The sequence below is a fragment of the Euleptes europaea genome, chromosome 14 (assembly GCF_029931775.1).
Source record: "Euleptes europaea isolate rEulEur1 chromosome 14, rEulEur1.hap1, whole genome shotgun sequence".
NCBI classification, from domain to species: domain Eukaryota; kingdom Metazoa; phylum Chordata; class Lepidosauria; order Squamata; family Sphaerodactylidae; genus Euleptes; species Euleptes europaea.
The window spans coordinates 29,940,148-30,011,445 of NC_079325.1; the positions used below are offsets into that span (position 1 = coordinate 29,940,148).

General features: G+C 47.1%; 1 protein-coding gene across 1 annotated transcript; it reads left to right on the forward strand.

Moving 5' to 3' along the window:
• Positions 1 to 2,898: 2,898 nt before the first annotated feature.
• On the forward strand, positions 2,899 to 54,315 carry SEMA4C (semaphorin 4C). Its single transcript, XM_056860530.1, has 14 exons — positions 2,899 to 3,032; positions 34,796 to 34,944; positions 36,459 to 36,521; positions 39,422 to 39,520; positions 39,683 to 39,779; positions 41,773 to 41,889; positions 43,149 to 43,300; positions 44,064 to 44,239; positions 45,295 to 45,439; positions 46,603 to 46,825; positions 48,938 to 49,053; positions 50,081 to 50,238; positions 50,648 to 50,718; positions 53,140 to 54,315. Exons 1-14 carry the CDS (start codon positions 2,921 to 2,923, stop codon positions 53,979 to 53,981), a joined length of 2,520 nt encoding a protein of 839 aa, XP_056716508.1. The 5' UTR covers positions 2,899 to 2,920; the 3' UTR covers positions 53,982 to 54,315.
• The last annotated feature ends 16,983 nt before the right edge of the window (positions 54,316 to 71,298 follow it).

Consider the following 71,298-nt stretch of genomic DNA (forward strand, 5'->3'; position numbering starts at 1 on the left):
CAGCTTCAGACATTGGCCAATCCTTCCCTACCAGGGTGCACAAAGACACTGTACTTGTTAAACTGCAATTGCTCTTAATAGCCAAAGCTCAGTTTGGGTTCCATGCTGGGTGTGCATCTGAAGCTTGCAAAAATTTCCTGAGCGAGTTCCCCTCTGGACATTTCAGCAGGAACAACACAGATGCATGACGCCAGATTTTGAAGTAGATTCTAGGCGAGCTGAAATCAAGCGGCAAATCTGGTTCTTCTGTGGCTGTGAATTGGCCAGATCCATGAACACATGAAGCTGCCTTAAATTGAATCAGACCCTTGGTCCATCAAAGTCAGTATTGTCTACTCAGACCGGCAGCAACTCTCCAGGGTCTCAGGCTGAGATCTTTCACATCACCTACTTGTCTAGGCTCTTTAACTGGAGATGCCGGGGGTTGAACCTGGGACCTTCTGCATGCCAAGCAGATGCTCTACCAGTGAGCCATGGCCCCTCCCCCAAGTATGAAATGCTCTCTTTGATGGGAGGGGATTGGCTTATAACGTCAAGAGGGATCTTGTTCAGGAAGGACAAGAGTCCGAAAAATCAGACGCATCACCTCTTTCTTTAATAAGAATTACCTGTGCAAATGAGTCAGGGGAGAACTTGGATTTCTTCTCGCTTCTGTGGCATTTGGGGCTGCCACGGCTAGAGACAGGCTGTTGGGCGGTGCAGTATTGTGCCCTGCTCAACTTGACGGATGGGTTTTGCTCAGCATCAGATTGACATGCTTGTGGTCAGACAAGGACTTTCCCCTAGGTCAGGTTGGCTAGTGATCCTGGGTATATATGGACGCATGTGCTGGCTGAGCTAATGCTTTTCTGCAATGCATTTGCTCTCCAACAGAATTGCTAATCATGGGGGGGGGGGCAGCCAGGGAGAGCCAGCCAAAAGGTACCAAAGGAGATGGGTTTGTTTTTAGAAAAAACTGCCCAGTTAAGCCACTCTCCTTCTGCACCTCCTGGGTGTTTTTCTGGTCCCCTGCGTGGCTTCGAGCAGCTCCCTCTTTTTCTCTATAGGGCTGTTCAGCTGCCCAACATCTTACTGCTCTGGTCAATAAAATTGTTCTGTTATCAGTGTTGGGGTTTGAAAAAATGGTTGACTCTAGGTTTGGCCTCCTGGCAGGGCTCATCACGTATTCCATTCCATGTATGATCTCTTGAGTCACAGAAGGAGATTATTTCCGAAATGGCAGTGATCTGGCATCCCTGCCTACCCACCCCCCTTTGAACTCTGAGCCTCAGTAAAGGATCTCCCCCACGAGGCTGGCCCTGCTTCCTGATGCCACCAGTATTTGTGGGATAGAAATCAAACTAACAGGTGCATAGTCTTGCAATACAGTGGAACATAAGAAAAGCCCTGCTGGATCAGACCAAGGCCCATCAAGTCCAGCAGTCTGTTCACACAGTGGCCAACCAGGTGCCTCTAGGAAGCCCACAAACAAGAAGACTGCAGCAGCACCATCCTGCCTGTGTTCCACAGCACCTAATATAATAGGCATGCTCCTCTGATCCTGGAAAGAATAGGTGTGCATCATGACTACTATCCATTTTTACTAGTAGCTATGAATAGCTCTATCCTCCATGAACATGTCCACTCCCCTCTTAAAGCCTTCCAAGGTGGCAGCCATCCCCACATCCTGGGGCAGGGAGTTCCACAATTTAACTATGCGTTGTGTGAAGAAATACTTCCTTTTTTCAGTTTTGAATCTCTCAACCTCCAGCGTCAGTGGAGAGCTGATCTCCATGGCCATTTGGGTTGTCTTCCATTGTGTGCTTCTGCAGCTAGAGACAGAGGGCTGGACCCAGCCAGTTTTTCTCCTGGTAAAAAAGGGAGGAGGGGGTCCCCTTTCATCACCAAAAAGGATCTGATGGGGATTGTGGGACTTGCATGGACAAGAGCTGTGTGTGAAGGGGGCTGTCATGAGGAGATTAATAGGGCAAGGTTGAGCGAAAAAGGCGGCCAAGTCCAACCCAGGTACCTTCTTGCCCTTTCCGGAGATCTGAAAGCGGATCCTACACACCCCTAGCCAGCCATAACCTCTCTTTCAGTAATCCTGCTTTCTCTTCCAGTAAACAAGCTTTGAAGGGTCTTGTATGGCTTCTAAAACCTGTCTGACCAGGGAAGACAATAAGACAAATGACAATAGGACAAATGTGTGCACACAGCCTGAAAAGCAACCCCCTCTCTCAAGTCAATTTGAGCGGTCTCCAAACCTGTTGTCTGTCTCCAGCCTAGGGACGGCTTCTCCTATCACCTGTGTCTCCCCTCCACCCCAAAATCTGGAAAACCAGCCTGAGCTTTGACAAACCTTGAATCACATTAAAGTCTGGTAGGAAAATGTTATCAATATTTTAACCATGATGAGCATAGTAGCAGTTCCTTTTTACATAGTACATTTCAATGCTTTTCTGGGTTGGCGTCGTCATCCAGGAAATCTACCTATTGCTGGAAAGGCACAGGAAGTGATATTTCCAAATTGGGCAAGTGTGTGAAGGGGTGTGTATGCACACTGGTTTGTTGGGGGTGGGGGAGGAAGGAACTGTCGTATTCCCAACTCATGGGCTGAATCACCCCGGTCTGCTTACGCCGCGTGCTCCTTTCCTTGAAGCGGGAGCGGATCTCCCTACCTGAATGGAAACTCCTTCAATGCTGCCTTTGTCCCCTGATCCGGGCCCCTTTCCCTCCCTCCCTTCCTCCTTGCAGAGCATGTGATTTCATCTCTTTTCATTTATTATTGATGCTGCCGTAACTCTAACCGCCTTCCTTCCATTGTTGTCAGCCCCCAGACGGAGCAAGGGAGGGCGCGATCGCAGCGGGACTTCGTAAGGCGGCCAGCGATAGCTCCCGGTGCTTCTCCAGTTGGGAGTGAGAGCTTCGCGTCCTGGACAGCATGGCCACCGGCCCCCTTGGTCTGTGTCTTCTGGCCACTGTGGCTTTGATCGTGGACGCCTCTGTCAGCAACTGGTGGAATTTGGTGCCTAGGAAAACAGTGCCCTACAAAGGTGAGTGAAGGGTCCGCTTTTATTTATTTTTTGCCCAGGCTATTACTGAGGGGCAGCGTGTCACGGGGTAAAAATGAAGTCCAAAAGATGACAGTTGTGCAAAACTGAGGAAAGGTGGGATGTTGGTTTTTATGTGCCGACTTTCTCTACCACTTAAGGGAGACTCAAACCGGCTTACAACCACCTTCCCTTCCCCACAACAGACACCCTGTGAGGTAGGTGGGGCGGAGAGAGCTCTTAATAGAACTGTAACTTGCCCAAGGTCACCCAGCTGGCTTCGTGTGTAGGAGTGGGGAAACCAATCCAGTTCACCAGATTAGCCTCTGCCGCGCATGTGGAGGAGTGGAGAATCAAACCTGGTTTTCCAGATCAGAGTCCACAACTCTAAACCCCCGGTGTTAACCACTACACCACACTGGTGTAGTGTTTCTGTCACTCACAGTTCCTTTGGATAAATGTGAGACCCGCTTTTCATCTGGGTCTCCTATTACCACCTACCCTCTTGGGACAGGGTTCCTATATGGTGTCATGAAAGTATTATAACCAAAATGATCAAGGATGTGGATTTCCTGAATGAACACAGTGCCACCTTCTTGCCAGTCAAGCTGAGCAGGTGTGTGCCATGGGTAGAAGTATGCCTTGCGACATGGCAAGTGCAGAAGACTGGAGTATAGGGAATGGCTCTTTGTCAGATGACGCTTCATACTAAGAACAACTCTGATGCTGGGGTTATAGCTGGAGAGATGTTTCCAAGGGTCTTATGGGAAGACCATTGATAATCTGGTACCCAGAAAAAAATGTCTGAAGTGGGTGATGTGAGGTTGTAGGCTACTTTTGTCTTTAATTGTGCTTTGAGGGCGCTGTAGAAATTTTGAACACATAATCATCATTTAAAATCTTAACATTCAAGACGTCTAAGCAGTAATCTTTTACAATTAAGTTTCTAGTTCTCCTGGTTTTGGCAATATGCTGGAGAATGTGATTGAAATAGATAGTGAAGCTACAGTGCAAAATCTCCTAGGGCATTCTGTTGCTGATTTTAAAAGTTACAGTTCTCTTACGCAGGAACTTCAAAGGGAGAATCTAACTCCAAATTGCTGAATTAATATTGATTAACAAATTCAAGACAATGTATCCTCTCCCTCCCACCCCCCTCGTAATAGGGACCCGGGATTCCTAACTTACTATGGCTGCTAATATTTTATGTATTCCACCCCTTACTGTTAATTGCTTCATCTATATGCCTTCTGTATCTCTCTGTGTCTGCTTATCTTACTTCATCCTGCACTAGGTTTTATGTTTTGCCTATCTAACAGTTAGGAGTGTCTCTCACCTACTCTGATTGCTCTTTGGATTGGAGCTTGTTTTGAGCCAGACTCTCTTTATAACATCTCTTCTACTCCTCCACCGTTCTGTTGTGCATCCATCAGAGTGATTTATATACACACCTCATGCATTTGATTATGTAAGCTCTGACTCACAAAAACCTATGCTGGAATAATTTTTTTAAGTTTTTTAAGGTGCCACTGGACTCCTCTGAGCTAATTTTCATACTTGCACCCAGATTTTTCAGGAGACCAATTAGATTATTATTATTTTTTTTAATCTGAGCACCTCTCTGAGTAAGTACCAAAACTACATTCACGTATTTTCATTAAAAGGCTCTGTTGGTTATGTTAATGATATTCAAAACAGCTGCAACCCTTGGGCAAATAATTTATTTTTCTTCCATAGCCCTCTGAGCTAAACTTTGCTCTCGTCTCTGCCCTGAGCCAAACGTCAGGGGAGACGGAGCGGGTGTCTCTGGCACCCAGGAACTGTGTGTTGTGTGGCGTCAGCCTGTAATCTCGCCCCCTGGTTCATTTGTTTTTTCTGTCTTTCTCCTTCGAGCTAGATGTTCATTAATTGCATTAGCAAGCTGGAACAGGGGCAGCATTGCTGGATCAGGAGGAAAGCACAGGGCAGCCAGGCAGTCTGAGGGGCAGGGTTCTGGACAAGCCAGGACAGAGCAAAGCAGTACAAGAAATCGGAGGTTTAAGGCTTAGCCAGGGGACCCTGAACAGGCGTGCTGGCCAGCCTGCTTCTCCCTCCTTTTGGAGCCAAAGGAAGGTGAACTACTTTGTGACTTCAGGTGAATGTGCTGGGCAGAATAGGATGGAGGAGCGGTTTTTGACAGACAGAAGTCCTGAAGGTCTGATGGAAGACTGGACCACCATGCTCTTTGCTGCCGGAGCTCTTTCTTTTACTTTCTACTCCTCTGAATATGGTCAGGCCTTGCTTTTCACAGTGGAGAGCTAGCTAACGATGCCAGATCTGGGAGAGAGTTCAAATCCCAACTCTGCCATAATTATTTAGGCCGGCTGTTCTCCTTAACTGTAGCTCTGAGGACTTGAATGGGCTCTCGTTTGGGGAGGATGAATTGCTGAACTGTTAACTTGGGGAAGATGAACAGGCGGCCTGTGATTCGGGTGGCCAAACTCTGGCTACTGGGTATAGTTGGAGAAAACATCAGGTTTTTCATCAGAGTCCTGCACCTGCCACCTCCCTTGTAGTAGGATGAGGGGAAAGGAGGCTGGGATGAGGAGGTGGCTGGCATTGCTACCCAGCTAGAATCTTACTGGCCTAACCAGAATTCTGTTGCCTGGGCTGCTTGCCAGAACTGGGAATAGAAAGCCAGGGGAAAAAATCCTGCCAAGCCGCTCTTGCTGTTTAGTGCACAGGTGTGTACTGTTGCAGCACACTTCTGTGCACTAAAACAGTGCATAAGGATAATGGGAGGAAGCAAAGTAGGCACGTAGCACGTGCCCTTGTGTTGGCACATGGCTTTCTGACCCATCATAAGAGGATGGTGGAGACCGCGGGTGACACTTTCCAGAGTGCACTTGGCCAGAATGTGTGTGTGTGTTGAGTCGCCCAGCTGCCACCGTGGTTGGCCAGTCAGCTCAGAGTGGATGCTCTCCCCTTCTCGACCCAGGAACTGCCAGCCACCCTTCCAGGCCACCTCTCAAGTGGCACTGTGTCTACACGGGACACTGCTGCTACAGGCAGGCAAGCTGAGAATGAAGTGCAGGGTACCAGGTTTCCATAGCACTTCCGGGCAGCCTCTAAAAAAACAAGGAAGCACTCCTTTTATAAAGGAAGGTCACTCCGCACATGCTCAGGGACACTTTTCCCTTGCTCTCTTTTTTTAAGCCTCAAACTCTTTCAGGGAAGGAAGAAAAAACACAACACATGCTTAAAGGAATCAGAATTTTGGAAACAACAATGGGTGGCAGCTGTATCAGTCTATAAATTCCCAAAGTAGCAGATTACCTTCTTAGGATCAGTGGGTTACTGGGCTGGGGAAGGGCTAGGGTAAGATACAGCAGTGGGGGAGGAGGAAGAGTTAAGGGAGCTGTAGCAGCAGACCTTCCAAGTTGCTTTTTGGGAGGAAGGGACGGGGGCGCATATGAAATTTTCCATGGATTCAGTTACAGAGGTTCAAATAGGCTTCAGTTAGACTGTATGAAGTTTCCCTGCATGGGGGTCTGTGCAGGAAGCTCTCGTTTGGCTGCTAGGAGGGCTCCCGGCAATTTCTCCTTCTTGACTTGCTGACTTTCATTTGTGGTGGAGCCTCTAAGGGCAGCAGGGGTGGCGAAGGCTCAGCTGGGTGTCCGGAGGCTCGGCATCGGTCTGGAGACTTCTTCAAGAAGCCAGTCCCTTTTATCTTTGCTTAGACTGTCAACAACAAGGTGGGGGGGGGAAGAGCAAGCAGAAGCACTGTGGTCTGGTGGAATTTTGGATGTGGGTTTGGCCCAGCCTTGCAAGAAGACGTTAATTAAGCTGGGAGTTGGGGCAGATGGTGTGGTTAATTAAATACGAAATCAGGAGGAGTGAGGCCAGGATGAGGACAGAAGCCGCTGGAGTTGAAAATACAATTGGCTGCTTTAAAAAACAAACACACACCCCCAAATCTGCATAGCTGGAGAACCCAGTTGATGGGTGGCATGGGAACACTTATTAGTACTTGAAGGGCTGTCATATAGAGGAGGGTGCTGAGTTGTTTTCTGTTGCCCCGGAAGGCCGGACCAGAACCAACGGGTTGAAATTAAATCAAAAGAATTTCTGTCTAGACATTAGGAAGAATTTTCTAGCAGAGTGGTTCCTCAGTGGAACAGGCTTCCTCGGAGGTGGTAAGCTCTCCTTCCCTGGAGGTTTTTAAGCAGAGGCTAGATGGCCATCTGTCAGCAATGCTAATTCTATGACCTTAGGCATATCATGAGAGGGAGGGCATCTTGGCCTTCTTCTGGGCATGTAGGGGTCACTGGGGGTGTGGGGGGGGGAGGTAGTTGTGAATTTCCTGCATTGTGCAGGGGGTTGGACTAGATGACCCTGTGGTCCCTTCCAACTCTGTAATTCTATGATTACATGGTGAGATCTGATGAGGATGAACGGCCTGCCTGGGTTTGTGTGTATTGCATAGGTCTTTGTGCACCCCACCAGGAGCAGAGGTGTCAGTTGGGTGGCATACGTGGTCAGCCCTGCTTGTCTGGTTTCATACTCAGAGCCACGTAGAGATCACACCTAGGAAAAGAGGCCCTGTAGCTACCACCCAGATGGCACAGGCAGTGGGACAGCAGTGTTGAGTAGTGAGCTCATCACTCCCAGGGGTTGTGAAGCCCAGATTCCACGGTGTCAACTTTGCTAACGAATTGCCATTTGGGGCTTCACGATGGAGCTTCCCCCCGCCCCATGAAGATGGTAAAATCGGCTGCAGAATTTCTCAGAAGATGGAAGCTGTTCGAGGGAGTGTTTTGGAGGCTTATGGTTTTTAATGCTGGATTTGTTTATGCCGCTTTGTAAAGCACGCCCTGTACGTTGCTGGCATATATTAAAAATAACAGCCAATAAATCTTTTTTTTCTTGGGCAAGACTCAGAAGGACGGAAGTGCGAGCGGCTTGTATTTCTTCCCTGCTCTGCTCGCTTCCACGGCATCTCTCTGATTTCTCTGCATTCCAACCAGGAAGATTAAAATATCAAATGTTGTTTTGTATGCCTTCTGCATCGGTTTTCAGCATTTTTGTGGTTGTTTTTACACAATTTTCTTCTTTTGCCGTCTTGGTGATAAGGAGGGGAGGATGCATGTTGATTTAAATTTGCTGATGACACCAAGTTTAAGAGGCATCAGAACAGATGAAGACTGGAAAATTACTCAGGGTGAAATTAAATGACCTCATGGACTGAAGTAACGGAGGCTGGGTGGAAAATAATAGGGCAGTGTGTCAGGAATGGAACTTGGGGGCTGGTAATAAGCACTTGAGCTGCAGGGGACTCATCAGCCAGAAATGACGGAACAGGAAAGGCTCTGGGGGTCTTAATCACAAGACGGCTCTCCTTCAACGCGGTGCGGCTACGGCTTGGGAATGTTCGGCATGGCGCTTCTAGTAGGATTCCAGAGGACTTCGCTGCAGAAAACCAAGAGATTTTGCCACTCCGAGCTGCAAAGAGGGGTTCCCCTGAGTCGTTCTCAGTGGCGTGGAGGACGTTCTTGGGTTTCAGGCAGCCCCACTAAGTTCACAAGGTCTTCCTTCCCTCCAGTATCTTCTGCAGGTTTTACTAAGAGGTGACCGTAGGAGGCAGAGAAGGTGAGTCTTCCTGCTTCTGGTGTGAAGGAGGGCCTGCAAATACTGTGTGGGGTCAGTGAGAGTTGATCAGTGCAATGATGTAAGCTGAGGGAAGTCTTTTGTGGACGCGGTTTGCTCTGGCCACACCCTTCCATCTTCGGCCATCCGCCCTTCTTGACAAGGAACAGGCCTGCAGCTGAAATAAGCGGGGGTCTTGTAGGACCTGATAGACCAGGGGTGAGGAACGTCAGGCCCGGGGGCCGTATAAGGCCCGCGAAATCATTTGGCCTGGCCCTTCATGGGTCCTGGCAGATCTCTAGCTCAGAAGGATGCTTCCCTGTCTGAATCTCTTGGACCCAGCCGGGGACGGCAGAGCTCAAAAGCAAGTCGCTCTACGTGGCAGTCACTCGGAGCCATCTCTAGTCACGCCTCTTGGCTAAATGTTTGACCAAATGTAGCAGGCTAATTTTTAAGTCGATTATTTTGTATGGCCCGCGAATGATGGTTGAAATATCCAAATGGCCCTTGGCGGGAAAAAGGTTCCCCACCCCTGTGATAGACCAACTAGTTTTTATTCTAGCATAAGCTTTCATGAATGGAACCCACTTTTTCTAGCCCAGAAAAGCTTATGCTATACTGAAAACATGTTGGTCATTAAAGTGACACAGGAGGACTCCTGCTTATATTTGCTGCAACTGCCTAACATGGCTGCCTTGCCCCTTTAAAATCCCAAGTGTGCACTAAAAGTCTGAGTATGTGCAGAGTGCCTTTCCTGTAGCATAGACTAACTCTAGTTCGTTGCTATATCCTTGGAGTTAAGGAGCAGGGCTTCCTCTCAGGGTTGACCCTAGGCATCGTGGGGGGTGGGTAGGAATTAAGAATCACCTGCACTTGCCTTGACAGCGGTCTATGAGCACAGTGCAAACATTATTTGAAACTGACGGTTCTACCTTACAGCAATATTGCTTTGCATAGCTATGATGCTGAGGCTCTGCGCCTGACCAGCTCTTGCTCACTTGTACCATTAAATGCCTGGCGTTCACGCATCATAGCAAAAACAGGGAAGTAGTAGTGAAAAGAGACGTCTGCTGGAAATTGCTCATGGCCTTGTAAAAGAACCGTACTACGATAATCGGATGTAAGTTAAAGCAGGGTCTCCAATCTTGCTGAACCTGGCTGTGGGCACTTCTGGGATTTTGAGAATCGGTAATGGGCACCGCAACAAAATGGCTACCGTGATGGGTGATACCAGTCACAAAATAGTTGCCACGCAGGCTGTGGCAAATTGCTAAACTTTGTGATGCTCTGAGAAATGGTAGGAGATTCTAAGCCAAGCATCCTCCGATGATGGAGGCAGCAGTTTCCAAATGGGTGCTCTACCGACATAAAAAATAATGCCTCTTGGGCTCTTGTGAAGCACCTCCTATGTCAATTAAGTGGAATACAGCCAGGATTGACTCTTTGCTTTGGGCAAGAAGCAAGTAGGCGCCAGGAAACAGGCTCCACATTGGCGATCTCGGGTCTGAAGGCATGTGATGTAGCCACTTTCTGAAGCTAAACAGGTCTGTGTCTGATCAGTGCCTGGATGGGAGGTCTCCTGAGAACCCTCTTCCTGTATGCCACTTTGAGTTCCACAATGGAAGAAAGGCAGGAAATAAATAACTGCCTATAATGCTAAATAAAACAAGAGTCCTGTGGCAAAAGCTTTATGCTGGAATAAACTTTGTTAGTCTGTAAAGTGCTGCTGCAGACCAACATGGGAGGGGCCATGGCTCAGTTTATAGAGCGTCTGCTTGGCATGCAGAAGGTCCCAGGTTCAATCCCCGGTATCTTCAGTTAAAGGGACTGGGCAAGTAGGTGATGTGAAAGACCTCTGCCTGAGACCCTGGAGAACCACTGCCAATCTGAATGGACCAAGGGTCTGATTCAGTATAAGGCAGCTTCATGTGTTCATGGCTACCCATACTACAACCTTATAACATTGTGCTTGATATAGTCCAAAAATTAAAATGTACGAAAAAGGCTCTTAGAACAAGATACTCCAAATGAAACAATGACTGTAGACTGTAGCCTGACTTTGGCATCCTTAAATTTTAAGGACAATTGTGTCATCATTCAGGGGTGTTGTTTTGTGTTTTGTTTGTATTCTGCGCATTACATGATCAGATTTGTATTTATACAGACTTCCTGCTGGGGCAGCTGGGCTGAGCGCCATGTTTCCTGGACTCTCCAGGAAAAATCCAAGAAATGTTCAAATTGGGGTGCTAAACAGCACCTCAACCCGGTCCTAAACAGTGGACTTGGGAAGCAGGAATTCCCTGCAGCCACTTATGCGGTTTGACCTCCAGAACTCTCCGAGGGAGGCTTTTAAGCCCCTCGGAAGTTTTGATGCCGGTCCCGAGGGCAAGAGGGAAAGTCATCGCCGGAACATTTCATGGGTGGTAATCAAGGTTCAGTCCTCCCCCTTCAATCACCATCTAAGAAAATTATCATCACCGTAACCTTATCATCCAACATCTGAGTAAGTTGCAAGAATTCTTTTGTCTTTACCTTGAAATTGAAGCTCTGGAAGATCGTAATAATCATCAATGCAATCTTCATCTCTGTCCAGAATATAAGTGACTTTGTTTCTTGAAAAAGAGTATAGTTGAATGGCAGGAGCCTTATCTACTCGATCTCCACTTTGGCATAACAAACGGGACGGTTGACAGACACTCTGGCTACCAATTAGAAGCCGAGGTGTTAAAAGGGGTGGGAGCGAATGGGCTAAATTCCTCTGGAAATGACGTCTTTCCGATTCATCATAGAAAACCATCGAGATTGAAAGGGAAAGATCATACAGGAAACCAAATCGCAGGGCTTGAAGTGCGTCTTTATTGTGCAACAGGCAACATATTCCTACTACTGGAAAACAAGACGGCCGAAGGTCCGCGATTTAAATAATGCCCAGCCCACCCCCTTCTTTTACAATCGAGCAGAGTGTCAATAAAACTTGATGGCCCTTTACAACAAAACTAATTGTTTTACAGCGGAGAGAAGAATTTGCAGTCATTTAATCCCGGGACCTGTATAATTGATGAATAGAACCACTACAAGGTTTTGGACCCTGCCAACATATTTAAAACAGCATTTCTTGGTATTGGTGAATTGTCAGAACTATTTTCAGAAATAAACATGGGAAAGGCCAACGAAAAAATACAGGAAATGTTAACAAGACACATGGATGCCTTTACAAAACAATATGAGCCACAATCTCAACGTCTGGCTCAGTTAACCAACATATTAACTAGTCTAACTCAAACTACCAACCAGACTAGTCAGAAATTGGACATTTTGGCAAGCGAAATTACAAATATGAAATCTCAAATATCTACAATGAAAACTGATATGGGAAAAATGGATACTTCAATTAAAAAGGCAATTGAAGAACAGAAAGATATTAAAAATAGATACTTCAAGGTAATCAAATTCAAGCTATACATTTCCAACAAGAAAACGTTATGGACCTACTGGCTATTATGGAGTTAAAATTAAGACAATCGAACGTACGTCTTCGCAATTTTCCAGAAGCAATGGGATGTACCAGAATAACTATCATAAAATCATTGGCTGACCTGATTCATATAAGTGAACAAGATCTGGATTATGCAATAAACAAAGTATATAGAATTCCTTTACCCACCAGTTTGGAGAAGACAAAGGCAAGAGATATTATGATTTCCTTTTATGATATAAGGATGAAAGATTATATTATGCAAACCCTCTATGATAATCCTTTGTCAATGAATGGAAATCCTTTTATCATTCTTAAGGATATCCCACGACATTTGATGATGAAGAGAAATATGTACAAAGAATTTACTGGGACATTGAAGAAGAATGGAATAAGATTCTGCTGGATCTTCCCACAGGGACTCACTTTTACCTACAAAGAGGTCAGATTTACTATCTCTTCACAGGAGGAGGTAAAAAACTTTTTGAAGAATTATGAAAAAGATCTAGCTGGCCTTAACCAGGAGCCACAACATCAACAAGAAGAGGAGAAAAAGGAGTTGGCCTCGACATCTGGACAAAAAAGACAGGACATCAAAAATAACAGAAGTGTTGGAAAAACAAAAATTCACAGCAAGAACAAAACTAAAAGGAAACATGCAGTTTATGGGTGATAGAGAGAAACAGAGGGCTAAACAGGGATTTAAATGATGATTAGGGAATTTTGTATTTACTGATCTAATCCTTTAATCTTAAGAACGGTTTTGAAATAAAATCTGTTACTATATATGAAATCAATAATAAACACGTACTAATTGTAAATGAATTGAATAATTTAGAATTAACTTAGTAATCAAGTTTGATGTATCTTTCTGGATTAGAACTTCTTTGCAAAAGAATAGATAAATTTATAGCAAGATGGAGGAAGGTGAGGGGGAAGTCTCTTATTTGAATATCTTTTCATTAATAGATGAATATGCTTTTCGATGATGCTGTTAAAGTTTTTTATTGTATGATTTATGAAATGAATGTGTTGTTGAAAAGTACCAAACAGTAAAATATTTTAAAAATAATAAAAAAATTATGAAAAAAAAAGATTTGTATTTATACACACGCGTGTACCCACATGCACACCCCAACAAGAGAAGGAAAGTGGTGGAGAGGATATGACCCCATTGGCAAGTACACAAAAAAAGCTGCGACTTCTTTCCCCTTTGTTCAACCATTTGGCAGTTATGTTTCTTTCAATAAAAACAGAATCCAAAATTACATTGTTGAATTATGTTGATGAGGCCATTTGTGCTAATGAAAAGTTAATCCAAAATATGTCGCTTCCCGCAAGGATGCGTCTCGCACAGCGATGGCAATTGCCCCCGATGGTTGAAAAAGACAGATTGGATTAATAAGCGATAGGATGTTATGATAACGGATAAGTTAATAAAACAAATCTGAATTCAATTTCGAGGAGAGAGGGGGAAAGCCAACTATGACAGATTATCTGGTGGCTCTTGATCAGGTACTTGGAGGATGATCAAAGAAACATTATAGGCTTGAATGTATTTAGGAGGATGCAAACTTCATGAGGCCTGGTCTGCACATGCAGCAGGATGGGGTAGTAAAAACCTGAGGTAGTAGAACGGACTGCACATGTTAAGGCTGCAAGTGGAGGATGCGTTTAAAAAAACAACAATCTTTTGCTACTAAAACCAGTGAGCACACTAAGAAGAAAGATGTAGTTCACCCAGCTTGCTGTACTAGTTTTCTGCTTGCAAGGACTTGAGGTCGTGTTACATGGGGCACCAGTCAAAAATATGATTGCAGTTTAAAGAGAGAGAGAGTCCCTTCTGGTATCTCTGGTCATGAATCCAGTGATGCTGCATTTCATAACAAATTAGGGGGGGTCAAAAAAAAAAGGAAGATGGATTAGACATCCAGGATGCTGCTGTCACTACTCCTTGGGTATCCAAAACCCTTTCACTGAGATGAGCATCCCTTACGACTGACCCAGTTAGACCAACTACCATTCCTCTGCTGAGTCATGCTGGAAAGCCCTTGCTCACCTTACACCGTGCTGTGTTCTGGTAACCCCTATTGAGGGGAACATTCATTATGCTCACTGATTGCACTCCTACCCATAGTTATGGGTCAGTGGCAGGTTCTGCTGGCTTGTGGATCACAGGTGTAGCAGTAAGGGCCTCTGCTCACTGGAATGTCAGCTTCTGAGTGTAACCCTATTTGTGCTGGAGCACTTGGGCTTAGAGCTAGTCACTGAATTCATGTTGTGTTTGCTAGAGCTTCAGCATATTGCAGAGGCATATTGCATTTTCTTCAATAATGGTGGAAGTTAAAGGACACAGCCCATTATCACACTGTGCATTCTGGCCTAGGATTCAGAGGGGCACAGATGGGGGCTGTTCTACTTTTGAGCAGCTTGAATGGCCTTTGGAAGAGAGCAACGCCATTTGTGAGATGCGTGTTCAGATAGATGGAGCTTATTTATTGGTTGCATTTACATCCCGCCTTTATTCCTCCATGGGATGCACAAAATTTCCTATAGGTCTTCTATCCAGGCACTGACCTGACCACATGCAAACCTGGTAAGCTTCAGCAAGTTGGCCGGATCATATCCCGTGTGGCATGGAGGGAATCTGTAGCTACTGAGACAGGAGCTGTTTTCGTGGACTTCTGTAGGAGTCAGTCTGATGCAGCAGGAATGACTTGCTAGACCACCTTTTCTCTCAAGGCTTTGGTTTTCTTTGAGGGATAAAAGAGAGAACAACAGAATGTGTGCTAAACAGATGGGGTGGGGTGCACTTCCTTAATGGGAGAGGAGGCCTGTCTTCACACATTCATTGATTCCTTTACACTCAGTGACTGGCTGCAGAATGTAAGAAGAGTCTTTATTGAAAAGCACCAAGTCAGATGTGTCATGAAAGTTCCATCCATGACATTAAATCTCTGATGGCCGCCATTCACACAAGCAAGTTATCAATGGATAAAAAGTACACGATGAGAGGTGTGAATAGTGATAGGTGGGTCTTGTGCATTCAGATGGCTACTTGATCCACACTGCTGGGATTTATTTCTATTCAGAATATCTGCATTCCGCCTCTCCAGATAAACTGCTCAAGGCGGCTCCGAGCACCCTAGCAAATAAAGCAACAAAACAAAAATGTAAGTAGTAGCCCAGTGAAAGTAACCCAACCAACAGTAAAAGAATCGTCCCAATCCGGCAGCCCATAAAAACCAACAGTATACCCATAATAAAACCACATAAAAGCAAGCCAACCATAAAACAGCATAGTGGTAATAAAACAACATAGAAGTGAGCCGAGCCAATATAAAACAAGGTGGCGCGCAGGCCATAAAATCCATGCAAAATATTAAGGTAGTCAGCTAAAAGGTGGGATAAAATTCAGTTAAAAGCTTGGTTCCACATAAATGCTACCAGGCAAACATTGAAGAGGGTTGCGTTCTGAAGATGGAGTGCCACTAATGAGAAAGCCTTGCAGCCTGTCTCTGTTCTGTCATCAGGGACAAGACAGCTGGGCTTGAGAAGAGGACCTTAACTGGCAGGCTGGTTAGAACAGGAGCAGCAATGATAACCTGGCCACCATGTTTGGTACTAACTGAAGCGTCTGAACAGTGTTCGGAGGCAGTCCACATAGAGCTCACTGAGAGAATCTAACCTGGATGTGATCACAGCATGGATCTCTCTGGCCAAACTGGGTTTCTGGAGAAACAGCCATAGCTGGTATATCAGCAGAAGCTGATAAAAAGGCACTGCACATGAGGGAGGAGACTTGAGCCTCTGTCCGTAGGCCAGGCTCCGGCAACACCCCCAAGAAAATAATTCCCTCTCTGCTCCCGTGACCTTCCCTTGCAATCTGATGCTGTTTACTTTGAAAAGCAGTCTTGGTTTGGCTTGCTACTGATGCCTGGTCCTCCAGTAGCATCAATTTCTGCTGTTTGCTTGCAGAGCTGGGGTGAGGTAGCAGTGGAGGGTCAGACCTGGGAAGTTCTCTCTTCAGATCTCACCTCTGTTGTGCATTCCCTTGGGTGACCTTGTGCAAACGGAATACATGAAGCTGCCTTATACTGAATCAGACCCTTGGTCCATCAAAGTCACTCAACTGGACGCGGCTCTCCAAGGTCTCAGGCAGAGGTCTTTCACATCACCTACTTGCCTAGTCCCTTCAACTGGGGATGCCGGGGATTGAACCTGGGACTTTCTGCATGCCAAGAAGAGGCTCTACCACTGAGCCACAGCCCCTCCTCTGCTATTCTCTCAGCCTTGAGTCTCCCTGTGGATAGCATGAGGGATAATATTAGCCTTAGGTACAGGCCTTCTTTAAGAATTAATATACATGAAGTGCTTTGTGCAATGAAAAGCATTGTATATTTTGTTAAGTTATTAGCACACTGTAAGGTTCGGGTGATGAGACTCTACTGTGTAACAAAACTTAATGCAGGGTGTATGCCCCACAAGTGTCTTGTTTTTTTTTTTGCAAGACCACAGTTGCATCATGAATAAAGGAATGTTGTTCCTACCCGATATGTTTTTAGAAAAGCTGCAAACAAGTTTCTAGATCTCATGGTTGATAAGAAATTAAAACAGGTAAAAACAACAGGGATTGCAGTGGGTAGAGGAAAGGACTTCCATCTTGCTGTGTTCCTTCCAGTGCTTATTCTCCAGCACTTGTGCACCTCTGCTGTATCTTGATCCCCTCTGGCTGTTGTTGGCAGTTATATTTTGCAGTTGGGGCAGTGTCTTGAATGTAGCCTAAGTGCTAGAGTTTTGACAAAACTTATCAGTTCTGCATGATAGATGCTACTTTTCCTAGATGAAATAGCTAAAGCACCTGATTTTCTTCGAGGTGAACCTACAAAAAGTGTTTCTTCCCCACCCCATTGGCTCTTCCCATTGTTGTACAGGAAAGCCCCGTCCCAGGCTTATATTCAGCCTCTCGTGCTTGGAGGTGTCCCCCCTCCCGTCTTGGCTTTGGTCTGGGCTGCTGCAGGCATTCCTCAGAGTGTGTGGTCCTGTTGGGTTGCCCTGGGCTGCCTTGGCTCTCCTGAGACGATTGCTGGCATTGGCACAAACACCTGACAATGATCTCATTCTCTGTTTGCCTCTGACGGGGCTCCCCACGGCCCTTCTTTTTCTGCCGGTAGTGCTGCTTTCCCCTATGTCACACTTTGCCATAGGGATGGGGGCAGCACCTGGCAATGGCTTCCCTCCCCTGTGGCCGGTTGTTCTATTCTGGGCCCAAGCATGTCAGGCAGCATGGATCCTTTGTGTGCAGCTGATGACTTACTCTGTGGTTGTTAGAGATTGCATTTGTCTTTCTGCTGTAGAATTTGGTCTGTTTCAGAGATTCGCAGGTTTCATTTAAATGAAGGGGGAAAAACAGTTTCTAGTTCTTATTATTCTATGTGAACCCCAGACTTTATTGAACAAACCTGAAGCTGCCTTATACTGAATCAGACCCTTGGTCTATCAAGGTCAGTATTGTCTACTCAGACCGGCAGCGGCTCTCCAGGGTCTCAGGCGGAGGTCTTTCAAATCACCTACTTGCCTGGTCCTTTCAACTGGAGATGCCGGGGATTGAACATGGGACCTTCTGCAAGCCAAGCAGATGCTCTACCACTGAGCCATGGCCCCTCCCCAAATTCTCTTGCCTCCAAATAACTTTTTCCCCTTTTGCTTTTACTATTCCGCTGGACTCAGTACAGCATAGCTAACTAGGCACCGGTGGAGCCAGTTTTGATAAATGCTTATGTGGTTTGCGTCCACAATCAAATTGTCTGATAAGGGCAGCTCAGGGTAAACATGCAGATGGTGGCTTTTCTGACTATGAAATGTTCAACCTCCACGTGCAGTTCAACACATAGTTTTGAGCTTCTGCCACAGATGTTTTGTGCCCTCCACCTCTTGCTTCTTGCACACTCTGCCAGGTCTTAATAGCTACCTGCAATTTTTTAGGTGTACCAGATGGTATCCGGCCATACACATTGGACAGGAGGAGGGTGATCGGTGTGGAGTGATTGCTTGCTTGCTTGCTTGTCAGGGACAGATCACTACCTGGAAATGTTTCAGTTTAAATTACCTCTGGATCTCTGCTTGGGGGAAGGGGTGGTCTGATTGCATTACCTGTCCTTGGAGACGGATGGATCCAAATGATTTCCCGATGGCCCTGGGGGAAATTTTCTGTTGTTATTGCTGGCAGTTCTGATTGATTCTTGGGAACTTGAGACCTGATCTGGGCAGTTGGGAGGGGCCGTGGCTCAGTGGTAGAGCCTCTGCTTGGCATGCAGAAGATCCCAGGTTCAGTCCCTGGCATCTCCAGTTAAAGGGACTAGGCAAGTAGGGGATGTGAAAGACCTCGCCTGAGACCCTGGAGAGCTGCTGCCAGTCTGGGTAGGCAATACTCACTTTGATGGACCAAGGGTCTGATTCAGTGTAAGGCAGCTTCATGAGTTCACATGATTATGCCTAAGCCATCTCCTCCATTTGGTTGAGCCCAGTTGGCTCCATGGTTTACCAAGGAGCTTGCGGGGAGGGTAGAATGGGTAAAATTGCTCCTCTCTGTTCTTACCTGGACTCTACATTACAGGTAACGACCAGAACTGCTTCTCTGAAACTAGTCTTCAGTTGTCTTGTTGCTATGGTATCTTTTATGCAGCCTGAGGATGCAGATGGAGTCCTTGGAGACCTGAAGCCTGCGACTGGCGGGTTTGGCTGTTGCTTGCCTTAACTTCTTGGAGCTGCTGGAATGAGATTGGCTTACTGGGTAGTCAGCAGAGGTGCATGATGCTTCCTCTAGTGAAGGTGTGGGCCTCATGGCCTAAAGGAGGCCTTAACAAAACCTCTTTTTAAAGAAACCATCTTTGGGTTCCACCTATTTGAACTGCTAGCAGCTGGTGTCGAATATACTGTATCTGGGCAAGGGGCTAGAGTAGATATAGCAGCCAACATCCCGGTATTCCTAGATAATACCATCTGACTTTTGGCTAGGATTTAAGACTAAGACTTGTTGCCTTCATGGACGAACTGTGCTGGGAAATGGAGAGGGTGCCTGTTTGGTTCTCTTGGACCTCTCAGAACCATTAATCATGGCATCAGAAGTCCTGTTCACAAGTTACAGTGATTGCACATACAATCTGTGTACAGGGTTACACTTGATTTTCCTTCATACACGTGTTGAATAATTCTCATATAACATCAAAGCATGTAGAGCTGAATGTATAATATTTATCCAGGTAGTGCTTTCCTGGTTTCAGTGGTAAACAGCCGTGCGTTGGCTCCTCCTTTCAAACAGATGGATGCATGTACATACAGGATGGTGCACACGTTCACTGTAGCATGTGAACAGGGCTATAGCTGCTGTTGATTAGGGGAGCTGGGTGTGCGTGTGTACAGCCTGTTTGGGATATGTTTTGGGTCACTGTGCATCTTGAGACTGTACTCCCCCCACCTTAAAAATTAGGTTTGCAGCTGGGGAAGGCCTCTCTTGAAGCTGGAGATGCTGGAGATGCACCTCCTTTTTACCATTTTAGTTTGTCCTGTCACTCATGCCCTTTCCTGTGCAAGAAGAGGCTGGCTACTGTCGCTTAAGGCTTGGAAGCATTCTGGTTAGAGAACCATAGTGGGTGTATTTGGAAACAGTTGATTCAAAAGGCTTGAGGAATGAAGTGTAGAACTCCATCATGCCATCTGGTTGGGTTTCTGGTTCGAAATATCCAGTCCTGATTGTGATCTGTAAAACCCTAAGTGGTCTGGGATTGGAAAACCTTGCAGTCTGTTATGAACACATGAAGCTGCCTTATACTGAATCAGACCCTTCTTCCATCAAAGTCAGTATTGTCTACTCATACCAGCAGTGGTTCTCCAAGGACTCAGGCAGGGGTCTTTCACATCACCTACTTGCCTAGTCCCTTTAACTGGAGATGCCGGGGACTGAACCTGGGACCTTTGGCATGCCAAGCAGATGCTCCGCCACTGAGCCACAGCCCTTCCTTATACAGAGGTACTTGGTCACTCACTGGAGCACTGGAGGGTCTGCTCTGTGTCCCCTGCCACCTGAGATTTGGCAGGTAGTTGTACGAGTTGGGGGTCTTTTCAGTAGTGGCACCTTGGCTTTTTAATGCCTTCCCAAGAGTCATCTGCTTGACTCAGTCACTGCTTCTTTCTTCGTTCTTCTTCGCAGTCAGTGAAAATTCCATTTTGGAAGGCTGGTGGGATAATTGGGAGCTGAATAATGTCCAGAGATTGTTGATTGTGCCGCTTTGGTGCTCCTTTAGTGTTGTGCCTTCTTTTGTTACTTTTGATCTTATCAAAATTTTGTTTTTATTACTGACAGGCACTTGGGGGGTTCCTGGTGGACTTAAATGTGGAATACAAATAAGTAACATAAATACGAAGTTAAACTCTTTGGGGCAGTGCGGAGTCACATAAAGGTTACATGCTTGGAACTGCTTTTATACGGAGTCAGACGGTTGGTCCATCTAGCTCAGTACTGTCTACTCTGACCAGCATCAACTGTCAAGGATCTTGGGGCAGAGAAAGGTCTTTCTGCAGCACATTTTGGATCCCTTCAGCTGGAGATGCCAAGAATTAAACCTGGGACCTTCTGCAGGGAAAAAGCATCTGCTCTTCCCCCGGACTATGACCCCTTGCCTTGAGGAAACCTGGAACAACCCTGTTGACGGCTCTGTGTTTTAATTTCTCCCTATAGTTCTTTTTATTGAGTCAATGGTGGTGGTAGATTAGCAAACTCTTGAGCTGCCCGGGATTACTTTGTGCAAGAGCTTTCCAGGTGTGGTAGCCTTGGGTTCCTTCCCTCCTCTTGGTTAGAGGGCAGGAGACGCCCCAAAATGCAGAGGGAGAGGTTCCAGAAAAGTATTATTTTAGTAGGTGGGGTGCAAGAGCGCTGGAGTAGCTTCTTGTTTCCCGCAGGCCTCGTGGGCAAAGGGCAAGGCCTGCCTGCTGTCTCTTTCACTCCTCCTTGCTTTTGGGCATTGGGAGGGTGGAGCTGGGCACCCAGCCTGGCTCTGAATGGGTGCACGTTGCTTTAATCCCTTCCCCTCCAGTGGTGCATGTCAGCACATTCTGCTGATTCACAGCAAAGCCGCTGATTATAGGGCCGGGCTCTGTAATTGCCTGGCTCTAGTATTTAGCTGAATGAGACCAATCCCGCCAGCTCCGCTGCAGAGACCTTTTAAAGAATCTGAAATGCCCGAGTTGGCAGAATGGGCTTGCTGAGTTTATGCCATGTGGGTCAGCTGTAGGGGGCACGGGGGGGGGGCGGGCATTTTTTTCCATTAGAGGTCACTAGCGGTCTGGCATGAGTCTTTGCAACGCTCTTCAGGATATTTTCACATGACTTCACTGAAAATATTTATCCTGGTAAGGCAGAAAATGTGGGGAAAGTGCGTTTTAGGACTTAAGTTATCAGGCTGTGTTCTGGGGAACCCTGCGATTCTTTGGGGTTCTGTGATGAGACAGATGAGCTCCCTTGAGAGGAGGCTTGCCCTCTGTCGAGCTCTCTGGAAACTCACAACCGTAGAGGGCCATTGGGTGTATGTGTTGTGTGCTCTGTTCATAATGATTTTGCCTAGCAGACCTCTAAGCTGCACCCCATGTGAACTGACGGTGTGTCCCAGAGTTTTGTAGTGTGCCTCGCCTATCCCGTCCCAGTGTATTCTCAGTTCAAATGTAGGAACTTCCTTGCTGGATCAAACCAGAGGTCCTTCCTGGTCCAGCAGGGATCAACTAAATGTCTTTGGGAAGGTTCCAAGAAGGTCACGAAGGTAACAGCCACCTCCTGTTTTTTCGTTGGTAGCCTCGGGTATTCAGAGCCATATTGTCCCTAGACGTGGAGGTTCCGTTTAATTAACGGGCTTAATAGGGCTATTGGTAGCCAGCCACATCTTATGAATTTGTCTAATCCTTTTTTTAAAAAAACCATCTGAGCTTGTGGCTATTGTCACATCCTGGATTAGTAAATTCCACAATACATATGTTATGTGTAGGAAATGCGTCCGTTTGAATCTGTGCAGAATGCTTGGCAGCAGTATGCAAGTAGTCTGTGAAGGGACCACACAGAAACGGGCTGTGACATTTGTGTGATGTGAGAAGGGGCCTTGGTAGCCTGAGGCAAGCTCTTCTCTTTCACATCTGCAGTATAGAGATGATAATACTGACCCACCTTATGAGCTGATACAAAAAACCACTGAGGGATTCTATGTAAAACATTTTTAACACTGAAAAGTGATATATAAATGCTCTGGAGGTGGTAAGCTCTCCTTCCCTGGATGTTTTTAAGACAAGGTTAGGTGGCCATCTGTCAGCAATGCTGATTCTATGACCTTAAGCGGATGATGAGAGGGAGGGCATCTTGGCCATCTTACGGGCATGGAGTAGCGGTCACTGGGGGTGTGACGGGGGGGGGTAGTTGTGAATTTCCTGCATTGTGCAGGGGGTTGGACTAGATGACCCTGGTGGTCCCTTCCAACTTTATGATTCTATGAACTGTAACAAGAATTTTGGGGGGCAGCAAGGAATAGCTGGAAGGGTAGACAATAGGGAATTTTCACCTGGCCCAGCCCAAATCATTTCCTCCAGGATACCATAAACTCTGGGGGAGGGGGTTTGAGCAGACAAATTTCCCAATCTCCCTGTTCACTTTCCCTCTTCTTTTTAACTGATGCTCAACTGTCCTGGACATTCTATGGGCAATGAGGATGCTAAGTCCTCATTGGGCCACTTTAGGGGGTTTCTTGTATCTTTTTTAAATTAAGAAAGGATTATTTTTCTGGCCATCTAGGAAGTGCCGACCTTGGCTGTGGGCAGCCCCATTAGCTGTCTTCATCGTAAGCACTTGGGCATGCAGTTTTCTGTTGGAGAGAGTATTAGGTGCGCAAACCGTACAGAACGAGCGTATTCCGAACAGACCTATACTATAAATGTGTAGTTAAGTTGTTGCTGTACTGTAGTACTATATATGATAAATACCATTGATTCCTAGATGCTGACACATTGTGTTCCTAGCTGTCCGCTCAATCAGGAATTAGATACGTTTTCCAGCCCTGAAATTCAATTCTCTTAGAAACCTCGAAATCTGCCCTTGTATATCTTGTCATATTTTATGAAATACTGTTTGTAATTGAATTTGAGGCTGTGCTTGGTGTGAGGCCCAGGCAAGTGAAATCAAGAAAATCCTTGTCTGTTTGGGCCCCTGGGCTGAATTAACGTGATGTGTTTATAGCCCCGTTCTTATTCGCGGGTGCCAAGGGCAAGAAGGGTAGGTGAAACGCAAGCGGCGCAGGGTGAGCTCCTGTCCTCACATCCAAGGGAGTTTGAGAGCAGAGTTTTTAATTTCTAAAACAAGAAACGCCAGGATTCATGCTCTTTTCATTGATAGCCTTCCCCCTTGTCTTAGATGTATGGCTTGTAGTTGTTCGGTAAAAAGAGAATGTTCAGGGACGCTCTTCTTTAAATTATTATTAAATATTATATTAAATTATCTTCTTTAAATTATTATTATTAAATTATTACTGGCACAGTTTTTTAAGCACTGTCCAGGAGGACTGTCCTTTGCAGATTTCTGTTGCACAGTTAGCAGGTTTCCTCTGTTGGGCAAAGAATGCTTGGGGCATAGGCTGAAGGTAGGGATGCCAGGTGCCCGCTGGTGGCGGGCAAACCCCCAGCAAATTTGCCCCTCTGCCCTCCGACCACCTGAGGGTCGGCAGGCAAACGTGCACGCGTGCGTCACTTCCGGTTTAGAACCAGAAGTTCTGCCTCGCGAGGGGCCGCTTTACCACTCAGAGGTAGAAGCTCCCTTGCGAGGCGGCACTCCCGGTTCTAAACCGGAAGTGGCGCGCATGCATTGACGCACGCGCACACTTTCACGCTACAGCCTCCCACCAGAGGAGGAGAAGGACCTGGCAACCCTAGCTGAAGGCCTGGGCCTTCCTACTGAACTGATAGACAGGCTGGTGAGCGTATCTTTGGCAGACCTTTTTAGCTTGCAGCAGAATTTTATTTATATGCAACTTTTTTTGTATAAAAACGCCAGAGCAGCAATATTTATTTAGATATTTATACCCTGCCTTTCTGCCCAGTGGGGACCCACAAAATGTGCAATACAAAATACTAATTCAAACAGAGCAATCTGCTTGGGTAAATAGTAAAAAACTTTGTTATGTTCAAATATAAGTATATTGGTGTAAAATTATAAGTATAGGTGTACTTGTGTTGCAAATTTTGTTTCAAGGTATAAGTATATTTATGTTGCAAATTTTGTTTTAAAGCAGCAGGGTTTGAATCAGAGAGACTAAAAGTAGCGGGCAAGATTCTCCTGTAAATAGCAAGATAAAAAGCAGCAGGCTTCTGATGAAGCTGATGTGAAGCAAGGATAAAATCGCAAAACCTTTGTATAGTTTGCATTGTTTGGACAGAAGTACTTTAAATATTAAACGTTTATATGAAGAACTGTATACCGTAGTTTGCGTTGTTTGGACATACGTATTTCAGATATTATAAATCACCTTTTTGAAATTATATAATTTGTCACATTCAGCTGTATAGTGGCATTTTTTTCCTGTATACATGTGCAATGGGGACCCACAGCAGCTTACAAAATAATTCTTCCCTCCTCCATTTTATCCTCACAACAACCCTGTGATTGGCCCAAGATCACTCAGTGAGCTTCTGTGGTGGAGTGGGGATTTGAATCTGGGTCTCCCAGATCCTACTCTGACTCTCTAATCACCACATGACACTGACTATCTATAACTTCAGTGTGATTCAGATACCTGCCATGGGCACAACCTGGACCAGGTTGGACTTGGCAGCTTGGATGTCTCCCTTGCCTTTTAAGATGGGCCTCAGTTGTCGTGTAATTTATTACCAGCTACTAAAAAGTGTTAAGTTTTATGCCCAGGAGGGAAAGCTGCATGGGATAGCCTGATCTCATCAGATCTCGGAAGCTTAGCAGGATCGGTACTTGGAAGGGAAGACCACCAAGGAAGACTCTGCAGAGGAAGGCAATGGCAAAGCACCTCTCCTCCTCCCTTACCTTGAAAGCCCCTTGCTGGGGTGACTGTAAGTTGGTTGCAACTTGACGACACATATGTACGTGTGTGTGTGAAGTGCCGTCAAGTCGCAGCCGACTTACAGCAACCCAGTAGGGATTTCAAGGCAAGAGACTAACAGAGGTGGTTTGCCATTGCCTGCCTCTGCATAGCGACCCTGGTATTCCTTGGTGGTCTCTCTTCCAAGTACTAACCAGGGCCGACCCTGCTTAGCTTCTGAGATCTGACGAGATCAGGCTAGCCTGGACCATTCAGGTCCTGGACATATGTACATACAGGTGAGTTTTATGTCATATTTTCCCTTAAGTATGTTATGTTATATGATGACTTTACCATGTGTATGGTAAGGTGGAAACCTGTTTTCCATCATGGCCTATGGGACACATGCACTGTGTGTAGGTTTCCTTTGGCAGTCTCCTTGGATATCCTGATATTGACAAGACTCAGGCCTGCTTACTTTCAGCAAGGTAACTGCATTGCACAGCCTTCAGCCAGAAGCGGGACAGTGCTGTACAATTACAGCCTCCTAAGTCCATTGAAATCAGTGGGCGTAGAAAGGTAAAACTCTGCTTAGGGTGGTGCTATTATTGTATTTGAATGTAGTGCGTGAAAAGCCAGATACCCTCTTCCTTAGGGCCGACAACAAGCCATGACATTTGGATACCTGTGGAAAGACCTCTCACAGTTTCTTTTATGCTTCATACTATCCAAGGAAGGTGGTGAAGAAAAGGAACATCTAGATATGAGCCATGGCACAAGGTGCCTTTAAAAAACAAAAAAAACAACTCTTCCACAACCTCAGTTTTATAATTTTCCCAGTTGTTTTTCCTCTGCCCCTATTTTCCAGTGAGGGAAAGAGCAGCTTGGCAAGGAGGGCATTGTAATCAGGAAAACAGTGCCGGGGGAAAGGGGTTAAATCCACTTTGGGTGTTGAAAAGGCCAGTCACAGCACTGTGCTTGCAGAATAGTTCTGCTCTCAGCTTCTCCCCGAGCAGATTTACGCTGGGACTCTTGAGCCTCTTGTGTCCCACTCGATGCCTCTTCCTAGAGAGTCAGGGAGGCTTCCTTCCCTTAAGTTATACCCTTCCTCCTCCTCCTGGCCCTGGTGAGGGAGAAGGGCTGATTGAAACCAGACTTTTCTGTGCTTTTGATCAGCCAGTTAAGTTTGTGGCGGCTTCTGCACAGCTCCAGGGTCTAATTTGTCCCAGATGCTGACCCTAGCAGAGTCTTTGGGTGCCGGGCAACTTGCAGATTCTGGAGTGGGAGCTCGGAGAAGCTGTGAGCCCTTCAAACTTGTAGGGAAACAGTTAAGGGGCTAGGCCAGGGAGGTAGTACAAGCTGTTGCTGGGGATGGGGGCGGGGAAACTCCTGGGATGGAGCATCTGATATGGAACTGGCTGCTGGACATGAGCAACGCCCTCTCTGCTAAGTAAACCCCGCTGGACAGTTGCATTTTTGGGCAACCTAGGCGTTAAGAGGAGGAAACAATCCTTCTCACTGTTAGAACAGTTTGGCATGGGGTAACGTATGCTTGAATTGCCCCATTACCACTGATGAGTAATAGAAAATCAATTCTGGTCCTTGATAGGAAACCTTCATTCCTGTTTTGTCTTTGGGGGAGAATTTGGGGTGCTTTTTAAAGAAATGTTTTCAAGGTGCAGAAGGCTTCAGGGTCCTCTCCCAGGTCTGTAGAAGCTAAAGCTTTAAAGCGAGGGGATCATTTGTATTGACATGATCTCAGGGCGTGTTCTCAAGGCACATGATAGAGCCACCTTGCTGAAGCTGAGCATGTCTGTTTCTGGTCAGCACATGAATGGGAAACTGCCTGGGAATCTTGTGTATGTCATTATTGTTAGGAAGAACATTGTTCTCCTTTGCTTCCTGCAAGGAGCTCTGGGTAGTATACATTGCTCTCTTGCTCCATTTTGTCCTTACAACAACCCTGTGAGGTAGTGACTGGCCTAAGATCATGCTGTGATGTTTGTAAATTCGCACACCAGAATGCAAAGTGCCAATGCACTGCTGTTCCATATCCTCCTCGACCAGTAATTGCCTAAGTAGCAAATGTTGCTGAATGTGTTAGAGCTGCAGTTATTCTATAATAAATACAACCAGATCCATTTGGAGATTAAGCTTTCTATTAAACATTTTTTAAGAAAAAGGAAGCGGTTGCGGTCAGCTTGCTAACCCATCCTGCTTCAGAAACCAGAGCAGAACTGCAGAGTAAATGAGTCCAGAAGGCAGAGAAGAGACTTCAGCGGCATGTGATCATGAAAGAAGAGAGGAGGAGGGGTTCAGGCGGTAACTGCTAATGTGAAAATGGACTGTTACAAATACATAGATGTCTCCCCGAGAACGTGGAATGGAGTGAGAAAATTTGCCTAGGCAGACAATGGCATCCATATCCCTGGAGAGTGTTTAGAAAATGTTTGGTGTATCTTGTCAAAAGGATGGAAGTAGGGTTGCCAGCTCCAGCATGGGAAATACCTGAAGATTTGGGGGGAGAGGAGAGCTCAGTGGGGATGTGATGCCATAGAGTCCGCTCTCTGAAGCTGCCATTTTCTCCAGGGAAACTGATGTCCATAGTCTGGAGATCAGCTTTAATTTCAGGAGGACCGCAGGCCCCATTTTGAGGTTGGTAGTCATAGTTGGCAGTTGGAAGCAAAGGATTCTGGTGGGATGGCTTAGTCGGCCGAGGATGGCAGTTGGAAGCAAAGTCAACCAAATAGATGTGCTAGGGATACTTTGGGTGTAGATGTCATGTCTCGGAGTAGGAACAGAGATTCAGATCGTTTTCCTATGCAGACTTGGAGAACTTTGCTGCTGGCCCAAAAGCAAAATGTAAGGTTTACTGCTTTTTATCTGGCTGACCTCTCTCCCCTTGTGGTTAACTCAACATACAGAGTTAGGGTCTAACTAGAGGAGATAATCACACATCATTTGACTTCTAAAGGCAAATTATAGTGAGGGGGGTGAAGTTTGGATCAGAGCCAGTCAGGGAGGGAAGGGGGGCTTAAAAACTCTCCGCCACTGTATGGTTTCACTTATTAACGCCCCCCCCAGCTGTTGTTAGCCCTTTAAAGATGGAGGAAAGATATGCAACTGTCTTCTTTGTTTAGAACACTGGTTCCCAACCGGGGGTCCGCGAGAACTAAATTAAGGTCCACGAAACAAAGTTATAAACCCATAATAAATTAATATTTTCAATTAAAAGTTCTCTATTATGAAAATATATATTCAGATATTATTCTAAGTTTAATGTTTAACTAACAGTTATGATTAAAGTTTATTTTCAAATTCTCAGAATTTTTATTTTGAACCTTAGGGTCCCTGCACCGAAAGTCCTAGTGGTCCCTGGTCAAAAAAAGGTTGGGAACCACTGGTTTAGAAGGCTGTAACAGCATAGGGAACCTAATTTCATTTGTGCCAGAACCAAGAGAGTTAAGAAGAGTTGGTTTTTATACTCTGATTTTCTCTACCTTTAAGGCGTCTCAAACTGACTTACAATGACCTTCCCTTCCTCTCCCTACAACATACACCTTGTGAGGTAGGTGGGGCTGAGAGAGTTCTGAGAGAACTGAGACTAGCCCAAGGTCAGCCAGCGTGTGTAGGAGTGGGACAAACAACCCAGTTCACCAGATTAGAATCCACCACTCATGCGGGAATCAAACCTGGCTCTCCAGATTAGAGTCTACAGTTCCTAACCATGTTGTCTCACACTCATGGATGGGCTTGATCCAAATCAGGACTGTACAGGCATGGGTATACAGTTCCTGGCTGCTACAGGAAATGTCCCTCTAGCAAACCCAGGCTTGAAGTAACAACAGAACTCCCACACCCAGCATTCCCTTTTCTGTGCAGCTTGGCCTGTTCTCTGCTGAAATTCTGGCCTCCGTTATGATGGAAATGTCCCTGTGCCCCACATTTTTTACTGTGAGGCGTGTGTGTGTTTAAAAGGTCCAATTTCAAGTCTTTTCCGTTCATCTTGGAGCTTCAGCGGGGTGTCGTGGTTAAGAGTGGTGGACTCTAGTCTGGAGAACCAGGTTTGATTCCCCACTCCTATGCATGAAGCCTGCTGGGTGACCCTGGGCTAGTCACAGTTCTCTCCAAACTCTCTCAGCCCCGCCTACCTCAAAACGTGAGGAGAGGAAGGGAAGGCAATTGTAAGCCACTTTGAGACTCCTTAAGATAGACAAAAATGGGATTTAAAAACCTACTCTTCATAAATGCCAAACTTCAGCTTTCTGGATGGCTGGGAAAAAAACTTATACATTTGAGACTACACATTGACTCCTCGTGTTTTGGTGGCGAAATTTCCAAAAGTCTCCCTTTAAAACACTGCTGTTAATTGGCTCGCCTGGGCTACACGAGGACCAAATTTCAGCTTCCCAGCAAATGGGGGGATGGCTCAGCTACTTTAGATGCGCTTAAATTTCGTCCTTTGAGAGAGACTTGTACAAATGTGCCATGTTTAGATTCCCCCCCCCCCAGGTAGCTGTGATGATTTTCCTACCTATGTATCAAATTTTAACTTTCTCAGTGGCCTGAAAAGGTCAGGGGTGCATGGCTGGGAGATATACACCTAGACAAATCTGAGATGCTTCAGTGAATATCCAGTCTTTAGAGTCACCGTGGGCTTTGGAAGTCGGCTTGCTTGTTCATATACTGTGTTCCTGCAATTGCAAAAAGAAAAAAATATCCTGCTGTTTCATTTACTGCATTATGATAGAGCTTGCTTTGTTTTTCATTGCTGTGGGTGTGCCTTTGCCTAGAGGTGTCTCAGAAATTCCTAAACCATTTTGGGGTGCAGTACAAACGTCTCCTTTTCAGACTCCTCTGGTAACTGGAATATCTTGAACAGCGTGGACCAAATTTTGCAGTTCTTCCTTATGTGGAAATTTCCTACTGGTCCAGATATCCAAGTGAGAGAGCTGCTTCTTGCTGAAGTCTGAGAATCTTTGCTAAACCACATGAGGCTGGGAGCAAGCAGCATCTGTGCAACAGCGTATACTGTAGATGCTTGGGGAAGAAAAAGAAGATGCTACCTTTTGACTTCCTTACCTTGCCTGTCTGGTGACATTTAGCAGGAATGCAGGTGGTCTTTGCAGCAGTTGGCTGGGGTTTTCTCCCCACACACACACCAGGCAGCCAGCAGGGATCATTGTGCGCCTCCCTCACTCCAGCCCAGCTTGAGTCCAACCATTTCCTATGCGTTATCGAGCCCCCTGAGGGATTTGCTGTCCGCCACACATAGGCTGGTCTCTTCTGCAAACAAAGCAGTGCACTCAAGACTTGAGCCAGCCGGGAAAGGGGTCTTCTGTTGCACAGGCTGGGCACCCCGTCTCCAGTTACCACTCTGAGCATCCCAAACAATGGCCCTTTGATCAGGGCTGGCAGACAGGAGCAGGGCCTCGCAAGCCTCTACATAGGATGTTTTCCAAAGTGTCTAACTGCTTTGGGAGGGGCCCATACTGGAGGGGGAGGCAGGCTAATATGTCCCATTGCACAGCTAGAAAAGCACAGTTACTAGAAAAGAAAACTCCTTTGTCCCACACTTTCTCCCTGGCACAAGATGAAGTTCAGCTTGCCTATGACCAGTACACTGTATGACCTGACTGTGCCCCATAATATCTCCCAGCATCCTTCACAACTTGCCTTTCCTGCTCGATCCTTGTTGTTCCAGCATAACAACTGACTCACTGGTTCAGGTCAGAGATTCATCTATGGTTTAGCATCCTGATTCCAACAGTGGTCATACGGCTGCCTCCCTGAAACTCAGAAGAAGGCAACAAAAGCCTTCCTTGCTGATATTGCTCAGTAGCTCTTGTTTAGAGGTACACTGCCTTTCAGCACAGAGGCGCCATGTAGCTGTCCTGGTCAAGCAGACCTAAATTAATTCTCCATGCATTTGGCTTTAAAGCAATAAAAGCCAGTGGTCATCACCATTCATGGCTTTTGGCATACAATGTCCCTTTACTACTACTTTCAGCTCTCTCAAAAACAAGGATCTGTCTCCCGGCCCAAGTCGGCCTCCTCTCCCAGAAATGAGCACATATTTTGGGGGGCTTTGGCCTGGGAAATAGTGCACAGCACTGATTAAGAAGAAGGGTTGGCTTTTATACCCCACTTTTCTCTACCTTGAAGGAGTCTCAAAGTGGCTTACCATCGCCTTCCTCTCCCCACAACAGACACCTTGTGAGGTAGGTGGGGCTGAGAGAGTTCGGAGAGAACTGTGACTAGCCCAAGGTCACCCAGCAGGCTTCACGTGTAGGAGTGTAGGAAACAAACCTGGTTCACCAGATTAGAGTCCAGTGTTCTTAACCACTACACCACGCTGGCCAAGAAGAAAGGCCAAGGTCCCTAAAGGAATGTCTGTTCTTCCACCTTCCCCCACGCCACGGCCAAATCTCCATTTCTGTCTGCTCCCTTTATCGTAGTGGAGTGTTGAGCTCCCGGGAGTATTATGCATCCCTTTGGGTGGATGTGGACTTCCAGAAGCTGCTTCAGTTTGCCTTACCATGAAAGCAGCTGTTTCTCCCCCACCCTGGCTGCCCTGCTTCCGGTGGCTTGTATGGATTCTAATTTGCTAATCACTGAGCAGAGGAGGGGAAAGCAGCTGGGGGGATTAACATTCCCTGTGCTAGCATAAGCAAAGAGACATCCCCCTGGAGATCACAATGCAGGCAACTGAAAAGGGCTTACCCCTCTCAAACAGAGAGGGGTTAGTTGTTTTCAGCGTGCTGTTGTGCAGCTGGAGAAGAGGACTTTCCCCAGCATCCTCTGTCCCTAGTCTCCCTGCCCCCCCCAAAGGGTTAAGGCCCAGATCTTCCTGCATCTGGACAGTGTCATGCTGTGAGACCTTAATCTCCCTAATATGCGCGTGAGCTTTCCGCCTCTGCTGACTTCAAGGCTTTTGACCTGGTAGCCACTTGAAAAGCAAGAAGGGTTAATCGACGCTCCCAGGGACCCGTCATGTGTTTCGGCTGAGCCCAAAGAGAAGCAGGGAATTCTTCCACCCGGTCGAACGATTCTACCACGTCCAGTGGCATTAGACACTCAGATCTGAAATCCAACTGACATCAGTGGCAAACGCTAATGGCCCATCTATGGCTTGAATTGGCATGGCTTGAAACCATGCTTATGAAGCTAGGTTGCAGATCAGGATTTTGGAGGAGCCATAGTTGGTGGTGACCTCAATGCTAAACCATGCTAAACCATGATTTGGAGGTCATGCTAAACCATGATTGTTGGCAGGGTAGAGAAAAGAGTAGAGAGTAGGGTTGCCAGGTCCCTTTTCGCCACCGGCGGGAGGTTTTTGAGGCGGAGCCTGAGGAGGGTGGGGTTTGGGGAGGGGAGGGACTTCAATGCCATAGAGTCCAATTGCGAAAGCAGCCATTTTCTCCAGGTAAACTGATCTCTATCGGCTGGAGATCAGTTGTAATAGCAGATCTCCAGCTAGTACCTGGATGTTACAAACCAAAAATAACCTACCGGTATGCTGCAACAGCAAAGCTAGAAACAAACAGCAGCACAGAGGGTCTCTCAAAAAATATACACTATATTAGTGAATAAATGCTATAGTCCTATATATATATAGTGTATATTTATATATATAGTGTGTGTGTGTATATATATATATACACTATATATATATAGTGTATACTAATATAGTGTATATTTTTGAGAGACCCTCTGTGCTGCTGTTTGTGTGTGTGTGTGTATATATATATACACACACACACACACACACACACACACAAAGGTGCAAGTGGAGTAAACGTGAAATCAACATACAACCACAAATAAGAGCACAAGTATCCATCTTGCATCCATCTTGGAGAATGAAGTTTGAACCCTCGGAGGTCTCGATCCAAGGTTGATTTATTTGGGGGACAGTCTGTGAACTGCCTTACTTTAAATCTTACGGACAGCTGAAGAAGACCATTGAAACGCTGGAATTATCTAGAATCTGCGTCCTCTTTTGAATCAGGTCCACTGAGTCGGACTGAGCTTGTGCTCCGTTGAACTGTATCGGCGTGTTGGATTGGGGCCATTCTCGCACAGCCGGACTTTACTGAGCGTTTTTACCCTGTCTGCAGCTTAGTACCTGGATGTTGGCAACCCTAGTAGGGAGAGTGCTCTAGTAAGGGTAGGAGGGGCGAGTGACGTTCCTCAGACTGGTTCTTGACTTTCAAACCCTGTTTTGCTGGGAGGGGAGTGCCTTGGGTACAGACCCCCTAGCTGCCTCATATTGATTTTTATGGTTCCATGCATCCTTTAGATGTAGAGAAAGACAGTCCATCCTTTTAGCTATCTCTGTTCACTGCTTTCCAGTTTCCTGCTTCCAATATGTCCCGCTTGATCTTTCTCTTTCGTTAAAACCAGAAAGCCTTTAGTAGCTTTACAAAGAGAAGCCATGTGGCATTTGATATAGTTATTTGACAACAGCCCTTTCAGGGTTCTCCAAATCTCTGGTCTTTTGTGTTCTGTATAGCAGAGAGAATTCTCTTTCCACTCTTCTTAGCCTACTTCTGTTTTCAGTCTCTCCCCCCCCCCCCTTTCAGGAGGTTTAAGTGCAGAATTTCCTGTAAAGTCTTGAAATCAGAAACTCTAAAAGAGCACTATTTACTCTGGGTTGCGAAGCCCTGAGTCAGAATGCAGTTGGTTTGAATGCAGTTATACAAAATAAAAGCAGTTCACTTCCAAACCGAAATTGGAGACATGGGCAGTATTTGTAAACCTGGGGACGCTTTAAAAAAAATTGTATTAATTTTTAACATTGTCCGTGTTCGGTCCTCCTTTGGAGAATTGCAGTGAAATGACTGTGTGTCTGTTTTGCTTTTAAAACAAAAAGAGCTGGAGAGACCATGCATGCTTCCAAACCTCTGATAGCTTCTATGGCAATTGTGCTGCGGCGGGCTCTATCAGTGTAATTGCACTTTCCTTCTCCATGCAGTGGAAGGCAGCAGGGCTCGTGCAGCAGCCGATAGAGAGACTTTGCCGTTCAGGGATTGCTGCTATTTGAAAAGCAATTTCTGGAGAGATGAACTAGATTGCTGGAGTGCGTGAACTTTGAAGGGGAAAATGCAGAAAGAAAAAGAATATGTTTGTTTGAAAGAGAGAGAAAGGACTATTCCGTTTTTCGAAGTGGTGTGGCCAGTCAAAGGAGGGATTGATGATGGTCTTGGGAGCGAGACCACCTACGTACCATCTAGTAAAACCAGTGGGTTGCCGGCTATGTCGATGTTTGTGGCAATACTGTCTGGGCAATGAATGTCTCGTTTGTGGGCTTCCTGGAGGCACCTGGTTGGCCACTGCGTGAACAGACTGCTGGACTTGATGGACCTTGGTCTGATCCAGCATGACCTTTCTTATGCTCTCATGTAATGTCCTGTATGGGTTCTCTGTGCAAACAGACCACCTTCTCTGGACAAGCCCCCAGGTCTGTGTGCCACCTTGTGGTTAGGCAGGGCTGGGGGCAGTAAAACAACAAGCTGCTGCTGGCACAGAGAGCATTTGATTATTCACCTCACTCAGTCCTTTGAACACCGTCTTCTTTTCCCTTGCAGAACTGAAGGACGTGACAAAGCATTTTTCCAAGGCAGGGGTGTTTGACTATACAACATTGACGTTGGATCACGCCAAAGGACTTCTCTACGTCGGGGCTCGGGAAGCCATTTTTGCCCTAAGCACCAGCACTGTGGAGCTCAAGGAAGCGGTGAGTGTGTGTCTGTGTTTTGTTGGGGCCTTGGGTTTGCAGGTGAAGAAGCACTCTAAGGGTCTTGCACAGCTCCCATGCATTTCACTAAGAACATCTAAAAGAGCCTTGCTGGATCAAACCCATTCTGGTTCACCATCCTGCTTCCAGCACTGGCCATGCAGGTGCTTCCAGGAATCTCCAAGGTGAAATAGGAAGACATCCGCCTCAGGACATCAGGGTTGTGTGTAGTTACCAAGATTAATAGCTATTGTTGGGTAAGAACATAAGAAAAGCCCTGCTGGATCAGACCAGTGGTCTATCTAGTCCAACATCCTGTCTCACCCAGTGGCCATCCAGTTCCTCTAGAGGTCCAACAAAAGGGCATAGAGGATGAGGCCTTCCCCTGATGTTGCCTCCTGGCACTGGGATTCAGAGGTTGACTGCCTCTGAACGTGGAGGTTCTCTTTAGTCCCCATAGCTAGTAGCCACCGATAGTCCTATCCTCCAAGAATCTATCGAATTCCCTTTTAAACCTGCCTATGCCTGTGGCCATCACTACATCCTCTGGTACCAAATTTCACATTTTAATTGCTCTCTGTGTAAAGAAGTATTTCCTTTTGTCTATCCTGAATCTATTACCCATCAGCTTCATTGGATGTCTTTGAGTTCTAATATTTTGGTAGAGGGAGAAAAAGTTCCTTGTCAACTCTCTCTACCCTGTGCTCTATTGTGTCTCCTCTTAGTCGTCTCCTAAACTGAAAAGTCCCGGACTCTTCAGCCATTCCTTATAGGGAAAGTGCTCCTACCCCCCCCCCCCCAATCATCTTGATTTCCCTCTTCTGTACTTTTCCCAGCTCTGCAATGTCTTTTTTCAGATACGGTGACCAGAATTGTACACAGTATTCCAAATGAGGCTGCACCATAGATCCATACAAGGGCATTATAATATCAGCCATTTTATTTTCAGTCCCTTTCCTAATAATCCCTAGCATAGAGTTTGCCTTTTTTTTTTTTACCACTGCAGCACACTGAGTTGACCCTTCTATTGAGCTGCTACGACCCCAAAATCTTTTCCGTCTCAGCAAGTTCAGGCTCCATTAGCCTATACTTGAAGTTGGGATTTTTTGTACCAATATGGGGAGAAGCCATTTGGATTGTTGAATTTCAGGTGGTGAAATAACGGGAGTGGGTAGTTAGGGGGAGATGAGGGCTCCTTACGACAGAGGCAGGAGAGTGTTGTGGGGGATTGGATTGATGCTGTATATGTTAGCTTTTTAAACCTTATGCTTTAGTGAATATTGCATTTTCAGAATTTTATTGCAAATGTTTTTATAGTATTGTCACTTTTTACAGCTGTGGGGCTGTCCTTGTATCATAAACCACACAGAGCCATTGTGGTAATGCAGGGTCACGTTTAAAATACACGCATATATATATACACACACACACACACACACACACACACACACACACACACATGTATATATGCATTTATATATATATGTATGTAATTAATTGATTGTTCCCTGCAGATCTTCTGGGAGGCTCCAGCAGAGAAGAAAGCAGAGTGCATCCAGAAGGGCAAAAGTAACCAGGTAAACCAAGTCGCTCTGCAAGTCCCTGCCTCCCCCTTGCACTTCACCCTTGACCATGGGAAAAAAAGTTACATGGAAAAAAAGTTAACACAGTCTGCCATTTGGTCATACTTGAGAGTGACCGGGGCCTCATTCTCAGAGAAGTCTGCATCTGGGCTGCACCACTTCAGCCTGAAGGGTTTTAGCCCAGTCTTCTGCCTGAGATGTGCAGGAAACCCACATAGAAGAAGAGGAAGAGAGGGTTTTGATATGCCGACTTTCTCTGCCACTTAAGGGAGAATTAAACCGGCTTACAATCACCTTCCCTTCCCCACAACAGGAACCCTGTGAGGTAGGTGAGGCTGCGAGAGTGTGACTTGCCCAAGGTCACCCAGCTGGCTTCGTGTGTAGGAGTGGAGGAAACAAATCCAGTTCACCAGATTAGCCTCCGCCGCTCATGTGGAGGAGTGGGGAATCAAACCCGGTGTTCCAGATCAGACTCCGCCACTCTAAACACTCTTAACCGCTACACCACGCTGGCTCTCTTTATTTTTCCTTTCGTCTGACAGTTCCTTCAAATCATGTGATAACCCTCCTTCCTCAGCATTGGTACAGCCCAGATATTTTTATTTTTTTAAATGCCTTGGGCAAGAATTAGGCTCAAGAAACAGATCCCAGGAGAGGACTATGCAAACTGGCCCAATTCTCAGGGGTTTGGTTGTGAAAGTGAGCTGAGCCAATGATGTCATACCTTTAAAAAAATTTCCCCCACAAAATCAAATTAGTGTCATACACTTCTATAGGGTAAAGTGCTGGCAACACTGCTATGATAGGTGGGGGTGGTAAAAGCAGCCTCCCAGTCCTGACTCTAGCTGACTTAATGCTCATGACAGGAAGCATGCAGAGGGGTGCAGTGAGCCTCCCACCAGAACGTACAGATATGCACCATATTTTCCAGGGTTCTTTGCAGTAGGCTGCAAGTACACATCCCATTCATAATAACGATGGATACTTTGATAATAATAATAATTAACACTTTTTTAATGTTCACTTGTTAGCTTAGTAATCCGTACACTGGTCCTCTACAAGATGGGGCAATATCATAAACTCCCATATTGAGGTATAAAAAAGCAGTAGCACCTTAAAGACTAACAACATTTCTGGCAGAGTATGAGCTTTCGTGAGCATCAGCTCATTTCCTCAGATACTTTTCTACTGCTACAGACAGACTAACACGGCTACCCATTCTCCATATTGAGGAGAAGGGAAGTCTGAGATAACGATGGTTTCCATAAGGCCAGTTTGTGATCTCCTGGCAGACGTAAGATATGAATCTGGGACTTCCTGACTTGCAGCTTACCCCAGCTGCTTCAATCTGGCTGTGCACTAAATGTTGTCTGCAATGCAAGAGGCAGGTGTCTGCCTGAGATGACTCCCCCTTCCTTCCTTCCCTTCCTCTCCCTCCTTCCCACCTTCTGCTGCACAACCCAGTCCTGCCTTGAGGGCCTTGCTCAGATCTACTGCTTTCCTTCCCATGAGCAAGCAGCCCCCCGGGCTTCGTTTGAGTTTCCCTTGGTCCTGTTTGCGTTTCATCTCTCCTTGCAAAGTTCTCAGACCAACATGAATCCTTGCGGTGTCATGCCTGGGGGAAGCATGGTTAATATGGGCACTGCAACCTCTGAGGCCCACTGTTGAAAAGATGGCCCCTGCCAGTTCTGGAACTCAGCCTCCTCTTAGATGCAGCTGTTCAGTCCTGGGGAAGGAAGACCTGGCTGGATAAATAAATAAATAAATTTTATTTGCGGCTAGTATGCCAGGTAAAACAGAAATTGACCATACAGAGTAGATGTTTACAACCAAGGCCAACAAAATTAGGAATCACCCAATTTTACATTTACACAGATTAAGGAAGTACATTACGGTGATGTAGCTTCATTGCTACGACACAATATTTTGCAACCTGGGTGGTGACTGGTGAGCTGTCTCCCAGCAGAAACCTTTTGGCCCATTCACCCTCATCACCAGAGACCATTTCCCTAATCAAAGGGTCAATAATATTGAAGCGGGCTGACTTGTAGAGGGGACATCTAAAAAATACAAGCTCAGTGGTTTCCAGTTCCCCTGTGTTACACGGGCAAAGTCTCTCCATCCTGGGGATCTTCTTAAATCTCCCTTCTAATATGGTAGAGCTGCACATCTGGCCAGTGTATAGGCCCTCCAACCTGGCTGCATAGTGGGTCACTAGCAACTGCCCATTGCTCTTCCTGCCCAGACAGTTGAGTTCCAGATCATTGCCAATGCTGTTGTTCTCTTAGCTCATCCTAGAGGAGAGAGGCTGATTACCACTCAGTTGAAGAACGGAGTGCCCCCCCACCCTTGGAGACGAATATTGTGATGGGGTCCAGGCTGGCTCTCCCAACACTTAGATTCAGCCAGTTTATCTGGACCACTCTGGTCCTAGTACTAGTCCTGTTTGGGGGGGCGGGGGGCGGGGAGGCTACTTTTTTGCTCTTCTCTTGGATTCATATGCAGAGCTCTGAATACTGTGTGTTATGGGCATGTGTTTTGGCTCCAAGAAAAGCTGAATTCTGCAAGTGCGTATCTGCACGCTATATACTTGCTGGCATATTTGTATTTATAATTTGCTTTTGCTAGTATAGAACAAGATAAAGAATAGAGCATTATTATGTGAGTGCCTTCCCCCCTAAACTGGAACTTAGCACTCCTCTGGCCGCTGTGAAGTCACCAAGCATTGCCTGCACACTCTCAAGGCTTATTATTGAAGACTTGAGAACAGAACTTCAGCCAAAGTTCTTTGGGTGCTGAATTCCACATATGAATAGTGCAGGTACTAAACATATGCTGCCTTAAGCATGGATGCCCTTTGGATGCTTGCAAACAACCAGCTTCTTTCTCCACAGACCGACTGCTTCAACTACATCCGTTTCCTGCAGACCTACAATAGCTCTCACATGTACACCTGTGGCACTTATGCATTCCAGCCCAAATGCGCCTACATTGTGAGTATAGGAGGGATCCATCATGAGTGTGAACATATGTGCTTTATGTTTATGTGCTTTAGACCCCTTAGTGGGTCTTAGGTGGTCACCTGCTCAATTCCATAATTGCCATCTCTCTCTCTTTTTCTTTCGATCTCTCTCTTTTTGTGGTGCCTTCTTCAGGATCTGGCCAGTTTCTCTCTCGACAGGCTGTCATTTGAAGATGGAAAGGGAAAGTGTCCCTATGACCCAGCTAAGGGACACACAGGCCTCATTGTGGGTAAGTGGCATCCAAAGTTGGGCCGAAACATTTGATATCCAAGGCAGGAAATCCCCATGACAATCCCCTTCCTGCTTTTTATCGTGGGATACGGCCTGCTGCAACAATCTCTCATCTAGGACTATTGGAATGAATTGTGCAAGAGAACCTCTTAATAAGATTATGCCTCCCGGGTCTGATAGGTGTTTATTGCTTTGCCACCCTTAATGGGATCACAGATCTGCCACCCAGGGCAACAGCCTCACCTTCCCTTCTGGCACAGCTGCCTCCGGCACTGCTGATTCTTGGGAATGACCTACTCTAAGCCCAGCCAAGCCCATCCATGGGAAACAGCATGTTGCTTACATGTAACTACTTGCATGTGGGATTTCTGGAGACTGGGCTGCGTGTAGCACCATTCTGTGGTTGATAAGGGGGGGGCTCTGCCGCTTGCAGTGAGCAGAGATTTCCCTCCCTCTTCTAACCGATGGTTTATCACCATAGGTTATTATTTTAGCTGTGAGTTCCAATAGTCTCAGCAATCATTGAACTGCAATATCTTGGTCCATCAATACTGGCTCCCAATCTGTTTCTGGACACAGTTCAAGGTGATGGTGTTGACCTTTAAAGCCCTATATGGTTTGTGGCCAGCATACCCAAAGGACCACCAGTTCCCTTACAAGGCTACTTGGCTGCTAGGGTCATCTTCTGAGGCCCTGCTTTGGGGGTGGCCATCTTCTGAGGTGGGTGGCAACCTGGGAGAGGTCCTTCTCAGTTATGGCACCACAACTCCTAAACTCTCTCCCCAGAGAGACTCGCCTGTCTCCTTCTGTTGTCATCCAGAGTATTTCAGAGGCAGTATGCATTCAGGGGCAGGGAATGGTTAGTCTCCATGACCTTCAGGTATATTTCAGTTTTCACTGGGAACTGCTGAGAACAGCTCAGTTTTAGACCCCTTCTTGTTTTCCTGAGCAAAAATTATCAGTGTATACTGAGATGCTCCTTTGTTCCTACTAAAGAAGAAGATTTGGTTTTAATATGCCGACTTTCTCTACCACTTAAGGGAGACTGAAACTGGCTTACAATCACCTTCCCTTCCCCTCCCCACAAAGACACCCTGTGAGGTAGGTGAGGCTGAGAGAGAGTGACTTGCCCAAGGTCACCCAGCTGGCTTCATGTGTAGGAGTGGGGAAACAAATCCAGTTCACCAGATTAGCCTCCGCCGCTCATGTGGAGGAGTGAGGAATCAAACCCGGTTCTCCAGATTAAAGTCCACAACTCCAAACCACCGCTCTTAACCACTACACTACGCTGGCTCTCTGGGAGCTTGGGAGTTCTGGGTTCCGTCCCCCCCAACAGTAACTAGAATTTCTTTGCCTTAGTTTTGAAATAAACAGTGGGAACAAGCCGAGAGCTGGGGAGCCTGTAGGCTCTTTCAGATTCTGCCCTAAAAGCAAGATTCTAAGATGATACCACCATCGCCAGGGAAAGAATCCGGGGTTGGGGGCACTCCATTAATTCCTGGCCAGCTGCTGGCCACCAGGAGTAAACAGAGCCAAGCCTCAGCAGCTGGGCCAGCACCACAGGGACTGCTTGGCTTTGACCATTCAGTATTGTCAGTGCTCAGTGTCAGTTCAGTGGTTTTCTCCTTCATGGCACCGTGGCTGGTGGGCTCATTGTGCCATAAGGGTCACTTAGCTTGGCTTGTACCTGGGCCACTTCAGCTCTCTAGCTGGCCCTGGGAGCCGTACAGATTTTGCAGCTCTCTGCCCTGGCCTTGCAAAATGTCCACGGCCTGCAAAAAATTACACTAGCCCACCTACTCAAGCATACATGTCAGTTGTTTTTGGCCTAAAAGGGAAGGACCCAACTTTTGAAAAGGTTCCTTGCCTGGAGAGAACTTTTTATTTAGCTCAGGTGCCTGGCAGTTTGTTAGTCTGCTCTCCCTGTTTCTGCCTTGGACGTTAGGGCTGTTGCTGACTGAGGCTCGCTTCTTCTCTTTGCACCCCTTTAGATGGAGATCTGTACTCGGCAACGCTCAACAACTTTCTGGGCACCGAGCCTGTGATCCTGCGCAACTTGGGCTTGCGCTCTTCGGTCAAGACGGAGTACTTGCCTACCTGGCTCAATGGTGAGATCATGCACCGGGCAGAAGGGGTCTGCATACAGCGCTTTGGGTCTGCATGCCTTGGGGTCTGCACACAGCCCTTTAATGCACCGCAGCTACTTTTAAGCTGCGTGGTTTGTGTGATGGATTCTAGGGAAAGATCTTGATTCCTGTAGGTTCAGCTAATAAAAGATCACGCCTCTTGACATCAGATTAGATAACCTGAAGGAACTCCCACTCCCTTTCTTCTGTGTCTCAGTGCTTGATTTGGTTCCATCCGAAAGCATTCACTGAAAAAGGCAGAAGAGAGCGGTCCCTGGCCATTCATGCCTGGCAGTACATGACACTTGCCACATGGAAGCAGCTCCATCACAGTGGAAGTTATGACAAAGGCATCCCTGTGATAAGTAGATAATGCTGGATTGGGCAGCAAATATGCATGCAGGGCTTGTATCTCCTGATCACTAGTATATTGCCCTTTATCTCTCTTCTTGGGCATCTGATTTTTCCTAGGAGTTGGGAGGGTTAAGAGCAAGGAAAATTAGATGCTAAGAAAACAGGGGAGATAAGCAGGACAGAGAGAGGTAGCCAGTTGCTTCCTTTTCATTGTTTCAACTCACTTCATTTGTTCCCCTGCTTGTCTCCCCAATGGGGTCCCAAGGTGGCTTATAGCATTCTCCTCTTCTCCATTTTATCCTCACAACTCTGCGAAGTAGGTTAGGCTGAGCTTGTGCGTGACTGGGCCAAACTCACCCTGGCAGAGTGGAGATTCCTACCTGGATCTCCCAGATCCTAGTCTCACACTCTAACTGCTACTCCATGCTGGCGCTCATTGTCTGTGTGCCTTCTGCCCATTCCAGTGTTCTCTGCTTGCTAGTGGGAGAGATGACCCTGGTGGTCTCTTCCAGCTCTGTGATTCTATGATTCCTCGGCAGGTAGAGATCGCATGTGATGGGGCTCTTCTCACTTGGGGAGTGTAACGTTTAGCTCAGTTATTGGTGAGCTTCAAGGCTGAGCAGGGATTTGAACCAGGATCCTCCACAGTCAAATTCTGACACTCTTATCCAACTTACCACAGTGCTAAGGGTGGAAAAGAAGTCAGTGCCCCCACTGCAGACGATGAAAGAAACTTTTTACTGCTAAAGGAGACCCATGTTGAGGATGGATTCCAGCTTGCATTTATTTAGAGTGCTGTTTTTGGTGGGCATTTGGAAGGGACCAAACAGGCTGGGGTTGGCTGCAGTTCCAGCAGCCAACTGATCTGTCCCCTTGTCCATTTGCAGAACCCCACTTTGTGGGCTCGGCTTACATCCAGGAGAGTCTAGGAAGCGAGAACGGTGATGACGACAAGGTCTACTTCTTCTTCAGCGAGCGGGCCTTGGAGTACGACTGTGACACAGAGCACCTGGTAGCCCGGGTAGCCAGAGTCTGCAAGGTAAGCGGGAGCACCCGGAGGGGCCCTATTGAGAAGGACACAGTCTCCCTTATAGGGTTGTTGTAAGGCTCAAAACTGGTAATGCATTGGAAGTGCTAAGGAAAATTGTATGGCGGAGAACAATATTTTGTCCCCCCTCCCCCCCAAATGAAGATTAGGTAAGTGCATCTACTCTCGCTCACATCCAGACCTTGTTACCTGGACCTTCTTCCCTTTGAGTTGAACCCAGCCAGCTTTTTCACTCCATCTTGTGTGTTCCCCCACTGTGCAACCACCCCCATCACACCTGGCTTCTGTGTGTGCAGGTCCCACGATTGTCAGCATAGCCTGTTCGAGTGGCCAGAGAGAATCTGTTCGGGTCCAGCCTTTTAGTTCCATGTTGTCAGAGACTGTAGGTCAGGGGTGTCAAACATAAGGCCCGAGGGCCAGATCTGGCCCCTCGAGAGCTCTTATCCGGCCCGCAAGCCAGCCGAGGCAGCCCCCCGCCCCCACCGCAATTCTCAATCTGGGCTGGCGAGGCATGGCCCGACCAAGTGACATTTATGTCATATCCAGCCCTCGTAACAATTCAGTTTGACACCCCTGCTGTAGGTTGTTTGCTCCTGGGGGCAGAGAGCTCGCTCTGTGTCACATGCAGCTTCTGTTGTTTTGTAAAGTGGCACACAGATTGATGGTGCCCTGTTAAAATAAGAAAGGGGATCTGGTCTCAGGGGCCCTTCTGGCAAATGTGCTCCTCCCCCTAAAAGTTTTTGTTTCCCTGCAGGGGGACTTGGGTGGAGCCCGCACGCTGCAGAAGAAATGGACGACGTTTTTGAAGGCACGGCTGGTGTGCTCCATTCCAGAGCAGCAACTCCATTTCAACCGGATTCAGGGGTCCTACACGCTGACCGGGGACTACTGGCGTGACACCAGCTTCTTTGGGGTCTTCCAAGCGCGCTGGTAAGGCAGCATGGAAATTTTCTGGGGTTTCCCAGAGGGGTGGCAGGCCTCTGCCTTGCTGTCAGAGCTACATGCCAGCTGTCATTCCCTAAGAGCATAAACGTCCGACAAAAGGTGGGAAGAATAAAAGTCAGCAGTATGAAAAATTGTTGCGTTTTTTAACACACATGAAGTTTCTAGCCCTCATGGCCACAAAGATGACCTTGGCAGTCTGCAAGCAATGCCTGTTTGAAGGTTCAGAAGCTGAATACAAGGCTTGGGGTGGGTGGCTTCAGTGTTACATAGCAAAGCCAAAATCAGTTATCCAGAACAGAAAAAAAGTTGTTGGGGTATTTAAAACGAGATTGCAAATTGGTCCAAGTTTACATCAGCTGCAGAACAGAGGCTTTCCTGGTTCTGATTTTGAATTTTCTTTGGCTCTGCCCTGCTCCTGGAGGCCCCTCCATCCTTTGCTTGCCGAACAGTTGAGCCCAGTTTGGGTGTCAGAGAGCAGTTTCTTCTGCTGGTTGTTCCCTGCAGTCAAGCAAACAGGAATGACTGTAGGATTCTTTACTGCAGCACGTAAAGGCACGGACGGGGTTGCAAAAGGAACCCTGGGGGTGGATGGTAGGCTGGTGGCTCAGGGACAAGCACCAGGAGCCAGTGGCTTCCGTGTGCCAGCTTGGAGGGCTTTAAGAGGGGAGTGGACATATTCATGGAGGAGAGGGGTATTCATGGCTATTAGTTAGAATGGATACTGGTCGTGCTGCATACCTATTCTCTCTAGTATCAGAGGAGCATGCCTATTATTTTGGGTGCGGTGGAACACAGGCAGGATGGTGCTACTGCAGTCGCCTTGTTTGTGGCTTCCTAAAGGCACCTGGTTGGCCACTGTGTGAACAGACTGCTGGACTTGATGGGCCTTGGTCTGATCCAGCAGGGCCTTTCTTATGTTCTTATGATCTTATGTGTGGGTTGCAATCCTTGGTGAGGCTCCTGCTGCCCATGCTGCCGTAACACCCACAGAACCTTTCCCACCTTGACTGGCGGTTAACCCTGACCCCATTTCCTTACAGGGGAGGAGTGGATGTTTCTGCTGTCTGCCAATACCAGATTGAGGATGTGCAGAAGGTGTTTGAAGGACCCTACAAGGAGTACAGGGAGCAATCCCAGAAGTGGGGTCGATACTCAGACCAAGTGCCAACTCCTCGGCCTGGATCTGTAAGTACTGCCAGAGGGGAAATGTCCCGTTGCCCGCTGTCCCTGCCACCTCCAGAGGCACAATTGCCTCTACATGTTTCATTACTGCCCCCTTTTGGACTGCGAATAGGAGAAGTACCTGTGACTCCCTCGTGATCTCCTGTGCAGAGATTGACACAGTCACAGGCTTTGAAAAAATTCCCTGTGATGGATTTATCATATCCATGCTCATTCCAACATGCATTCACAATTTTTTTTTTAATCGCGCCACTGCACAGGCCATTTTGTAGCAGCGTAACAAAAGCTTGGAGCATGCATTGAAAAAATCTGAGCCTGTACACAATGATGGAGCTGTTGTGCATAATCGTCATTACTATGGAATTGGCTCAAATTTATTGAACTTGCATGAAAATATGACCGTAAGCTTGTGGGACTCTTCCTACTGCTCTCTAGTGTGACCATATCCGCGCAGACACCACATGATCTCGGCTTCTACCTGCACCCCCCCCCACACACACACACACCATTCCTTTAGGCTTACAGGTCAGCAGGCAAACTCTTTTCCACATGGTCATAGGAGTTTGCCTCCTTGCAGGGAGTGCCTGGTTGATTAGCGGCCTACATTCCTTCACCTAGTTGACTAATCAGTAAAGGCAGGAGAACTGGGTTCAGAACCTGCTTGGGAACTGTATTACCTTGAATCACTGTACCTTTATCCGGAATGTGTGGCAGGCTGGCCTTACCCGGGATGCATAGTTAAATTGTGGAACTCCCTGCCCCAGGATGTGGTGATGGCTGCCAGCTTGGAGGGCTTTAAGAGGGGAGTGGACATATTCATGGAGGAAAGGGGTATTCATGGCTATTAGTTAGGATGGATACTAGTCATTCTGCATACCTATTCTCTCTAGTATCAGAGGAGCATGCCTTTTATCTTAGGTGCTGTGGAACACAGGCAGGATGGTGCTGCTGCAGTCGTCTTGTTTGTGGCTTCCTAGAGGCACCTGGTTGGCCACTGTGTGAACAGACTGCTGGACTTGATGGACCTTGGTCTGATCCAGCAGGGCCTTTCTTATGAGGGGAGTGCCATCAGAGGCAGTCTCCGTACACTAGTTTAAAACAATCTTTTCAGAGCAGAACAAATTTGAAGCTCATGTTCATGTCCTGCCTTCTCCGCTTCTTTACAGTGTATCACTGGTTGGCACCGGCACAACAACTTCCACACATCCATGGAGCTGCCGGACAACACCCTCAACTTTGCCAAGAAGCACCCGCTGATGGACGAGGTGGTGGCGCCCCAAGGGAACCGGCCCTTGCTGGTCAAGAAGGATGCCAACTTCACCCAGTTGGTGGTAGAGCGGGTGCACGGCCTGGATGGCAAAGCCTATGAAGTGCTGTTTGTTGGGACAGGTACAGAACTAGGAGATCCCACAGGCCCATGGGCAGAGAATGTTCTTTGTAGAGGCTCCCATGTTCAATTCTCAGTATCCTTACTTAAAAGATCTCACATAAAAGGGCTAGTAAAGATCCCCTGCCAGAGATTTTGGATTCCTGTTGTCAGAGCAAGTGGATCAGTGGTCAGGGCTGTATGTAATCTGTTCTTTAAAAGAAAAAAGGAATTCTGCTCCCAAAAATTCCAATTTTGCAGCAGGTTTAAATTAAATTTGTTTAATTTGCAATTTTCTCTTACTTTGTGTAATTTATTTGAGCTTTGCTTAGTAAGGTGAGGAACAAGGACCTATGACAGTGGTGGCAAACCTATGGCACGCGTGCCAGAGGGGACACTCTGTGGGCACGCCGCCGTCGCCCCAGCACAGAGTTCACCTGAGTTCGTTACTAGAAAGCCAGAGGGACGTGGGGCCGGGCTGCTCCCCTCCCCCTCTCCACGTGCGCCTGAGGGCATTTCTCACATCATCCGCCCCTCTGCCCAGCCGCCCAATGGGAGCGCTTCCTCCCTCCCCTGTCACATGCAGCAGGGCAGCTCACATGCCAGGCGGGTGTGGTGCAGACGGCAGCCTGTTGAGTCTGTGGCGAAGGTGATTCCCGTGGTGGGGTTGGAGGGGAGCTAGGTTGGAGGGGAGCATAGCTCACAGCGTGGCATAACTGGAGGGGAGCAGAGCGCTTGGGCCACAGCGCGAGCTTTGCAGCGCCTCCCACCTTTCAGTTAAATCCCCTACTTCTCCAGATAAAGCCAAATTTGAAGAAATTAAATTGCCGTGTTGGCACTTTGCGATAAATAAGTGAGTTTTGGATTGCAGTTTGGGCACTCAGTCTCTAAAAGGTTCGCCATCACTGACCTATGATGTACATTGAAGCCCCCATTGGAGATCTTGTACACCCTTCTGGATTCTGAGTTGTCCTCAAATGTTGCTACACATTTAACATATCTTTTGCAGCCATAAGAGCTAGTCCTTATGCTTCTTATTTTGAAAATCTGAAAACTGACTAGAAGGCATCTCTCTATATTTAGAAAGGAAATAAGGTGACCCCAAAAGAGGCCAGATGTCAGAAATCACTGCTCCATTTCAAAGAATCCACAAAATAAAGGCCTTACTAATTAAACTATTTATAGACTGCCTTTCCCCTCATGAAACTTGCCACATGGTCTAAAGAACCACAATATCCTTTATTATCACAGAACAATCGGCAAATGAAATCAACATCAGGCTGTCCTAAGCAGAACTGTCTTCCACCCTTTTCTAAAAACCAGCAAAGAAGGAGAGTTTTTACACTCCAAGGACAGCCCATCATGCAGCATTGGACTGGTCCCACACCATTTCTTAGCCAAGGGGCTAGTGCTGATCAAATCTCCCCAGGAGAGGGAGCCCATAAGAAGAAGCCACTGGGAGGGCTTAATTGGCACACAAGAATATATAACAGGGAGGCAGTTCTTCAGAGAGATGGGTCCCAGCTGGTAGAAGGATGTTAAAAGATAAACGTTATATATAGCTGGCATGCATAAAGTTCCAGATTCAGTCTCTGGCATTGTTCCATGGCAAGGGTAGGAACGACTTCTGCCTGGGTCTCTGGAGAGCCACCGCCAGAGGGAGCAGACAATACGGAAGGGGCGATATTCTTGTTCAGTAAAAGGCAGCTTTGTACATTCATGTTCTTGGCATCTCCGGGAGGGTGGGTGCTGTTACCTGCTCAAGGCTGTGGGCTTAAAATGTCATGTGCACTATTTTTTGGTCAGATTGGTGGACCATAGATGAAGCTGCCTGATGAGGCTGAGTGTTGCCTGCTCTGATTGGCAGCAGTCCCTCCCAGGTGTCAGGAAGAGAAGGGTCTTTCCTTAGAGCTTCAACTGGAGATACTGGGGGTTGAACTTGGTACATCTTGTATGTATTCCACCACTGATTCTGATTTTGATGCATGGGGTACTTCTCAGGAGGAGGAGCTGTGGGATCAGGAATCTGTAACAGAGGGTTTTCTTTGATAGGGAAGAGGTGTATCACCCCCCCCCCTTTTTTTCCTGTGATTGCCTGTGGCCATGACCTTCTGCCCTGTTTTGGGTCTTTGCAGATAATGGCTGGTTGCACAAATCTGTGATGTTGCCCTCGGGTATCCATCTTATTGAAGAGCTACAGATCTTTGACCATGCCCAGCCTGTCAAGAGCCTAGTGCTATCCCCGCAGAAGGTAAGAAGGTCTTTGGTTAGAAGAAGAGGAGTTTGTTTTTATACCTTGCTTTTATCTACTGAAAGGAGTCGCAAAGCGGCTTACAGTCACCTTCCCTTCCCCCCTCCCCACAACAGGTGCCTTGTGAGGTAGGTGAGGCTGAGAGAGTTCTGAGAGAACTGTGACTGGCCCAAGGTCGCCCAGCAGGCTTCATGTGGAGGAGTGGGGAATCAAACCCGGTTCTTCAGATTAGAATCTGCCACTCTTAACCACTATACCATGCTGGCTGTCTTAGTAAGAGTCCCTGACTCCTGTAGGTGCCTCAGTGACCTTAGAGAGGCCCCTTGTGGTGTCTCACACAGGATTGCCCTTAGATTCTCTGTGGCTCTGGCACAGCCACTATGCCCCAAATGCCATACCTCCCTGCTGTCACCTTGGTGATGACTGCAACATTAAGGCTACAGGTTCCTCTTATATCTCCAACAGCCAAGACTGGTTAGCTGATGTCAGAGGGGTTGACGTCATTACTGGTTTCAGGCTGGTCATTTCTGGTAGCTCCAGTAGGGGCTTCCACTATCATCTTTGCCATCAGGGACTGGGGGGAGTGGGTAAGGAATTAGGGAACGGGCATGGTGTGGTGACTAGAGAAAGGTGTGTTGTGCAGCATGGAAGGATGGGGAAGTGTAGCTACAGAAAGGGGAGATGGAATTGTGTAGGCTACTCTGATCCCCATGAAAGTCATCATAACTCCATTCTCATTTCTAAGATTTTAGCAGAAAGGGCTTGTTGTACTTTCATGGCTTTCTCTGCATCCAGAAGAGCTAGAAATTTGGGTGTAAAAAGCAAGCGAATGTTAACTTAGATCCTTGGGATACCACATTTTGCATGAGAAGTTTAAACCTGTGAGAGCAAGTGCATGGAAGGTAGCAGCCCAGGAAAGGAAATCTCAGCGGCCCTTTCAGTGGCTTCCTAACGCACAAGTGCTGGGGCAAAGAGGTGTGTCTCCAGATGCTGCTCCAGCTGTGATACTCTTCCCTCTCGCTCACAGAGGGTGCTGTTTGCCGGTTCCCACTCCCAAGTTACCCAGCTTCCTGTGGCTGATTGCAGCAAGTACCACTCTTGTGCCGACTGTATCCTTGCCAAGGACCCCTACTGTGCCTGGAGCAGGAATGGTAGTTCCTGTGTTCGCATTGACACCTATGACGGGTAAGCAGTGCATTGATCGGCTGGGAACAGTTTGGACCGTGGGACAAATAAGAAAAAGAACTGTAGAGAGCGATTTGGAGGATGCAGCCGGGTGCTGAAGCACCCATTCAGGAACCCTGTTTCCAAGACTTTACCAAATGCTATCCATCTGTTAACAAGTTTGACCCAAGAGGTCTAGAAACTTGCTTGTTAAAAAAAAAGTGGACAGAACCAGTTGCATTCTCAGGCTGCCAAACTCTGTACAAGATTCTGTCCCTACACAAGGAATCCATATGTGTGGACAATGTGCATAGATCCACCTCTGGTCCTACCTTGCCATTCCGCTGTCTTCTGCTCTTGTCAGCAGTTCTCGGCCATTGGGTGCAGTTCTGTGCCGCCCTTGTGACATGCCGGTGTTTTGCTCTTGTAGGTCCTCGATGCTCTTCCAGGATTTGGGAGTGCAGCCAGCAATCTGCAGCCCCATGCGGGCGGTCAGACCAGGTGAGTCATTCATTGCACGTGTTGCTTTCCCTAGGCAATACTGTTGTGGCTGCTCCATCCCTGGCTACTCCAGGACTTACTAGCGTGTGTGTTTTTGCCTATGTTTCTGGTCCTGAGCATAAGATGAAATCACTAGGGTTCTGCACTTAGGGCAGTCATATTTTGAGATCGAGGAACAGGGATTGTGATGTGGCGTTCTGTAGGAAACCTCACCAAAAGGAACATCCTCAGTGAACCTCACAACATGACAAGAGAATGTTAGGGTTAGAGAATGTTAGCAGAGTCCAAATAGTAATAAAATTCTCATATAGCAATGTGTACTGTGCCCATCTGCTTCAGTGGGGCGAGATCTCCTTAAACCCCAGTGCTTTATACTGCTTGAACTTTCAAATACATGTACAGGTGTTAATATGTTCACCAAGGAATTTTCATGATCCACATGGCATCCCACAGTTCTTTGCAGCTTTGCTCATGCTCGGTATTCCATTTAAAATTAGGTGGTTTGGGAAAGGGGGGGGATGAAGGTGACCACAGTGTGCCACTAACAGTAATGATTATTTCTTTCACCCCATTAGGTAGTCATAAATAATGCCATGTTAGTCAGATTTTATGATTGTGTTTTTTTCATCATGTATGTTAATTGTGCACACAGAAATAAGTGATCATTCAGATAAACAATTGTGCACATTCCAAGTCGATAGCGATTCTTTCCACCTTTCCCTTTCTATACCTACTATGCCCTTTGAGCTTGAAAAGTTCCACTCATAAGTAGTGAACCTGGCTTAGCTGTAAGCATGCTTTTTGGCTTGGCTCCAAGCTCTCCCCTACACACACACACACACACACACACACCAGATTTCATTAAGACGTCCTGTCCAGCCATTGTTTATGGAAGTTCCCTTAGGAAGCAGGGAACACAGCTTGGTTGCCGGCATGTAGGAAATAACTCAGTCTTGTTTCCTTTCGTGGCATCGCATCCCATGACAGGCTCATCCATATGCCTGCTGTGCCACTCTGGGTTAAATTTCATTAGTGATGGTTGGCATAATCCAATCAATGGAAATGTGGCTGTGAGGAGACGGTGCCTCTGCCAGAAGGCAAGAGATACAGAATGCATTGCTGGGGGGGGGGGGGAAGGGGAATTTTCCGCGAGACGTGGCTGCTACTTCAACGCTTAAACACTCTGCAGTTCTGGACTTGTGATTTCAGCTGCCATCACTCAGTCATGTATCTTGGCTTCAAGCCATGTTCTTTTGGCATAAAATGAGCATTACTGAATATGCAAATAATCAAAGAAGTGGATGTGTGATTTTTGAGCAGGGTTTTTTCTTAAGGGTACAAGGTTTGGGGAAGTTGTTTTTGCAACTATTTAAACAGCGGGTGACGGCAAAGGGTTTTGTGCTGGTAAAATACTGGAGCTTTGCAGCGGGTGTCAGACAGTATTGAAATCCCCCTTAAAAGTAATTTACTGTATTATCTGGTTTGGGACCATAACTGTGTTAGCGAGCAAGCGGCTGGGCCCTCACTGTGTGAGGGTGGAACAGCCGGCTATCTCCGGCAGAGTTCATGATTATCTGTCTGATTTCAGTAGGAAAGGTGTCTTCACAACAATGTAAAAGGAATGGCTGAGGGGTGAAGTGGGGGGTGGGAGAGAGAATCATGGCAGATGAGAAACTATGCCTGGTCCAGTTTACTATCCTCCACAATTTTCTCCTCCCCCCTCCCTTTTCTTTTGAGTGTTTCTTTTACTCCCTCCTCCCCTGGATTTCCCCCTCAGAAATTCCTTTTAAATTGTTGTGAAGACACCTTTGTTACCGAAAACAGACAGATACTCACAAATGGTGCTAGAGGTAGCCAGCAGTGCTGTCTTCACACAGTGAGCTTGCTAAAACATTCCTTGTTTCAAGCCGCCTGATATAATTGTCCAAAACCAGATAATAAACTTGTCATCGTTTTTAGGGGCTTTCAGTACTGTTGTTGTCCTGGTACGTGCTGCAAAGTTCAAATGTCCAAATTTCAGTGTTTTGCCCATGCAAAATGTTTCGCCCTCACCCATTCCTTTTAAATTGTTGTGAAAATACCTCCCAAAATCTGTACCTTAAAAAAAAAAAACTTTCAAAATCACACATTTGGTTCCTCAGTTATTTACATATTCAGAATCAAACATTTGGTTCCTCTGTTATTTACATATTCAATAATGTGAACCTTATGCCAAAAGAACATGGTTTGTAGCCAAGATAGACAACTCAGAGGCAGCAGTTGAAATCACAAGTCCAGAACTGCAGATTACTTCAGTGTTATTGAATGAAGTCAATTACTCATTATACGAGGAAGCACTTCCTTGTTTCAACCAGCTACCTGTGGAAGAATGGCCAGGGGTGGTCCTTGTTTCTTATCTGTACTCTGCCTGTCTCTCCACAGCAGCCAAGATAATTGCCAAGAATATCACAGTGATGGCGGGCACAGACCTAGTGCTTCCTTGCCGCCTCACCTCCAACCTGGCCAAGTCCCGCTGGACCTTCAATGGGCAGGAGCTGCTTGAAGAGCAGACCTCTGTGTTGTATGACTCCCATCTCCAGGCCCTGATCATCTTGGGTGCCAGCCCAAGGCACACTGGTACATACAGGTGCTCTCAGGTGGAAGAGCGGAACGAACTGATGGTGGAAGGCTATGCGGTAGTGGTGGTCTCTGGCCCGGCCCTGTCGCTGGAGGCACGGGCTCCACTGGAGAACTTAGGCGTGGTATGGATGGTGGTGATTGCTCTGGCAGCCGTGTGTTTGGTGCTTCTGCTGGTGGTGTTATCCTTGAGGCGCAGACTGAAGGAGGAGCTTGAGAAGGGCTCCAAAGCTATCGAGAGCACTCTGGTCTACCCCATCGAGCTGCCCAAGGAGTCCAAGAGCCCCACCTTCATCCCCAGCACCACCTCAGACTCTGACGAGAAGCTGTGGGACCCAGCCAGCTACTACTACTCGGACGGCTCCCTTAAGATCGTGCCGGGCCATGCTGTGTGCCAGAATGGGGGCACCACCCCTTCTCCCACCGCCAATGGCATCCCTGGCCAACCACTCCAGTCCCCGCCCCTCCACTCGCCCAATCGCATCAACCTGGGCAACATCCGAGGCTCTTCTTCCAATGGCTACATCCGCCTCAACCTTGGTGCCGAAGAGCGGCCAGACTACAGCGACCTTGCCGAGGAGCTGCGCCGCAAACTCAAACAAAGGCAGGCTCTGCCTGACTCCAACCCTGAGGAATCGTCAGTATGAGCTGCGCTGTGGACATGTACGCTACACAACTACCTCATAAACAAGGCTGGGATCACTGCCCTTAGCCAGGACTACTTTTTAAAGAAATCCTATTTAAGGACTTGCTTCAGGCGTTCTTTTCCTAACGCCCTCTTTACATCCACAATTTTTATACACTTCCCATTGCTCCTTCCCATGTTCTTCAGTGTTTTTTTCCAACTGTGCTTCCTTCTTGGACATTCCCGGGACCGTGTGGGAGGGATTTTCATTCTTCCTTTGCCTTGGACGGTGAGTCTGACCTCACTGACCCATTGATGGGCGGACTGTTGGGCCAAGCCCAGGCCTATTTCTTGTTGAAGTGGCCCTTTGACCAGTGGTCATTGGAAAAGACAGGGCACAGAGCCTGGGTCCCAGTACCAAGCCGCCATTGGCTCCTTGCTGTTCTATGTCTCCCTTTTCTCTCCCAACGACCAGCCATTTGCGATAAGAGTGGCCAAGCTCACGGAGTGGCTGCTTTCCCATGAAATGGAACATTGGGGACTAGCATGACGGTTATATGAGTTTTACCCGCTCCTGCTCCTACGGACCTCTTGTTTGTTGTGGGACTGGGCTTTTTAAAGGCAAGCGTATTGTGCTCTTTTTCCTGGGAAAAGAGGGGGGTGAGAATTGAGGCTGGGCCAAGAAGTTAGATGCCTGAGGCAGACAAACCAGGTGGCGAACCCTCCCCCCCCCTTAAACACATGCACTGTTGATCCTGGGACAGTCTGAGGGAAGATCTGAGTGGGAAGATGCACGGTCCTTTCAAAGAGGCTTCCGTAGGTGAACCTCCTGCTGAGTCCTGCCTCATGGTCTGAGTCCCCCAAATCAGCCACATGGTGGGTTCGCTGTATATGTGTGAGAGAGAAATAAACTGTTTCTTTCTTCTTTTTTAAAGTAACTGGTGAGACTAAACTGATCTTCCCTCTCCCCCCTCTTGGGGTGGGGAACATGCGGTGTAGATATCCCCATCCGTCTGGCTGTGGCTCTTCCGTACCCTTGCATGCCTCACACCGACAGCAGCTGGTTTCACACTTCTTCCTTCTTTGTACCGTTTTTTTAAAGACCTTTGTAAATAGTACATGAGAAAGGCTTCTTGATAAAAGCCACACACCTGCCCCCTCAGGCCCCCATCAATTCCAGTGTAATTTATTTGTTACTGAAATATATTTATTTGATGTAAATATCTGAATATTTTTATATTAATAATAAAGTTGAGAGAGAAAAAAATCATATCTGAGCAGCTCTCTGGGTTCCATGTTCCTCAGATCTCCGATCCTTTCCCTGTTCAGTAAATGCCCTTACAGATTTCACTTCTTCAGAAGGGAAGTAGACTGGATGTTTCCTTCTCTGTCTGATAGCAAAGAGCTGGTCCCTGTGTGGATACCCAAACCCACACAGTGGGAACAGCCAGGCTACCATTTTGGTATCCAAGATTGGACTTTCTCCTGGTCCCTGTGCTGCCCTTGGGCTCACCCTGCCTGTCCCAAACATGACCAACTCTAACCGTAGGGTTGCTCTCTCCCCCCACCCAGCAGCTGCCCTGACCCCTCACAGGCCTGCCACCAACTGATGAAATACAGCACCACCACGTCACCAAGCAGTCTCATTCAGGGGGCTGTTGCCGGCAGCTGTGGCCGGGCCATCAGGCAAAGGAGGGACAGGTGTGAGAGGGCAGGGCCATCTGTTGGGCCTGTGCGTGATTCCACATAGCCCATATAAGGGGGTTTGGAAAGAGAAGAGGAGGAACCCCTTCTCAGCATCTGAGGTCTTCTGCCATCCCCGGAGACTTGGCTGGGGCTGCAAGGGCAGAGTGCAAAGCTGATGCCAACCCCCTGGACCTCCACATAAGGTTTCTGCAAACCTGGGGAAATGCTCACGTTTTCACAAATATCTTGCTTAAAAAAACAAAACACCATAATTAGGGTTGCCAGGTCCCTCTTTGCCACTGGCGGGAGGTTTTTGGGGTGGAGCCTGAGGAGGGTGGGGTTTGGGGAGGGGAGGGACTTCAATGCCATAGAGTCCAATTACCAAAGCAGCCATTTTCTCCAGGTGAACTGATCTCTATCAGCTGGAGATCAATTGTAATAGCAGGAGATCTCCAGATAGTGCCTGGAGGTTGGCAACCCTAACCATAATTGGGTCATGTGCAAACACGGGAATTGGAGCAGCATTTGGAAGTGCTATGACAACCCAAAATGTCACACAAATTCTGTCGGTGTCCTCCCCTCCATCACAGCAATAGGTCCCCCCCCACAGCTGTGGCTCTATCCCTCCTCTGTAGCTTCCCCCACATCCCAGTTTCAGCTACACTGGAGAGAGCCCAGTATGACTTCCTTGTTCTCCTTTTGGCTCCATCAATACTTTCGGGTCTAAAAGCTTCAAGTCAGATTTACTGCACTGCCAGTTTCCAGAGGAGAGAGCAGAGTGTGATTCACCTATGTTCTGCTTTCTCTTGTGCCTTCAGTTACCTTGAGAGGTGTCCAGTCATACTGACCCCTGGACACTAGTCCGGCCAAAAGCTTCACAAAATGGGAAGTTTTGAACTGGGGTTGATGGGAGAGAGTGAAAGAGTGATGGCATCATGTAGATCAGTGGTTCACAAACTTTTCGGGCCACCACCCCCTTGGCTCCACAAACTGAACCCCAGCATCTCCTACCCTATCCAACAACACAGTTGAATGGGCCCACCTCTAGCAACCCCCTGCTGCCCCCTTGCCTCTTAGTGCCCCCCATGGTAATTCCACCGCCCCCCGGGGGTGGTACTACCCACTTTGGGAACCACGTAGATGTTCTGAGAAGGCATTCCAGGCATAAGGAGAAAGGAGAATCAAAAGAGCAGGAGATCTTTTGGTAGATGTTTTGGAGGAATTAAGGTCCCAGGCAGAAAGATGGGGGGAAAGCAGGAAGATAAGGGGTGGGAGCAATATGTCTCTGGTGGAGAGGGGGACCTGGCAAATTGTGTAGGTTGGGAAGGAACAGGCGCTGTAGTTTAAGTTTTGATTCCTGGCTATGAAACGTCTGATTAAAGTTATCTGGGACGTGGGCCAAGACAAGCTCTTCTGCCCGGGCCACTCCTGGATCTTTCTCAGTCCTCTCGTTATCATTATGGGCCTCTTTCCACCGTGTTGGGGGGGGAGGGGGGCTGCCCTGCACAGCCTTTGCGTTTTATATGTGAGCTCATGGAAAATGCAGCACCAGGCCTATAAAAGGGCATTTCTCTGTTCCCAGCACTCCGGAGGGCGAAGCAGGGAGAAAAAACAGTCCTCCTTGGGGACTCTGGATTTCCTCGCTAGAGGGGAAGGAAAGAGGTACATGGAGCTCCCAGGATGGATCTGGAGCTAGGCTGTCTGCTGTCGTAAAAACTGCCTGTTTACACATTCCCTCTCCTGTCAGTTTTGCACACACGTATAAATTCAGAGAAGGACCTCAATCATTACGTGTTTTCCCAATGGCTGTTTTGCTGTGGGTCTTTCCTCCCTGCCTGATTCACTTGCAGCTTCCTGCCTGGAAAACGTCATAGTATTGTTTCTTCTGTCACACATGAGAAGCATGTCAAGCTCACTGTATTAGGTGAAATCGTCATTTTGAAAAATGGCAGTAAACCCTTCTGCAAATCCTGGACTGTCAAGTGTCTGGTGATTCCCACTCCTTAATCAGGTGTGGCACTGGAGCAAATATTATATAGTGCCACCAATGGGCATGGCATTTTATGGGGTTTCATGAGCAAAAGATAAGAGATCCCTGCCTCTGAGCAAGTCCACAATCAAACTTTAGTCAGTATAGAAGACCAGATAAGAGGAGCAAGAGTAGGAAAGGATTAATGTGTGTGAATTCAATTATATATATATATTGGCTTCATTACAACGGGATTAAGGAGTTAAGCCAAAGGCTTCATGAAGGTCTCTAATCCAGGGTTCAAGGGACACTCTTTGGAGTTTGGGAACAGTTAGTGTCCAACGGGTTGATTGTTTCCACGTATTTCAACCCCTCCCCCAATGATCATCTCATAATAGCAGCTCTTTGCTGGACCTTTCCATTTCTGAGATAAAAGAGTTTGCTGCCTTGTTTAAAAAAAGGAATAGGATGGGATGTAGATGGGGATGAGATTTGCTTGACTCGGTTTCCTCTTGGCCAAGGGGAGAGAAAGATCTGTTTGGCAGTCATCCTTTTTCCCATGGCCTTCTGTTGCCTCGGCTGTTACTCTTCCCTTTTCCATTCCGCTTAATTAATATTCTCAAAAGGAAACAGCTGGATGCAAAGGCAGGATCCTGTAGCCAGCTCAGAAGAGGGCTGGGGCACAAGAAAGCCTCAAAGCTCCCTCTCTGCAGCTGGCGGCGGCGGGGGGCTTCTTTTAATCATTTGCTGTGGGGATTGTGATAGGGCCCTTGGAATGATAATGATCCCCACGATCAGGTAGGTGCAACAGAGGCAATGTTTCTCTGTGTGGCTGCAGCATAGGTGGAAATAGAACCCAAGCATCCTGGCTCCCAATCTACCTAGCTTCTTGTACTGGGAAGGTACAGCCCCCCCACCCCCCTAGTTATGTACTGGCACTTTGTCCCCCATGGAGTTCCTGCAAGGATGGGATTTCTAAATGCAGTCTTCCGGTAACACTGCTGTTAAAATGGTTCCATCTGATCTTCCTATGTGGTGTTCCTTACGAATGTGAAAGACGGATGCGGCATGTCTTGTGTGGATCGGCACGATTTCCTTTAAAACCTTCACGACCCCATCCAAATGCCAAATGCTTTGTATACCCTGTGATTAAACCTTTAAAAAATCCTGATTATTACATTTTATGCTGCATAGCTCCTCAAATGCCTTTGTGCAGAGACAGCTGCTAAGAAGCAAGATTCATAATAATAATGAAATAATTTCTGGGGCAAGGGAAGCTGAATACCGTGACCACTATCAATTACGCAAATTGAGTACATTTGCATGTGGGTGTCATATTTCTTGTGCTAATTACAGGGAGGGTAATCTTGCTAGGGTCTAGAGAAACAGTTTTAATTTTGTAGGAAAAAATGCTTTCCTCCTCTGTCTCTCCTGTGTGTGTGTGAAGGTGGTAGGTTTCAGGCAGCCACATTAGGGTTGCCAACTCCGGCTTAGGATATTCCCGGAGATCTGAGGGTGGAGTTGCGAAGGGGAGGGAACTTAGCGGGGATATGATGCCACGGAGTCTACTCTCCAGAGCTGCCATTTCCTCCAGGAGAACTGATCTCCATAGTACGGAGATCAGTTGTAATTCTGGGAGAACTCCAGGCCCCACCTGGAGGTTGGTAACCATAGGAGTGGGGGGAGCTGGATCGATCTTGGGAGCCCCGATTAGTTGCCTGCTCATCCTGCTGTTTTTGCCAGCATTATCACCAGCCTTTAAGAACTTTATTGCAGAAGATTCGAAGTGACAGACATCTGGACTTGCCCAGTTTGACCCTTACAGTTCTTCTTGTACCTTTGCATTGGCTATTGAATCTGGTCTTATTTAGTTTCTTCATTACGTTGTGGGTGACGTTATACAATCTATGGGGAAAGTTATATATTTAAAGTGAAAAATAAAATCTTTCAAAAAGACTTTTCCTTGAAGTGACCGCTGGGGATGCCATGGCCCCTCTTCCCCATTCCCTTCTAGCCCCTAGAATCCCCCCGAGGTACATAATAAATAATTATTCCTCAAAAAAACCCTCCCTAAGCCTGTCTCACTGCTCTTTCTGCAGGGGCCAGTTTAAGAGGTATTTACCTGTACTGTAAGTTTATTTCTGTTATTTATACTCCACCTTTCTCACCCTGAATCGACGTGGATTGAGAAAAAGTGGCTGAGGAGGAGAAATTTAAAAGTTTTTGAGATTGAGGCTGTACTGGGGGCCCGATGGAAAGCCTTTGGAGTGGGTTTCAGATCCCCGGCCTCCAGCTGGCTGTTCTGATTTGCTCTCATTCAACTGTTCCATTAGGATTTATCAGTTTCTGACAGCATTGGGGTGGGGGGGGGGGTGAATCACAGCTTTGCTGGCAATCCCTTCCGTAAACCAGAATGAGGTAAGCCCCTTCTCAGCAGGGTGGCTGTGGCAAATTCCCTCTAGCCCAAACAGAGAGCGTCAAGATGAAGCGGCTGGTGTCCGAGCCTGTTAGCTTCAGCCAACAAGGGGAAAAAAAAACATGAGAAGGGCTGGGAAAGTCAGCTCTGGCCTCCTTCCTGGCCTTTCCCACAAGCAGCAGGAGCAAAGCAATGCCACTGCTGAGGCCCTCGCAACGATGGCTGAGAAATCTTGCAGACTGGACCCTCCCTGGAATTTAGTTTGGCTGCTCTCCCGGAGATTAATCTCCATTTAATGGTTGAGAGAGGGAAAGGGGCTGCTGGGGGAAGTCCAAGCCAGGCCATATTGTCCATCAGTGCCAAGAGAATTCACACATTAGGACGTTACGGGTGATGGCAATTCCACGTCCTGAAGCTATTCCTGGACCGTGCTGTTCTGTTTTAGGAAGGCAGGAAGCTGCTGACCCTTATTCTCTGGAAGCCGAGGGGCCTTTCTAGCATGTCAGGAACTGGCCTTTGCTCTTTGGTCAAGTTGCTTGCTGTCAGTGATATCAGTCGTTACCATTAAGTTGCTGTCCTGTCCTGAAGTGTTTCTTATCAAAATGTAGGAAACAAAGCCTCTGAGGACTTCTGTGGCTTGGGTGATGGTGCTGCCTTACTTGTACTTAGGCAAGCATACATTTTAATTTTTTTTTAAAGGAGAAAAAAAATCAGGCTCTTAAAAAGTGCCAGAGGTTTAAGGAAAGGACGTAATGGGGAAGAGATACTTTGTCAAAGAAGCAACCTGAGCCATGTTGGAGAAAAGTCACCTAGTCCATGCTGGCAGGAAAATCTGGAGGTAAATTAGGGTTGCTAGGTCCCTCATTGCCACTGGCGGTAGGTTTTTGGGGCAGAGCCCGAGGAGGGCAGGGTTAGGGGAGGGGAGGGACTTCAATGCCATAGAGTCCAATTGATAGAAAGCGGCCATTTTCTCCAGGTGAACTGATCTCTAATGGCTGGATCATGTTTTGGAATACTCTCTTATGTTAACAATTCCCTGCAATAAGAAAATCAACACATCAAGGAAAGAGAGGGGATACAACTGTTCTCCCTGCTGTGCTAATGTCCTGTTTGTATGGTGTTTTTAAATGCAAAGGAACAGCAAAAGATGGAACCCACCCCCAGAGACCAAAGTGATGCTGCCCATTCTACCATTCCCAGTTCTTTGCCTCTTCATTACCCCCATCCTCCTGTATCTATGAACTGTGCCTTAAGGGTTGCTTAACCAACTATAGGCAGCATCTGTACCTCCCGAAGCTGTAAAGTCCAGGGATACAACATTTTTGCTCACCAATCACATATATATTTAGTGAGGTCTAACCCACTTTGCCTGAAACGTTTAAAGCAGGTGACTAGGTTTTCTTTCCCACTTCTTCCTGTTTGTTACGCATGCCAGTGCATCTCCCCATTCTCACTCTGAGTCGGAGGGCATCTTGGAGACAGAGTAGAAGGAACCTTCACGGTAAGTAACCAAGGTCCCATTTCATACATCTAGTTACCATTATATCGGTATCCTACTTTTCTTTCTTTATGGAACTTAAAGTGACAGGCATAGGATTCCGGAAGCTCTCCCATCCAAACTCAGCCCTGGGTAGCTTCATAAAGATGTCTGTTATCATGTGCCTTCCAACCATCTCCAGAGACCGAGGCTATGGGATCTGGGATTTGTGGTACACAACTAAAGGGGTGCCCATAGTACTTCAATTAGGGAGAGGCATTGGGCTTAAGCATTACCAACCCTAATCCTTCATAAGAATAGAAGTTACCAGAGGATTTTAGTCGTTTGCATTCTGACCTTTAAACAAGCTCAGAGAGAATTTATCTTCCTAGGAAGAACAGATCCTTATAGTTAATGAGAGAAGTTAACGAGATGGAGGCACTCAGCGACAAGAAGCATGGAAGCTTTGCGCTTCCTGCATCCATGGAGATCAATAATATCTGAAGCTGCTCCTAGAAGCATAATGTAACTATGCAAAAAAAAAAAAAAAAAACCCAACAACAACACAATTTTCTTGGTTTGTATAATTTATTCAGTTGACAGAATGTTGATTTCCATGGCAAAGATTTTTGATTTATTTGTTTTTGTTTTTGCAAAATGCACAGGCTCACACTGCATGCTACATGGAATGGAGTTCCTATATCATTCCTCCCTCCCTCCCTTCCCCCCCTTTTTTTGAGAGGAGCAGGTTCTTTTGTGCCCCATGGACAAAAAGAAGAAACTGCAACAGCTGCTGCTGCTTCTGGTTGCCGTTCTGAACTAAAAACATCTAGAGGGGAAAGGGTTAAGCATTTCTCCATGCCTATCCTTTCGCAGTCTCATAGCTCCACTTAACATGTCGCTCGAGCCACCGCTGGCCTTCATCCAGAGTTCATACACCATCACTTCTTTGCATGCCCAGCCCCCTGCTCCATAGATCGTAAGACAGGGGGGCTGATTCATTCTGGTTTCATGGAAAAGCAGAGGGAAGAGCGTCCTGCGTCCTCCAGAGACATCCGTTATCAAGGAGAATTCAGCTCCCAGCCAATTTTTTTCCCACCAAGCCAAGCTGTCTCCAGCAGCTGGCCTGAGAAAAAGCAGGCTGGGTTACGGCAATGAGTTCATGCTGGATTAAGCAATGCTGGAATTGCAACTTTTACTAGACAGGCAGAGGATAAGCTTCTGGGGCATTGGGTTGAAGCAAGCCGGACGTGAAAAAGCGAACGCATCTAGGGTGTCTTTTGTTTAGAAAGAGGATGCCTAAAGGTGGCAAGGGGCCAGAAATTATTAATGCGTATCTAGATCGTATGAATGATGGAGAAATAGTGGAAATGTTCTCCTGCCTTTCTAATTCTGGAACTCCTGGGGAATGCCCACCGAACCTGAGTGGCGGTAAAGTTGGGAAGGGCTTCTTCACATAATGCTGTTACTAACCTTAGGATGTGGCGAAGGCCGCTAGCTCAGCAGCCATTTTATAAAGGGAAGAGAGGCCTATCTACAGATACTAGCCCTGAGAGCAAAATGGAACCTCCATCTGCAGAAGCAGTATACCACAGCATCAATTGCTAATACCAATTGCTGGTGTGAAGCAACAGGGGCTGGCCATCATTCCCCTGCCTCGCTTATGCAGGTTTGGAGGCTTCTGGGTAGCCCCTGCAGGAGATGGGTATTGTAAGCTAAACTGGCCTGTATCTGACCAATAGGGTTGCCAGGTCCCTCTTTGCCACTGGCGGGAGGTTTTGGAGCCTGAGGAGGGTGGGGTTTGGGGAGGGGAGGGACTTCAATGCCATAGAGTCTAATTGCCAAAGCGGCCATTTTCTCCAGGTGAACTGATCTCTGTTGGCTGGAGATGAGTTGTAATAGCGAGAGATCTCCAGCTACTACCTAGCACTTCTTTTCTCATGTATCTGTGCCCTGAGTCTCCTGCATCTCTGTTCCAGCGGCTTTGGGGGGCTCTCTGGTGGCACTGGCTGTGGCTGGACCTCTGACACAGGCTGATGAAGCTACTTTTGTAGCGAAAACGCTGGAATACGTCCGGAGCCACGTTACCATCTGCATCTCCTTCGCCTGAAGATACATTGAAATTGACTAGAAAATCATTCTATGCCTTACATGAACTTTTTTGCACCTATTATCAGCACCTTGTAGCTGATTCTTTTTCTTATCGACGTTGCCACTCCTTTGCTTTGTAACCTCCGTTGCTTAGCTTGGTTTGTAAACTCATCCTTGTTGTAATATAGTGACAGCCTTGCTGTTTTTGCTGCTTGCTATCTATTGTCTATTGCCTTATTTACTTTTGCCTACTACTGTTTAATTTGTATTGAACACTACCTGGAGGTTGGCAACCCTACCGACACAGGAAGGCACTGCATGCTTGGTGAGCATGAAAAGCCATGCTTATCCCCTCTGTGTTACTTACTGCACAAGCCTGTGTACATATTGAAAAATTCCAGGATGTTGGGTAGGGCTGTAAAACTTTTCAGGGACAGGCAGAAAGCAGCAGCCCCCCCCCCCCCGTTTCAGTAGGGTCTACACTGACAACCTGATCCCAAGGGGCAGCAGGACTCCAGTTGACTCCCTTTGTGCTGCATTAAAGACCTCCCGGTGGCGTTTCTCAGGCTCTCCTCAGCCAGCGTCCTTCCGCTGCTGCTGAGGCACGACGCAGTGTGCGCGTGGGCATGGACGAGGCCTCTTCATTCCTGCTGCTGCTCACGCTTCTTGTTTTTCCATCCCATTAAACAATCACTAAGCAATTCTGACAGAGTTCCACACTATACTTTCCTACGGAAGCGAGAGAAATACGGGCTAGGATTTCAGTCACTGTCGCTGAGGCGGCGCGTGCCAACCAACCAGGGTGGGGATAATGGGGCAGGGAGTTGATTTATAGATTGCAAGTGGAGACCCACCAAACACGCTGATAAGGCATCTGCACTGTGTCCAGGTTCTCTTGCCCTCTTCTACCCGCTCCCATAGTTTCACACACATATCCACGGGTGGGTTGGGACAATAAAGCAGCCCAGGTGCGAGATGAGCCAAGCGGCAACCAGCATCCACAGAGTCAATGGGGTTTAGATGCCTCCCCTAGCACCACTGCCAGTTGAGTCCAAGCTGACGGTGGTGGGCAAGGAAACCGGAATGAGCTGTGCCTATGGTTGCCAACCTCCAGTTACTAGCTGGAGATCTCCTGCTATTTCAAGTTACACATATGAACAGTCGGGATTGTAAACTTATGAAACATTGAGCTTGAAGCTCATACTGATGTATATTTTTGTTTGGTGCAACAATTCATGTTGGTATGTGAAATTAATATGCTATATGTGGGTTTTGTAATAATACAGAGATATTAGGTATCATTGTGTTGGATTTGGGTTTAACTATAGTAGGAAGACAGAGGTGTCATATTTCTTGTATATATAACCTCCAGTTACTAGCCGGAGATCTCCTGCTATTACAACTGATCTCCAGCCGATAGAGCTCAGTTCACCTGGAGAAAATGACCGCTTTGGCAATTGGACGCTATGGCATTGAAGTCCCTCCCCTCCCCAAACCCCGCCCTCCTCAGGCTCCGCCGCCAAAACCTCCCGCCGGTGGTGAAGAGGGACCTGGCAACCCTAGCCATGCCTCAGCTTGCTTCTGGCAGCCAGTGGCCCTCCAGGACGGTGGCCCATTGGAGTGAAGGGGCCAGTCTATCTCTGTGCCCCCTTTCCCATGCAAAACTATAATTCACACATGCTTTGGCAGTGGTCCTTATTCCCTTCTCTGCTGGCCCCCTTTCTACCAGCTGGGCACAGATGCATTGCTCCCCAAGATTTTGTGGGTAGCCCTAACACCTCAGCAGTTAAGATAAAGGCGGTGGCAGCGACGGGGGGGGGGGGGGCTCATTTCAGCCAACTGAAGCAAAATAGCTACGGAGACTTCAAAAGCTGAAGCCTGTATGTAGCTCAGGAGTATTATTCCCCCTCCCCGCATCACACTTGACTAATTTCTGCGGTAAATTAGCAAAAGGACGACTTTGTTGTTTTTGTTGCAAATGTCTGTGTGCTTCGCTTTCGTTTGATACCTCCTTTGTCTGTGACCATAGCAAATGTCCCAAAAGGCCTCCCAAAGCCGATTTGAATAAATAGAAAGATACAAGATGGAATACGGGAAGAATTTGTAGGGGAAGAAGTGTGTGATGCATGAAAGGCAGGAGGAAATTGCCTTGGAGGATATGTTTTCCCAAGCCTTTCTCTTGCACAATCCTTTCCGTGGCATAGTTGCCCTCGGGACACTTTGAGCCTATCCCCTGACCTGAAGCCCCACCCAGGTTACCAAGAAGTAAATGATGCTTACAACGCCAGCCAGCCAAGGCCCTGTGCCTGCCTGCAAGCTCCTTCCTCTAGCAGCAGTGGTGTACTACGCATGCTCAGCCCACAGCCTCTACCAGGATTTTTGGGAGGGAGGTTGTTGTTCTGAGCTCTGTTTTGTTTCTGCAGGAGTAGGGGGGCTCTAACGCTGGTAGAGATCCTCCCCCTTCCATTTAGGTCATTAGAATCAAAAAATCACAAACAAAATCACAAAATCACACAAGGTTAGAAGAGACCACAAGGGCCATCCAGTCCAACCCCCTGCCATGCAGGATCCCACAATCAAAGCACTCCCGACAGATGGCCATCCAACTTCTGCTTAAAGACCTCCATATCGCTGCATGCCAAGTGGACAAGGATGCCAGCCTTCAGGTGGGACCTGGGGATCTCCCCGGAATTACAGCTCATCTTCTGGCTGCAGAGATCAGTTCACCTGGAGAAAATGGACGTTTTGGACTCTAGGGCATTGTTCCCCACTGAGGTCCCTCCCCTCCCCAGGTTCTATCCCCAAAGCTCCAGGAGTTTCCCAACCTGGATCTGACAACCCAACCCCCCCATCCCCCTCCTGTGGCCAGGGGGAGGGACCTGGCAATCCTATCTGGGAAGCACAGATTTAGGAGAGGGGAGGGAGCTCAGCAAGGATGTGATTGTCACAGAGCCCAGCCTCAGAAGGAGCCAATTTCTTCAGGGGCATTGATCTATAGTCTGGAGATGAGTTGTAATTCCTGGAGATGTCTAGGCTCCGCCTGGAGGTTGGCAACTCCAGTGCCATCTTTTAAATCATGGCGTGAATAATGACACAGAGCAAATGCTTATCAAATTTGCAGATGGCCAAAAGCCAGGAAACATGTTGCAGGAAAGAGGTTAGAATTTTTAAAAGAGCTTTATAATTAAGCTGGAGAGCCTCGGTCAATTTATCAATATGAAGGATTGATTAATTCACTAAATTGTGGATTTAGAACAGAAAGTTTAATAGGATTTTAAGAACTGAGAGCAGCTGAACTGGGTGAAAGAGCGACAGTCCTCACAGGCTGATTTTCTAAATCTCTGATTGCTTTATATATTTAAATAACTTAATCTTTTCTAACTTGGGGTAGTCGGAAGATTTTTAACAGTTCCTCATACAGAAGATAAACTGAGATGCAGAACAACATTTTTGGGTGCTCTGTACAGTAATATTTTGAGTACAGCTGCATCCTTCATTGGGAACTTCCTCCAAGGAAAGGATACTGAAAGAATCATTTTAAACAAATGGACACCCCTTCAAGAGAAGCAGCCTGAGATATTTTAGCGTGAGGGTAAGACTGCAAATTTTTGGAAGATCTGTGAACAGATCTCATTAGGTATTTTTAAACCTTAAAAAGCAAACACCGGAAACCCTGATTTGAAATGGGACTGCATTGCTGGGGCGGAACAGGGTGTGGGGGAGCATTGACCCTTTCCCTCCAGGTCATGTAGGATTAGCTTTGGGGTGAACAGCACTCCTTATTATATCTGCCTTCTCTTCCCTACTGGAGCTAATAGCAACTCTGGCAGGGGGGTGCGACTTCTACTGGGGATGCAGTACTACAGCCTGAATGCAAACTGGGAGCCCCCCATGGCTGTTTTTTAGGATTTAAAAAATACATTGGGGGATCTGATCACAGAACTTTGTCCTGCGTAATATAAATTGACCCTGAAGCAAAAACTCAAGTTGGCAGCCATTAAGTAAGATGAAACAAACCTGCCAGGGAGTGTTCTCCTGCTCAAAACCCCACTCAAATAGCCAGAAACTTTTGAAATAAAAAAATTGGCTTCCTGGCCACCTTGGGGATGGGTAGAGGGGCAAATTGTAGCTTTCTGTTCCCGTCCCTGACTCCAGTGTCAGGATCAGACTAGACATGGTTTTGGGATATCAATGCACAGATCACAAATTAAAAAACAAAACTTTAAATAGCAGCTGTGGATGGGGGGATTCCAGTGAGGGCCACATCAATCCTCAATTGCCCTTCCTAAAGCGACTTAACAGGAAGGGGAAACAGGCAGGCACCATAGGGATTTAAGCATTACACTCCCTTCTCTGGGCTGGAAAATTCCTGGAGATCTGAGGGTGGAGTTCATTTCAGAAATGGTCATTTCCTCCAGGGGACCTGATCTTGGTCATCTAGAGATCAGTTGTGATTCTGGGAGAATGTCAGGCCCCACCTGGAGGACAGCAACCTACACCCCCATATCATGGCCCTCCCCCAGCGGCCGCTCCCCCTCAGCTACTTATACTTTAAAAGCCCACAAATAGTTATCCTGGTGGCTCATTTAATTTGGCCTTCAGTGACCCTTTTAAAAAGATATTGTTGCTGACCAGGTGTGTTTAGTGCAAAATCATGGTGTCAACCAGAAAATAAGTTAAGGCTATGACCTGTAGAATCAAGTTTTGTCAGGTAATTAGCAGTACTGTGGACTGAAAAGCTGTCTATTGCATTTTCATCCCCCTCCAAGGAGCTCAGGCTCTGACCTAGATAGCCCAGGCTAGCCAGATCTTGTCAGATCTCAGAAGCTAAGCAGGGGCGGCCCTGGTTAGTACTTGGATGGGAGACCACCAAGAAAGTTCAGGGTCACTACACAGAGGCAGGCAACGGCAAACCACCTCTGAATGCCTCTTGCCTTGAAAACCTTACCAGGTTGCCCTGAGTCAGCTGTGTGACCTGACAGCCAAAGGGGGGAGGAACCAGTGGAGATGTGTTGCCATTAGGGTTGCCCGCTCCTGGTTGGAAAATGCCTGGAGTGTTTGGGAGTGGAGCCTGAGGAGGGTGCGGTTTGGGGAAGGGAGGGATTTTGACGGGATATAATGCCATAGAGCCCACCCTCCAAAGCGACCATTTTCTCCAGGTGAACTAATCTCTGTTGCCTGGAGATCGGTTGTAATAGCAGGAGACCTCCAGCTACCACCTGGAGGACGGCAACCCTAGTTGGCATTGATTTCTCCCTCCAAAACTGCCATTTTCTCCAAGGGAACTGATCCCTGTAGTCTGGAGATCAGTTGTAATTCTGGGAGATCTCGGGGCTTCACCTGGAGGCTGGCAATAGGGTTTCCATTTGCTCAGTTACGGCAGACAATTGCTCGCCAATTAACCGGGCTGCCCATTGACCCTCAGCTGGTTGGCAGGGCGGAAGCAAGCCAGCAGAAGGGGGGGGGGCAGTGATCGGTATTGACATAGCAATGGGGACACTCTAGCACTCTCCCCAAAACTGTAGTTTCCATAGAAGTTTTTGAGGATAGTGCTAGAGCATCCCACACAATGCCGGCACTTCTGGGGTAAACCTGGAAGTGGCATCATCGGGCCGCGCGCATGGATCGCTGACCCAGCTCCCACGAAGCTCCTGCTGGTGGCCAGGGGGGACCTGGCAACCCTAGCCAGCAACACTACTGTGAGGTAGTCTGTCTGTCTGCCTGTCCCCCATTTTTCCCCCCATTGGGGACCCCAAGCAGTTTTGTTATCCCCTCCTCCATTTTATTTGCACAACAATCCTGTGAGGTAGGTGAGGCTGATAGAATGACTGGTTCAAGGCCATTCAGCACATTTCCATGGCAGAATGGGGATTCTCAGGTCTTCCAGATTCTAGCCCAGCACTCTAACCTCAAGACTGAGAGAGTGCCTGGTCCGAGGTGAGCTTCATGGCTGAATTGGGATTTGAACCCAAGTCCCACAATCCTACTATAGTATTATTCCCACTTCAGTATTACTCCCTACTGGTTCTATTCCCTGCTTGTAAGATTCAGCCCTGACTTCCCTCCCCGACTTTCCAGATACTTTCATGCTCCCCCCATGAAACACGAGGGTCTCAGATTTGGCATAATTCTGTTCCAGTTTTGGAAATCCCAAATTAGCACATCTGTGCAACATGCAGCCATTTTTTTCCATTTCTCAAAGGATGCATTTACCATTTAATGATGCTTTTCCAAACAATATCTTTTTTGTTCTTTGCTATTTAGTCAAAAGTGGCTATTGACTTCATTAAACACTTCCTAGTACTCTCACTTGCGCTGAGATACTGCAAGATTCTTTTAATAAGGAAATGATTGATTAAATGGTGAAAAGCGGAGACAGTTAATCAACTAAAAACCTTTTGTGGCTTGACGGCCCGAGTGACCGTAAAACTAGATAAGTGGGTGGATTAAAAAAAAAAAAAAACAATCCAGCAAAGAAAATTTCAGGGCATGATGTGGTGCCAAAAAAGTCAAAGGCCCAGAATTAAAATGTGAATTAATAACCGGCTCAACAGAAGGAGGGCTGCTGAAAATCACCTGCTGTTTACAGTGGGTGAGTCAGCAAAGAGAGGAGGCACATTCACCACTAAGGGAAAATGGCATTTTGGAGTGTCCTAACATTTCCAATATATATTCAAATAAACTTTTATTGGCATGAGTTAAGTGTGAAAAAGTTGCCAAAGTGTATAGGAAGGATGGTTTTCTATGGAGGGGTCGGCAGCTGGAGCAATGGGGGAGGGGCTGTCTGGCAGCCAATGGCTTCCCATTTAGCCAACAGCAGAGCTCCCCCCCCCATATGGGGAGGGGAGATATGGGGCCCCTAAATCTATCTCCCTAAGGGGAAATCAACATGAATTGTGTTTTGTAGACAAATGAAAGAATGGAAGAGTGTATAGCAGACCCTTTCCTCTTTCCTGTGTTGAGTCAGTTGTTGGAGCTATGTTGCTGGCCCTCAGGCTTGGTTTAGTTGAGAATATTGGCCCCTGTTTAAAAACTGGTTGCTAACCAGAGTGGTATGGGCTTTGTAAAGAAGTAGAAGATGGGGTTACCACATTTCAGACAACCCCAAGAGATCTGGGTGCCCAAGGCGTGAAATCCAATTGGCAATTCCATAATAACCATGCACTGGTGCTACTGGATGGCTCCCATTTGGGGTGGTGGTTTTATTCAGTTCTGGACTGTTAAATGTTAAGGAAGACATAAAAAGGGCACAGGTTCTGAAGAAAGCTGCAAAGATGAGAAAGGATTAAAGATATTTGAGAGAATATCTGAGGAGCAGTTGAAGGAATTGGGTAAACAGCTCAGAGGAAAGAAGATTAAGGGAAGACAGGATATCAGCCTTCAAATATTTAATAGGTTGCAGTAAAGGATCCAGAGTCCTTCATGCAGAAGGATGATCTGGAGGGCCAAATTAGACACAATGGTGTGTTTAACCCCTGATCTGCTATAATCAGAATCCAGGGGGTCCAATTTTTAATGGCAAAAGAAGTAGGTGGGTCTTGTTATTTAGTATATTTTTAATCCAACTTTTAAGCCAAATGTTGGCTCCCCTCATGGGACTCAGAATACATATGACAATTCCAAAAACATGCACTTTGGAGAGGATATTCTAGGTTGGCTGCTCTTCCTCTGATGGTCTCAGCGGTTGGCAGCAGAAGCTT

Bases quoted from the DNA above. Each gene is read 5' to 3' on its own strand.
- SEMA4C (XM_056860530.1), top strand. From the start codon at position 2,921: ATGGCCACCGGCCCCCTTGGTCTGTGTCTTCTGGCCACTGTGGCTTTG. The intron at 43,301-44,063 runs GTAAGCGGGAGC...GTTTCCCTGCAG, and splicing joins GGGTAGCCAGAGTCTGCAAG to GGGGACTTGGGTGGAGCCCG. The intron at 44,240-45,294 runs GTAAGGCAGCAT...ATTTCCTTACAG, and splicing joins GGGGTCTTCCAAGCGCGCTG to GGGAGGAGTGGATGTTTCTG.